Source organism: Leopardus geoffroyi, chromosome B4 (genome assembly GCF_018350155.1).
Source record: "Leopardus geoffroyi isolate Oge1 chromosome B4, O.geoffroyi_Oge1_pat1.0, whole genome shotgun sequence".
Classification (NCBI taxonomy): domain Eukaryota; kingdom Metazoa; phylum Chordata; class Mammalia; order Carnivora; family Felidae; genus Leopardus; species Leopardus geoffroyi.
This window is the reverse complement of record NC_059341.1, coordinates 110,702,704-110,774,792: the sequence shown is the minus strand read 5'-3', so window position 1 is coordinate 110,774,792 and position 72,089 is coordinate 110,702,704. Positions and strand designations below refer to the sequence as shown.

Sequence of the window (72,089 nt, the reverse complement as noted above, 5' to 3'; positions counted from 1 at the left end):
TTCTTCACCTGATGACAGAGGATCCATGACGATGAACACAACAATTGCAAGAACTTGTACAGTGTTACCTGTGCCAAATTCTATTGGTCAAAAAAGGTCACAAGAAGTCCAGATTTAAAGGATGGGAAAAGAGATTCTACTTCTCAATGGGAGGAGCTGAAAAAATGGTATAGTCATTTTTTTTTCAATGCACTTAAAGTTGATTGCCTCCCAAACAATAACCTAATGAAAAGATATGCACTGGGTGTTAACACTCAATTTATTTCAATTTCAATAAATTTCAATTTATTTAAAGAGAATAAATTAATTTTGGCGAATTTAACACTTTCTGATTGATTCTATGCATGAGAATATCGATATGAGGACAACTAATTCAGTAATTAATAAAAACATCTTCAGTTAATCTCCATTTCTGTACCTTTACCTTTTATCTTCTGTACCTGTACACCCTGAAGCTAGTGCCTGTCCATAATTACTGCAAGAATGTGCTACCTCATCCACTGCAGCCCAATTATTTGCATATTGTAGACTGCTGCCTTTTCCACTTTGTTTCATTTACTGGAACATTTCCATCTCATTTACATCTTCTAGAACTATGTCGAAATTTCTAGCTGCTGGTGACCTCTCACCCAATCTCTTTGCTGGTTGTGTTATTCATTTCCACTGTGTCCTACGCTTTCTACTCTGTCTCAAGGGGCTGAAAGCCTGGGAACTGCATTTCTAGAGTACTTTGCTTCAAAGTTTTTGACGTCATTTCCATTCTTTTAATAATATGCACTCATAAAAAGTTACAAAGGAAAAGAGAAGCAGAAACCATTCTTCGAACTGCAGTTGCTTTGAACTCTAGCAGGCGTGTGCTTCTGCAGCAGCTGGATTCTATGTTCCACTGCCAGCCACTGGCTTGGGGATTGGGAGCAATTGCAACCCTGTGAACTTGTGTGGGAGTTTCCTGACTTCTTGACTGCAGTTGGCTGCTGGGTGACCTAAAGAACTAGGAGCTGTTTATTCCTGATGTTTGCTTTTGAGCCTTTGGAGTTATTTTGTAAACTGTATCAATTCCCTTTATGCTTGAAATCCCTAGAGTTGTTTCTGATTTCCTAATGGGTACTTGGAGTTATTTCTTTAAGTATTCCTTTACTGTAATTTTAATTCAGTCAGGAGGAAAGGAGGGCAAATGTATGCATTCAGTCTGTTGTTTTGAATTAGAAACCATTTACATTTCTTTATCACCTGTTTTGTTCAGTTGTTTGAGGTTTTTATCCTATATACTTTCTCAAGAAAAAAGTTAGGACATACAAAAGGGTATGACATTGAAAAGGTAATTTCTTGATTTTTAAAAATAACCTTAATCTGATGTCTCATGGACATTCTGATAGCAGCTTTCCTAGGAGAACATTATTCCTTCCTCTGTGATGGACAGTTTCTTGTGTCAGCTTTGCTGGATTTTAGTTCCCAGTTATTCAACCAAACACAATCTAGGTGTTGCTCTGAAGATATTTTGTAGATGTGGAAAAAGTCCATAATCACTTGACTTTAAATAAAGGAGATTATTCTCAGTAATTTTGGTGGGCCTGAAATAATTAGTTGAAGGACTTAATGAAATCTTCCTGAGGAAGAAATTCCAACTGTGAACTTCAGCTTCAGCTTCTACCTGAGAGTTTTCAGTCTGCCCTTCTCGATAGATAGTCCTCCAGATTTTGGTCTCGCCCAGCCTGCCCTCATACCCCATAATCCTGTAAACCAATTCCTTGCATTAAACCATCTATCTATGTATCTAGCCAGCCATCTAGCTATCTAGGTTCTTATTCCCTGATGGTACCCTGTTACAACCTTTAAGCCCCAAATTGGAAAGTCACTATTTCTCCATATCCCAACCAAACAATGGGATTTTGTCAAGTTTTAGTCTTTTTTGCCCATTTGTTCTCTAGATATTTTATAGTTTTATTTTTATTCTTAAATCTTTCATCTATTTAGAGTTTATTCTGGAGTACAGAGTGAGGAAGATTCAAATTTATCTTTTTCAAGATGACAGCTCAATTGCCCAATGACATTCACTAATATCTTAAATCCCTGTGTAGATGTGAGAATACTGGAGTTTCTATTGTAATACTGTTTTAAATTTTGAGGCTTTATAATATATTTTAATATCCAATAGGAGTTTCTATTGTAATACTGTTTTAAATTTTGAGGCTTTATAATATATTTTAATATCCAATAGGGTTTTCCCAATTTTGTTACTCTTTTTTTAGCTTGATATTCTTGGTTTTTGGTTTTTTTAGCTTTTTCTACAGAAACTTTAAGATGTACAGCTTCATTAAAATGTACTGGTGTTTTTACTGGGATCATACTGAATTTATAAAATCAAGGAGAATTGATATCATCATGAAGTTGAGTTTTCTTAATTACAAATATGGAAAATCTTACTATTCATTTAACTCTACCTTTATGGCCTTTTAGTTTTTTCATTTAGGTTTTGTGTATTTCTTTTTAAGTTCATTTCTAGATGTTCTGTCATTTTGCTGCTATTATAATTTCAATCTTTGCTTCTTTTATAGCTTTGCTTCCTAACGTTTATTCTTTTTACATGATAAAGATAATTGCCTTCTGAATTCTCAGGTATTAAACTAAATCTTCTTACTTTTTGTAGAACTTTTATAATGGATTCTTTTCAGTATCCAGGTACATGATAATTTCAGCTGCAAGTAGTTATAATTTAATCTTTTCTACTTTTTATTTTTTAAATCTTTAATTTCCTTTTTTTTCTTTTTTTCTCTTTTGTTATCAACACTGGCTAACACCTTTAGTAGAATGTTACATTAAAATGCTACCAGAGAACCTATTCACTGTATCAATTTCTTTAGTTTAAATATTTCCAGTATGTCCCTGTTCACTTTAATGCTGGCATACTATTGTAAGGAAGTATCTATCAGTTCTTATTTTAATGAAGATTTTTAATTTTTTAAATTTTATTTATTTTGAGACAGAGAGTGAGAGTGTGTATGCGTGTGAGCAGGGGAGGAGCAGAGAGGGAGAGAGAGAATCCCAAGTGGGCTCCATGCTGTCAGCACAGAGCTCAATGCAGGGCTTATTCTTGTGAATCATGATATCATGACCTGAGCCGTTATCAAGAGTTGGAAGCTTAATCGATTGAGCCACCCAGGTGCCCCCAAATGAAGCTTTTTAAAAAGTAAAAATGACTTGGAGTGCCTAGGTGGCTCAGTTGGAAAGCATCCAACTTTGGTTCAGGTCATGATCTCACAGCTCCTGAGTTCAAGCCCTGTGTCAGGCTCTGAGCTGTCAGCACAGAGCCTGAAGCCTCAGATTCTGTGTCTCCCTTCCTCTCTCTCCCCCCCTCTCCTGCTTGCACTCTATCTCTGTCTCTCTCAAAAATAAATAAATATTAAAAAAATTTTTTTTAAAGTGAAAATGAGTGCTAAGTTTTTGTCAAATGGTCTTTCAGTATCTATTGAATTGATCACACAGTTTTCTAGGTATATTAATAAGATAATTTTTTATTAATAATTTTCTACTGTTAAATTATCTTTGAATACAGGAAACAAATCCTGTTTATGAAATAATAAACTTTCATTAGTCTTCCAATTGTTTTGCAACAATATTCATAAGTGAGATACAACTGTCTATTTCTTTTTATTTATTTATTTACCCACGTTTTTCTTCAATGTTTATTTATTTATTTTGAAAGAGAGAGAGAGTGCAAGCAAGGGAGGGGCAGAGAGAGAGGGAGAGAATCAGGCTTTGTACTATCTGTGCAGAGCCCGAGGCGGTGCTTCAACTCAGGAACTGTGAGACGGTGAGTTGAGCCAAAATCAAGAGTCTGACACAACCAACTGAGCCATCCAGCTGCTCCTGTCTATTTCTCTTAGATCAGGTTTGTTATGAGGGTTGCAATTAATTCAGGTAGTAGATTTTGTTGTTGTTGTACCAATTATTCACTACCCATCCCAGTGAAGGATTATAATTCCTCGCCCCATTAGCATCAGTTTGGCCTTGTTACTTGCTTTGACCATCTGGGCAGTTGTGACCTATGCTACTCATCAACAGAAAGCTTAGGAACCATCAGCCTTTTCCTTTTGCTTGTGAGGCCAGCATATCTTTCATAGCTGATGATCCTTTAATCTGAGTTCCCAAATGAAGAAAACATGGGATATATAAGCAGTCAACTGTCTAGACATGGAATATGAATGAGGAGTAAACATTTGTTCTGTAAGCCAACATTTGGGACATTTACTAATGTAGGATAACCTCCTGGTTAAAATTATTCTTTAGTATTTAATCATGTTTGCTTGTATTTTTTTTTTTAATGCTTGCTGGTATTTTAATTGCAGGCATTTCTCCCATTATTTATTCCTGATGGTTGCTCTTTGTATACATGAAGGAAACTGATTTCTGATATAGCTCAGGGGAAAAAATATTAGAAAGTTCTCTTCCTTTTCTTGCCATCTTGAATTACATGATAATTTTCCTTGTGAAGTCATCTGAAACTGATACCTTTTTTGAAGGGTGGAATATCTCTTTGATAGTTTTAAAATTACTTTTTTGTAAAGGAAGATTTTCTTTTTAGGCTTTTTATCTTTCATTGTCAGTGGTGCTAATTTTCCCAGAAAATCATCGATTTATTTCAGATTTTCATCTTTGCTAATAAAACATAGCCACTTTTGATTTAAATAATTTCCTCTGTATTTTTGTCTCAAGCTTTAAAAAATCTTTATTTGTATAGAAAGATAGGTGAATGACTTAAAATTAGCATCTAAATTTGAAATTTTAACTAAAAATCAGTACTTATTTGGGTCAGGATGGAGGTAAATTTTATTTTTTATAGTTACATATTACAGGGAATACACTTTCAAGTGTTAAAAATCTATTATCATATATGTCATTAAGAATATGCTTCAACTTGCTTGGTTTTCATCTTTTCTATCTCTTATAAAACCTCCACCTTGAAAAAGTTGAGAAAACCTCATTAATATATCAACACTGGTGATATGAGAGGAAGATGACAAAATCTCTTCCATTATAATTGTAGAAAAATAGAGATAAGCAGTCAAATCAAAGATCAATTTGGAGCAGGTTTAGCAGTAGAGAAATATTGATTCACCATCCACGTTTTAATCTGTAACTTGGAGGATGACAGAAACTTTACTTAAAATTTGCTGCTCTCAAAAAGCTAGGTGAGATAAATAGTTATGATGGGTCATAAAATGAACATTCAAAATGACCTCAATCAAAATGAGTGAAGGAGGTCAAAAGTTACAAACATCTGGTTATGAGATAAATCAGTCCTGGGGTATAAGCTACAGCATGTTGACAGTAGTTAATCCTGTATTGTATTTTTGAAAGTTACTAAGGAGCTGGATCTTAAGTTCTCATCCCAAGAAAAAAATCTGTAACTATGTGTGGTGATGGATGGATGTTAGCTAATCTTGCTGTGGTAATTCTTTTGTAATAAATACACACACCAAATCAATATGTTGTACATCTAAAATTGATACAATTGTATGACGATTAAATCTTGATTAAAAAAAAAAGGAAAAAATGGCCTCAATTGTTTGGAATACAAGGCTGAAACAAGTAAGATGCAATTTAATGGGATGGAGGGAAACATCAGTATTTTGGTATAGATACGAATTGTCACTCTATGGAATAAGGCTTAGCACCAGTACAGTGATGCAAGTTTAATTCACCATTACCAACATTCGAGCCAGCATTGTTTTGTTGGTTTATGCTATTTAAGAGTTACCCCGTTCTTAGTTTGAACTAATAGAAATGTAAGAAACATATCATAAGAGATACATATCTGACTATTCTCTGTGCTAGAAAGACTCCTTTGGAATTACCGTATTCAGTTTTTAGTCATATTTTAAGAGAGAGACTGAAACCTGCAATTTGTCAAATAGCTATCTGGACTGTGAAGCTGTTATAGAAACGATATCATGAGAAGTATTGGAAGTGTCTGAAAATTTGAATGTGAAGATTAAGACTGAAGGGAATTTCTCTTCTAGGAAGTTTTACATGAATCTCCGTGTTTGTCCAAAGATCCGTCTGCTAAGCCTGTCCCACATACTGCACATTCATTCATTCATTCCATCAAGAATTATATGGAATGTCTGCACATACCAGGAGCTGTTCTACACTTTAGGGCACTTTGTGTGAGGGAAACAGACACTTATGGAACTGACTCTGTGGGAGTCACAGACATTAAACAGGAACACGTTAGTGATAAGTGCCATGAGAAAGTAAAACGGCATGATAATGAAAAGTAACTAAAGAGGGAGTGATTTTTATATCTTAGTTATGAAAGGCCTCTCTGAGGAGGTGACATTTGACACAAGATGAATTACAGGAAGAAATCAGCCAAGATATAGGATTGGCATCTCCCTTGCACAGGGATTTGGGAGGGCAGAGGTCTTCTCTTGTAGGAATGAGCTTGGCTTGTGGCAGGAGCAAGGGATAGAATGGTAGGCGATGAAATTGGAAACATAAGCAGGGCAATTTCTTTTATTTTTATTGTAGAGTGACAGAGAGAGTGTGAGCAGGGGAGAGGGGCAGAAGGAGAGAGAGAATCTTAAGCAGGCTCCAGACTCAGAGCAGAGCCCGGTGTGGGGCTCGATCTCACAACCATGGGATCACGACCTGAGCCGAAATAAAGAGTCCAATGCTTGATGGACCAAGCCACCCAGGTGCCCCAGGGCTATTTCTTGTAGAAAGTTTAGACTATGGTTATGAGTTTAAATTTTATTCTTAGTGTCTGAGAAGCTCATGGAAGGTTTAAACAGGGAAATTCCATGATCAGATCTGTAAGCTACAAGGCTGCTGTAACTCAGGGGGAAGTGTGAGAGAAAGAAACACTCAGGGGTGCCTGGGTGGCTCAGTCGGTTCAACATCTGACTCTTCAACCCAGGTCATGATCTCATGTTTTGGGAGCTCTGTGCTGACAGTGCAGAGCCTGCTTGTGATTCTTTCTCTCCCTCTTTCTCTGCCCCTCCCCTGCTCATGCACGCACATGCTTGCTCTCTCGCAAAATAAGTAAACTTAAAAAAAATTTAAAACAAAGAAAAGAAACACTTAGGAAGCACTTTATTTTTAGCATTTTCCATATTAAGTAGATGTTGTTTGCTTACTCATATTCATTTTCCTCTAAACTGTAGCTTCCTCAAGAGCAAGAATCATATCTTGTTTATTTTTGTGTGGCCAGCACCCAGAAAAATATCTGGAACCCAAGACATACGCAATAAATGTTTCCTTGAAGATTTTAATGTTATTATCTCTTAAATAAAAAAAAATAATATTTGGAAGCTGGTGAGATCTATTTCTTTTTTTTTTTTTTTTTTTTAATTTTTTTTTTCAACGTTTATTTATTTTTGGGACAGAGAGAGACAGAGCATGAACGGGGGAGGGGCAGAGAGAGAGGGAGACACAGAATCGGAAACAGGCTCCAGGCTCTGAGCCATCAGCCCAGAGCCCGACGCGGGGCTCGAACTCACGGACCGCGAGATTGTGACCTGGCTGAAGTCGGATGCTTAACCGACTGCGCCACCCAGGCGCCCCTGGTAAGATCTATTTCTGTCACAGAAATGGTAGCAAAGAAAGCCAGTTTGGAACAACAGTACAGTGAAACCGACATAGAAACAAACAATGAGGTATATTTCTGTTCCCTTTTATTCTATCAGCTCATTCCAGCTTATTCCTGATTGTCTTCTGAATTTGAGTGTCACGAGTCAATATCTGAATCCTTAAACTATTTTTCATCTTTTTTTATTAACTGGTGCTGACTTATTTCTGTTACTTTCAAAAGAGAAAGAGCCCTAGGATTAATTTTTGATTTCTACTTACTTGCTGAATGATTTTGGGCAAGTTATTTAACTTCTATAAGTTTTAGTTTTATATTCCTTAAACCAGGTTTGATAAAAGTACAATATCTGATGTGAATACAAATTCAGATAATGCAATTAATTGGGTTCTTCTCTGTCTAGATTCCACTAGTCATACTACATGTGGAAGGTAGCCATGATGGTATTTGGATTGGAATGAAATGCCAGGTGAGTTAATGACAAGCTAGCCCATTTGGATTTCTTCATCCAAGAAGGAGAGTGAGTCTCCAAGTCCCTAGCACTTTCTTAGCCCAATTGCCCCATATCTGTTTTACCAAATGGGCCCTGAAAGATTCCTGGAACTGAAGCCTATGACCTAGAAGTCCAAACTATCATTGTCAGACACATGGAAATATTTAAGCCAGAGTTGATAGCTGTTACTAGATGACACCAAGCTATAATTGGGACCAGCATGGCTGGTCCATCTCAATCCTTTCCCCCCTCTCCCTGATCCGCCTCATCGGAAATCTTGGGCAGGCTCAACCTAATCATTTAATTACACTTATACTAATATTACTTCATATGTTATGCAATTGAAAATTTTATACATCAATTATGACATTATGGTGGGGTTCTGCCATAATAAAGTCTACCGATAAGGTATCAAGAGAATTAAATGAGATTATATATGTGAAGTTCTTGGTGTTGAGCATTAAACACTCAATGACTGTGAAACTGGTATCAATCATTAGTATTATAGCCCTCAAAATTATGGTTATTACAGTTGGAGGATGAGCAGTAAAGGAGTTGAAACTCAACATGGCTAATTCTAATATTTCTTATATAGTTGGAGAATAGAGTTAATACAAATGGCTGAAGTGATAATCTGTGAATTTCACTTGTATAAGTTACTTTTTTTTACTCTTCTATCCAAATCAATTGTGAGTTGGATGCATATTTAATATTTTCAAAAGAAGAATTGGCAGTGAGTTTGTTCTGTTGGCATTTTTGCTTAGACATATGCTCTATCTATGCCCAGAGATGGTATTATTTTTACCTTCCTGTCAGCACACTGATCTCTTTTATAACAGCAAACATTTCAAAATATGAACTTTTGGGATTTAGTTTATTCATTTTAAAGCAGTCATCTTTTAAACTTGTATTCATTTCCCTTGATATATGAAGTCTGTAGATTCTATGCTACTTAGGATTTGTAAAGCAATTATTAAAAGTCTTTGATATTTATAAAGGATCTGAAGCTTTCAGAGTGATTAATTATTGATTACCCAAATGAATCAACCTATCAGGCCATAATAAATATTTAATATTTTCTTGGAATGAAGTAATGCATTTCATGAAGTTTTTTCATTATATTGTTATTCTGGTTTTAAAATTTCTCACGTGTTGTTTTGCAATTAGATGTAATCTGCTTTTTGAGAACAGATATTTTTGGTTCTTATAGCATATTTGTTATTTTAAATAAACCAAAAATATAACATAGTTAATAACCACACATTTCTCATTTAAATCTGAATGGTTTTAAATTTATCTGTTAGGAATTTTTTGGTGTCTGATATTTATAAGCAAGAAAAATATCCTTCTTTCTCCCTTCCTTCCTTCCTTCCTTCCTTCCTTCCTTCCTTCCTTCCTTCCTTCCTTCTTTTTCTTTACACAAAAACAGGTTTGGATGTTTTCACTGTTCTAACAATGTCAATCAGTACAAGTCAGTTCTCAAAAACTGATTGGTTCAGATTAATATTTGTAAGAAATTTGTTAAGCACTAAGTACAAAGTGCTGTTACCTGTGTTTATGGAATCAATGTCTCCATTAAAAAACTGCTGTTCAGGGGCGCCTGGGTGGCGCAGTTGGTTAAGTGTCCGACTTCAGCCAGGTCACAATCTCGCGGTCCGGGAGTTCGAGCCCCGCGTCAGGCTCTGGGCTGATGGCTCAGAGCCTGGAGCCTGTTTCCGATTCTGTGTCTCCCTCTCTCTCTGCCCCTCCCCCGTTCATGCTCTGTCTCTCTCTGTCCCAAAAATAAATAAACGTTGAAAAAAAAAATTAAAAAAAAAAAAACAAAAAAAAAAACTGCTGTTCAGTGATGGAAACATGGACCTATTCAACAATGAAAACCTTTACAATGCAGCAACTGCATTCAAATAGTAAAACACTTATGATATATTCTTTGTGTGAACAGGTCCAAGAGTCTTTGAAGAATGTAGTCACATTAGCAGCACTACCCATACACAATTAGAAACTGTGTAAATATTCTGTGCGCTATGACAGATTAGGATGTAACAACAAAAAGGACATAGTTCCTACATCTCAGAGCTTGTAGTGTGAGAGATAAGTGCAAAGCCAATCACATAAAAGTGCTGTGATAATGAAAACATCCAGAACTAAGGCAGTACATAGTGAATATATAACACCCTATGTGTTTATGTCTATGTATGTGGAGAGGGGATAAGTAGGAATTTGCAAAGTGAATAAGTTGGGAGGAAAACATTTGTAATAAAAATAGAGTCCATAAAAATGCTTAGGGTTTTGAAAAAGGTAGTTGGAAGAGTGGGATGAAGGGGAAAGAGAATTATGTTAAAGAAACTGAATAAATAGAGCTTTAAATAAACATTGATGAATAAACAAATGAAATAGTTAAGGGTGTTAGACCAAGTGAAAGAATAAGAACTATGAAAAAATGCAAATTTTTTTTTAAAAGAATGGGAGGAAAACACAGAATAATGCAAAATTGGAAATTAAAACACTTATGAATTAAATGTTTAAAAGGTAAATGTGAAAATGAAAGATAGTGACTGGAAAATGTATTTCTATGGGCACTCTTGAGTATTACCTTAAAAATACATTTCATTGCAATATAAAGTTTAGGAAAAATTGGATAGATTTATTTATCACAGGACTTCTCAGAGCCGTTGATATGTGAATACACACTGTGATTCTTGCAGAAAGAAATATACTATGGCAGCTTTTCCTATATTTCTTGACTACACATTTTTTTCTTACTAGAATTTCCAGGGATTAATATTCTGAGAAACACAATGAAAAATACTATATTAACAGAGATGTATCAAAAAATGGAGCAGAGATGGGGAATAAGAAACCAACTTTACTTGTTTTCCCTGAATTTGACATTAATTCTCCCTGGGCAAACCCCTTTTAGTTTCAGTCACACCTTTTCCCACCTACTTTCCAGTCTGTCATAATTTATTTTTCATATTTTCAAGCATAAAATCCCATTATGTACTATATGTATTCATGTGTGTATATACATGTACATGTGTAAGTACATACATTCATACATATATGTAGTGTGTATATACGATGTATATATATGTGTGTGTATACATATATATATATCTCGCATCTTTGGTTCTCCTTAAAAATCAGTTTTCTGAGTTCAAAGGTAAATAGTATCAACAATTTTGACAGCAGTTAAGAGTAGTATATGACAGAAAATGTAATGAAGACCTTCTTTGGTTTAAAGTAAAAATAAAAAAAATATATAATATACAAAAAATATAATATACAAAATATAATGTGGAAAATGCAGTAGGAATATTCCCTCAGTCTTCAAACATATTACCACACAGAAACTCTTAAGGGATCAATAACCAGAGTGTTTATGCATGCCATATGGAAATATTTCCTCTGCAGTGTGCCTGCATTGCTATTTAAGTGGAGAATAAATGTTATGTTAGCAATATTTTTATATAGCCTAGAATTGTTTTTATTTTTTTCTCCATTGCATCTGGATGGCAAATAAAAGATAAAATTCAGCTAGAGAAAAAGTTATTTATATAATGTTACACAATGATATGATTTTAAATGAAACTTTTACAACTTTACTCTTGAAAGAATAAGCAGCTTTTGCTTTTTCAAAAATAAGAAGTTCAGCACATAGGTAAATATGTGCTCCAACAACAAGAAAAAATATTTTATGGACTGTTATTCTATAACTTTAAGCCAATGCTGGACATAACAATGCATTTTATACACTAAAATGATAATTCAAATAGGAAAATTCAGTAACTTTGGAATTTCTAAAGCTATTGTGCTTGGATGTCTATCCAGAGGATTTTCATAATGCACCAATTTCTTTTTATGACTTTTATCTACCAAATAAGAGTAAAGATGAAAATCATCTTAACACTGTTAACTTTTCACATTATAAAGCACTACATATTATAAAGCATTCTTCTCAATAATAGAATAATTGAAAAACAGGAAATTATAGAAAGAATATTAAAATTGTACACATCCACTCACCCAGTGTTAACCATTCTTAGCATTTGCCATATTTGCCTACACATGGCTTGGATATGCACTGCTCTATTTATCATGCATTATAGACACACAGTTTTACTTTGCAGCACAGCATCACTCTGTATGTATTCCAAGCCACATAACATTGTTGTTTTTTCCCATCAGTGGCACTGTAAGGAGATTCTCATGTTTACTCAGACATAAATCCCATAGTCTACTACATGGTATCCACAGCTTGTTTCCTTTCCTGACTCTAGCAGCCCTTTCATGCTGTCTGTGACTATCACTTCTCTTAGGTAATGTTGTTGCATACTGTGCTGTAATCACACAACAAATCCTGCTCCCTCCTCCATGGGACCCTATCAGAACTGATTTCTTTGAAACTTTTGAGAAGCATCCTTCTATACTCTAGGTGGTAGGGAAGAAAAGACCTTTATCTAAATCCCTAAAATTATGTTTTCCTTGGTGTATTATTAAACTTTTGAGGTCTGGATTTTAATGTTATGCAGATTTTTTTAATAGAAAAAAGGTTTTAATTATGGTTGCAACTTCTTCCCTCCATGAAATGAGAGAGTAGGGCAGGAGTTACATCTAATTGACAATTCTGTGTAGTGAGAATGGCCTCTCCTCTCACACCCTAAAAACTTTGTGACTTTCCCAAATTTATGACTTTCTGGTGCAGAAGTATACCTTTGTCAGTTCTGTACCTCCAGGGTCTAATATCATGTTTGGCATATAATACACCTTGAAAATGTGTTTTATTTGTGTGTATATGTGTGTGTTGGGGTTGGTTAGCATTTGTGTATACATATTTGTATGTGTGTGTGCATTATTTTATTATTGATGATTGGTGGTTATTTTTTTCCTGAATAAATGTTGGTTATATTGGTTAAAAATGTAGAGAGAAATATATATCTTGTTTTAGTAAAAAGAAGCATTGACTCTTGCTAGATGTAGCACTAAATCTTCCTCCAGGTAATTTCCATATATATTAAGACACCAAGGCACTCATATTATGGAGAGAAACGGGGTTCCTATTGTTTATCCGAAGATAGAGCTATAGTACAGTGCAGGTGCAAAGCTATGCCATGATAAGAAACGTTACATAATAAGAATGTACAGCTCCTGCTCAGAGTGAATTACCATTAGGAAAACCCCTAAAGATATTTTCAGTGATGTTGTCCCGTTCATCTTCTTTGAGAGTTTAGGAAAGGGGACATTTATCGAAACCTTAGAATTTGGCCAATTTATTTCTTGGAAGATAGAAAAACTACTCTTAGGAGAACTCTGTTTTACTGAAATTTCTACTTCTCCTTAATTTACTTGACTTCTTTTCTATTGAATAAATTACACTTCACAGAGATCTTGGAAATTCTTTTAATGACTTTGGGATATACAGCTGGGCTCCAACTCATTAAATAGTTCTGTCAACTTCTACCAAATAACTATGTCTAGTCCTTGCCCAATGAGTGTTGGAAAGTTCTAGAACTACCATCCTTTTTGGGGAGTACAAGTGATATATGCTTGTTTCATCCTCAGAGCAACACCAACCAGGGATTTCCCATATTATGCCAAACCCAGCCACCAATTGTTTAAAAGCAAAAAAAAAAAAAAAAAAAAAAAAAAAAATCAAGCAAGTTTCCCTAAACAGCAGACACTGGTCAACTTATTATCTACCACATTTTGAAATTTCCTAAAAGCTATCATGTAAGCATAGATACATATTTTAACGATACATATTTTAATGTTAGCCATGATAAATTACATAAAAGATATAATTCACATTCACAAAATATACAGCTTTCCATTAATAAATATGTATTAGATTTCTTCTATATATTTATAAGATGTCAAGTATTAATATTTCTAAGTTAAATATCACCAAAAAGAGTGTCCTAGTTAATCTTTTATGATTGTAAAAATTAAAGGCAGAAAAGATAAAAAAAAATGTAATAATACTAAAATTTGTCTCAAAACACACTTTAACTTTTACTCAAGTGAGTCTTGATTACTGATTTCATACTTAATAAGGATGAACAACTTTCACTTAAGCTGTTCAGTTATGTAGTGGCTACCCCTGAATCATTGGACATCCTTCTGATTTCTCATCAAGTCATCCTTTTCAATGGGAAATTGATTTTTGCCCCCTGTTATCATCCTTGAATTATCTTGTAGGTGAACCTGAAACTCAGCTTTTTGAAGTCAATCCTGTCAAGGTTAGTGTTGTTTTGTAAGCATTAATGAATATATGAGCACATACTGTCGTCTAACTCTAATAAATAGAGCATCAATGGAGAATCCTTAACTCTAGGAAACAACTGGATACAGGAAGGTCAAAAAAAGGAAGAAGTGGTCTTGCTTTGATTCTAGGCTAATGAATGAATTGGCATTAGAAAATCCTCTACTTGTATGCACCATGCCAGGATCCCTGAGATGGCAACAGTCTATACCCCCAAATGGAATGCAACACACATTTCTGTCTGCTCATATTTTCGGGGCCCCCAATCTGATGGTTGCCAAGCCAACTTCTCAGCAAACAAAAAGACAAACAAGGCAATAGCTGTCCCTGAGAGATAAAGGACCGACAACTAATAAGCACCCTAAAGCTAATTCACGAGTCACAGTTCAAAGATCTAATTCTTACAGATGTTTTTAACCTGACAATCTAAATTTGGAAAGAAAGTGACAATGTGAAATTTTACCTTTCTCTCTCAACCAGGCACCTCTATTCGAAATCTAGGAGGGTTGACTTTGATTAACTTTTGCCTGGGTCTGCCAGTTTTCCCAGGATCCTGTCTGCAGGCTCTGGAGTGAGTGCAATGTCCCAGCAGGTATTATCCTGGTTATGAGAAACTGTAAAGTAAGAAAAATAATTTTCCCTGTCCCCTTTATGGTGAGTGCTTGGCTGAGCTCCCTTTTTGTCTAGGACACCTCGTAAATGGATAAACCTATCTAGGCTAAACGTTCTCCACTGTGGCCACTGTAATTCAAGATTATCTTTGGTAAGATTAACCTGCTCGTTCAGGCTTTAAATGAAATTTTATTCACCTGAGGCATCGCACTGGCGCCTAAGTCCGACTAGGACCTTCCCCCGGAACTAGCCTGGTTTCTGGTTTCTGATTTCCGGGCCGGAACCGGTCCGGTCCTGGACTCGGTCCGGTTTTTAAGTCAGACCCGAGCTGGCTCTTACACCGGGTCCGATTTTTAAGGGGACTCAATTTTTCTTGTGCCAGTTTTTGGGTCCAGTCTGGAAAAAGAAATGGTACAAAAAAAAGTTCTCAAGCTCCTAAGGCAAAACCGTGAAGGATCCATAAGGACTTAGCTACCCCGTCTTGAAGCAGCGAGAAAGCAGCGAGCTCCAGGGGCCCAACAGGTACGTACGGTTGGTTGTTGGATGTTCCCGGGAGCTGACAGGGCCTTGTTAGGTTCCTTCTCAAGGTTACTCACAGAACTGTTGAATGATAAACTGAGGCATATTAAAATTTTTAAGTTTATTTGTGCAAAAATTGGGCAGCTTCCAATATAGCAGGTAGGAAGGAGCTCTGAGGAACTTTGCAAAATGAAAGACTTTTATAGGCAGAAGGGAGCAGGAACAAGGAGGTTACGTTAGGCACAAACAAACAAAAACAGCAAAAAAAAACCCAGATTGGTTATTGCAGTTACTTTCCTTTGGGGAATGGCAGGCATCTAGGAGGCAGATTATTTAAATAACACTATTTAGGTGAATCCTGATTGGTTTTAAGTTTGCTTTTCTGGGAAAGCCAGAACTGTAATTAAGTTAGGTCTCAGTTTGATGGAGTGGGACTTAGCATAAGCTGCCCCGTTTGGAGCCTGTTGTCTGGTTTTTAACACCTATATGGCTTATATACAATGTCATGCTTAAAAGAGAGTTCTTATTACAACGTGTTAGAATGTTAGTGCCTTTTTTGTACGTTTCTGACCGTAATTAGTATATTTTTTTCTTTTAAAGTTTATTGTTTTGTGAGAATATGAAAAAGATCCACCTATATTTTTCTGTAAGACTAGTAGAATTTTCTCTGCATCCTTTATTGATGTATCTGTCTTTTCGCTATCTGGAATACATATTTTTCAGAGATCCTATTTAACTGGTTCATCTCTGAATATTCTGTTGGATTCATCTATTTGTATATTATAGTGTTTCTCAAATTGTGTGTGTGTGTGTGTTTTTTTATTAGAGAAGATGTCGCCTTAGCCAACATGATTAGAAATAGTATTTTCTCCATAATAATTTAAGAAGTGCCTGGGTGACTCGGTTGAGCATCGGTCACACTCTTGATTTCAGCTTAGGTCATGATTCCAGGGTCACGGGATCTAGCTGGATGACAGGCTCTGTGCTGAGCATGGAGCTGCTTAATATTCTCCTTCTCTCTCCATACTGCCCCATTCCCCTATTCACACTCTCTCTAAAAACAAAACAAAAAACCAAAAAACAACAACCAAAAAACTGGTTACATCAATCATAAAAAATGATTATCATTAAAAAATCCTAATTATTTTAATTTAAAAGATATGAATGCACATTTATTTGCAGTCTGTTGAATGAGATCTTAGGCTTTTTCTTTGACTATGGTTTTATTAATTTTGTGTCATTGGTTTTGCATTAATGATGCTTATATCTTTCTTTGAAATAGGGCATAACCTTTTCTCATCCACAGAGTTGAAAAGATTTTTTTCTAGCAATTTACATTTATTATGTTTTTCTAAAACATTTAGTTTTCATGGCAATAATTTTCTTTTTGAACACACATTTCATGGGTTTGCATAATATGTAATTAAACTAGGTAATTATTTAGCATCAATAGGCATAAACAGTTCTGAGTTTTTAGTTTTAAATACAAGTCATTGGCTGTGCCTTTAGTATTCAGACAGCATCAGATGGTATGTTTGGTGGTGAAAGAATTCCTTAAATGGGTAGATTATTTAAGAAAGGATATATGTACTTGTGTTACAATCATCTGGGACTCTTGTTATAATAAAATGGCATATTTCCATGCTGTAGTCCTGACCTAGAAAATCAGAATTTTTAATGTTTGACCCACAGGAAAATTTCAGACTTAACATGAATTCTAGGTGATTCTTCTGTATTATTCTTTATTTATACCAAGCTAATTTATGTAATCTTTTTATATTTTAATATTCTGCAGGGCTCCTCCCTCAATTTTCTTTTCTTGATGTTCTTGGCTAGTTCTGTATATTTGTTTTAACAGATCAAAGTTAAAATTTTACTTTCAAATTATTTTGTTTCTAGTCATAACTGCTTTAATAGATTAATTTGGAGACAGTTAACATCTTTACAATGTAGAATTTTAGTTTCCACAAGCAAGTTATGAGTTTCTATTTATTTAAGGCTTTTAAGTATGAGTCATTAGGGTTTTAAAGTTTTCTTTGTATAAACCCTACACAATTCTTGTTAAGTTTCTTCCTAAATGTTTTATCTTCTTTTGTTATCCCTATTGGAAACAAGATCTATTTATCCATTAAATATTCTAATTCACTTTGGTTTATATATTGAAACCTTTCACTTTTATATTTTGATTTTGTTATCCATCTCCTGATTTATATTTTGTCCCATTGTTTGTAATATATGTTTCAGTGTGTTGTGTTGTGTTTTCCAAATATTTAGTCATATCTACTACAAAGAATAATTGTTTTGCTTTTTCCTTCTCACTATGTTTCTTTCTTTAAAAAAATTTTTTTTAATGTCTATTTATTTTTGAGAGCGAGAGAGAGAGACAGAGACAGAGACAGAACATGAACAGGGGAGGAACAGAGAGAGTGGGAGTCACAGAATCCGAAGCACGCTCCAGGCTCTGAGCTGTCAGCACAGAGCCCGACGCGGGGCTCGAACTCACGAACCATGAGGTCATGACCTGAACCTAAGTGGGAAGCTTAACTGAGCCACCCAGGCACCCCTCACTATGTTTATTTCTTGTTTCTCATTTTAACTGACTTCCAGAATGGTACTCTGCTGTTCTGCAATATGGAACTAGGTCGCCACAGGGACCTTGTTTACTCCTCCTGTCTCTGGCACATGGCTATGACTCTTATCAGTCCCAATTAATCATGCTGGGATCTTACAGAGCTGCACCATTTTCTTCTTGAATATTCTTCCCTGAAGTATGGAAGGTTATATCCTCCCTCAATTGCTTCACAGAGCTTCATGTTTAGCAGACATTTTTCTTAGTTTGTGTTTTGAGTTTGGAGTGGTTTATCTTATTTAATTGAAGATGCTGTATTTTTTATTTTTGTTGAGTTTTGTTTAGAGTATAATTACTTTTATCTACTTAATTGTCACAGGAAATATTCTCCATAAATTTTTTAAAGATATATGAAAAATATATTGTTTGGATTTTAATTTCTTTTTTCTTTTAACATAAATTTACACAGTCAAATATGTAGAATTTTTCTTGGTTTATCAATGTCACAGAAGGTTGCAGAATGTAGTTAATTGCTGAAGCTGGACATGGAAACAGGAATTTGTCATGCTATTCTCACTGCTTTTTGTGTTTATAAATTTTCAAAATAAAAAAAATGTAGTTCTCTCCTTTGAGATCTGTCAGATCTTTACCAAAATTTTCTCCTCTTATGATTTTATTTTCAGTTAATTCTTTCATTAATTTGAATTAATCTTTTTGTGTATTGTTATGTGAGTATATATTTTCGCCCTCAGAGAAGTTTACCAATAATCTCAGCATTATATATTGAATAAACTTCACACACTCTCTGTCATTTTCCCCCAACAGATTTATGATGCTACTTTCATTGTTGTCTAACATCATCATGAAGGTTTGTTCCTGGAAATTTAATTTCATTCCATTTACCTATTTTTCTTTCAATTCTTACATAATCTATTTATAGCTTTTGCAGTTTTCATTATTTTTCATAGCAAATTTCCCTCCTTTACTTTTTATAAGTTTTCTTTAATCTTTTAATCCATTGACACTTCTTGATAAACTTTGGAACCATTTTGTCAGTTCTAAAAACAACCACTTTGGGATATGATTAAATAGCATTAAACCTACTTAATAATTTGAGAAAACTCTTAAAAGTCTTCTCAGCTGGATGCAAGGTGTGGTTTTCCAGTTACTCCAGTCTTGGTTTTAGATGCTTAGTGAAGTTTTATAGCTTTTTTTTTTCATATATGTCCATCATATTTCTTCTTAAATTTACTTTTTAGGTATTTTATACTTTCTATTAGCATTGCAAATTATAGATAAGATAGATATAGGTATAGATATAGATATATTTATAATTACAATTTCTACTTTGTTGGTTTTTCTTGGGTTATACAGCACCAATGACTTTTTTTTAAATGTTTATTCATTTATTGAGACAGAGTGGGGGTGCGGCATTAGCAGGGGAAGGGCAGAGACAGAGGGGGAGAGAGAAAGAATCCCAAGCAGGCTCTGTGCTGCGAGTGTAGAGCCTGATACAGGGCTTGAACTCATGAACCCTGAGATCATGAGCTGAGCCAAAATCAAGAGTCAGATGCTTAACTGACTGAGCCACCCAGGTGCCCCACACCCAATGATTTTTGTAAGTTTCTTTAGTGTGTAGCTCTCTATTGATTCTTTTATCAATTTTCCTTTTGTTGCTAGAAGATTATTTTTTATTTCTTGCATTTACTGGAAGGATAGCCATTTTCAAGGAATAATTGACTTTTAATTTCTTCTTGATATTATTCATTGGGGAAGGGTCCCAGAATAGAATTATATTACAATGATGATACTGGGTAAACTTTTGCTACCTGTTTTAATGGATGTTTCTCTAGTGTTCAGCTGTTAATTATGAGGCTGTAGGTTGATTTCATGTTAACAAAATAATTTTAAACTTTTGCTTGCTAAGATGTTTGTTTATTGTTTTGAAATTTAAATATTTCAACTTTGTCTCATGTCAAAATGTATCTTATTTATAATTTCTTACTTTCTCATCAGCTTTATATTTTATCATTCTTAATTTTATATCTTTATATTTACCCTTTATCTTGATTAGACTTATTAGAAATCTGACTATTAATGCTCTTTTAACAGAAAAAAAATCGTTGTTAGATTCACTATTCTTCTTTTTTTTTTTTAAGTTTATTTATTTATTTTGAGAGAGAGAGAGAGAGAACGTACACAAGTGGGGGAGGGACAGAGAGAGAGGGAAAGAGAATCATAAGCAAGCTCTGCACTGGCAGCACAGAGCCCAATGCAGGGCTCCATCTCACAAACTGTGAGATTGTGACCTGAGCCAAAACCAAGAGTCAGATGCTTAACCGACTGAGACACCCAGGTGCCCCTCTGTTACTCATGTTTAATTTAGTAATATTTGCATTTATCTTTCTTATTTCCTTTTGTATTCCTTACACTTTTTTATGATCCTCTTTCCAACTTTTTGAGTTGAGCATTTTGATATTTGCTTTCATTTTCATTTACTTATAGTATGATTTTGGCCACAAACTGAACACTTTGATAGTTAGCTTATCGGTTACCAAGAATTAGCCAAGAATTAAAGATAACCTGTCAAGTATTAATTAATTTAAGAAATCTTTATTTGGACTCTAATGTTAGATTTTTCTCTTGAATATTATCATTAACATACATCTAGTATTGAGTTCTCTGTCCAGCTACTAGAGGACACTCTATCCTTCCATACCTATAGTTAGAAAGACTAATTATTGCTGTGATAACACTGTATATTGATCAACTGCAAACTGGTATGATTTTTCAGCACAGAAATTTTTTTCCCCATTCAGGGATTAGAAAGTCAGCCATGCAGCTTTGCTTCAGGCTCTAGGTCAAGATCTGCCCTGCTTATAACTGTACACTATCACTTTTACTCAAATTCAACTGGTCAAAGCAGGTTATATGGCAAGCCCAAATGGGGTGGATAATTATTCTCTCTCCACAGGAAAATGATGGCAAGAGCAGGGAATGAAGAAAGAATTGTGAGACAGTAATATAGTTGACCTCAAGCATTATGATGGAACAAATGCTTTACTTTCCTGATCTATTTTAAACAGGAGAGGTAAAGACCAAGAAGGCTAAGCTTAGAGTTTAGCAAAGAATCCGATGAGGCACCTGCTTATTATAGAATTAAGGACTACAGTAATTCTTACTATAATGTGGTTTAGTAGGGAAAGAGAGTTAATAAGGAAGTCATTCCAGAACCCTAGCTAAAGTACCCAGACTAAATGTTAGTTTATAAACTCAGGTGTGGAAGAAATATCACATTTCTTTATTTCCTTATATTAAACTGTATTAGACTCAGTCCCTATGCTACTTTGGGATTTACATCGCAATCCTAGTCTAAGTTTTCCTCATCTCCTCACTGAAGATTATAAGCAACTTGGGAAATTTATGTGGTTCCCAGAAAGTATTGCAAGGGTCTTTACCAAGCCATCAGAATTACTCCAGATAGTCTTATTATTCCACAAGCAAAGAGTCAGAAGGAAAATACAACAAAAGGTTAACAATAGTTACATGTAGCATGGGGGTGCACAGATGGAAGATGAGATTGGAGGGAGGGAGGGGACATATTTTTCTTTTCTATGTATTTCTTTTCTATGTTTATGTGTAGTTTTTTTTATCATTTTTCTATTCTCAATATTTTTCAAGTAAAAAAGATAAATATTGCACTACTTTCATAACATTGTTATGAAGATTAACTAAATAATACATGTAAAGGGTTTAGCACAGTGTCTGCCTCATAATAAACTCCTTAACCCACTATGTGGGATTTTCCTACTGTTAACATGGTTATATCAGAGACTGTATTTCCTAGAGTATCCTTCCTTGTGTTCTACCAGATTAGAATTGTCTAAAAGTGAAGTTGCATGATATTTGAGAGGCAGAAGTGAAGCAACAACTATGCTCTGAAGATCATTGTGGGTTAGAGATAGGAGGGATTGATGTACTTGGGTGGACAGGATGCATTTTGTCCTTGCTCATGCCTACTCCATGTCTAGAATCTCTTCAACTCTCCACCACCCTCCTAATGCAGAGCAGTGAGACTCACTACAGCATGCTTGATTATGAACTCACAGAGGTAGTGGCCATAGAAAGGGGATCAGTTAGGAAAGAATGGGACACTGAAAATTGAGTTAAGGATTTATAACAGATTCCATTGAAATGAGTTGCCTTGAACCCAAAAAGCCTCTTAAGCTTTCTTCTCTAGTAAAAGTAGCCATTCCTCCCTAGTCTGAAGTGTTTATTTTTCCTTTCCTTGGAAAACTAAAATGGCCTGTTATAGTTGCCTTGTAGGAGATTGTTGATCCTTTTAAATATCTACCTCTACCACCTCTCATTGCTTCTAGACCTATGATTGCACTCAAGTTCTGGCAGACTCCTAGGGGTCAGACACAAAATGTGAACAATGAGGAGGTGCCATAAATACCAAAAGACTTGCTAGATTCTGCCAATTTACATCGACAAAACTTGAGGAATATGTGTGAAAATGGAAGGAATGTTCTATTTAACTTGGCATAAGTTGATATGAGTGCACTAAGCAGAGATTCTGGATTCAGTGTGTTAGCTTGAGTATCTGGGAGGGACTTTACGAGTTTGTTTTGTTTATTGACTGATGTCTGGACCCAAAATTGGACTATACTGCAGTGTACCTAAAATACCAGAATTTCCTTGGAATAACGTAGAAGAAGGTATCAGAAGGCCCAGAGAGATCAGAGTGCTACAGTGGATTTATAGAAGGTATGCTCACCAACTTCTTAAATGTGTCTCTTGGGAAGGTCAGGTGGACCTCCATTCTCCAAGATTTTGAGAAATATATAGATGAAGGAAGCACTGACATCCTGGATATCCCTTGGCACTTTGAATGTAACTATTGATCTGGCTCATGCTACTTTCTCTACACCTGTTAGGAAAGAACGGTACAAGTTTACTTTCAGTTGTCAAGGACATTAAATACTTTCACTGTCCTACCTCAGGACTATTTCAATTATTTAGCCCTCTGTCATAATCTAGTGCACAGGGACCTTGATTGTTTCTCTATTCAACCGTATATTACTTTGGCCCACTGAATTGATGATATTTTGTTTGGACCTGGTAGGCAGGAAGTAGCAACTATTCTATATACCTTGGTAAGACAAATATGTGACAGTAAAGTGGGAAATAAATCTCATAGGAATCCAGGGACCTTCAGCCTTATTGAAGTTTTTAGAGGTCCAGTGGTTTAGGGCATGTCAAAATATCCCATTAAAGATAAAGGACAGATGTTGCATCTAGCCCTTGGTACCACTTAGAAAGAGGTACAATGCATACAATGTTTATCAATTTTTAAATTTGCCATTATATCAATAGAATTTCTTCATATTCCTGAAGAGTATGATAGAAATGCTACATTATATAGATGTACTACAATTACTTAATGACTTATGCTATGAATTACTTATGCTGTTTTTGCCTATTATAAAAATAATTGAATGCAAATATAAGTATTAAATTCAAATCAGTTGTCATCTTTCAGAATCAGTTTTCACTAGGCCAGGTAACCCCTGCATAAATTCTCAGATTCATTTCCCTTCTTGCCTTTTGCTTTTCTAAGTTTGGTAGGACATTCTAATTCTAAATCTTAGGGAGATTTTTCATCTGTTATTGCTAAAAGTAAAAATGCTAATAATATTTTATTTCAAAAGTATATTCTAAAAAATATACAGAATTTTTATTGATGTTGTCAATAATTTGATATGGAACATTGTGGAATGTGACTTAATTATCATTCCAGATCAAAGTCAAATAAAGCATGAAACACTTTTTATACTTTATCATCTTTGTGTGTCTTTTATGTATTCAGGATAGTGGGATAATAAACATTCCTAAATTAGTGATAGAATAAATGCTTTGGTTTATTATAGCTACATTATCAAGTAATACTAGAGCTTAATTACCCATTTCCTAAAATCATTGTATTTTCTGCTGATAGCTGCTTGGCATAGAGCAAAAAATTCTTCCTGTCTTTGAAAAGAAATCAAAGGATTCACATCAGGCATCTAAAACTTGAGAACCTGCAGTGAGAGAATCATATAAACTTAATAAGAAAATATCCTCTGACAAGTAGGATTTCACCCACACAATTGAATGATCATGACAAGCTGTGATCAATAATATCAAATGTCCCTGGGACTGTTTCTTATCCATTGTTATATTTCTGAAAAATGATTTATAGTTCTGAATACAGTGACTTCAAAGCAGATTTGAGGGTCTTGATGAAGAAACAGGAGATGGACTTACTTATATCTCTAGGGCATTAGTACCTAAATATAATCCATGTATAATTTTGCATTAGTGTGGACATCAATGTGTATTTAATTAGAAGATACTAGATAGATGATAAATATAGATTTTCTGTAATTGTTATTCACTTAATGCATGCTACAAATTCATAGTGGAAAAGAATAGAAGAAAAAAACCTTAGAATCTGAAATATGCTAGTTTTGTAAACTATGTACCTTCAGTGTTAATGTTAAAAAAAATCATTGGCATAAGGTAAACTAACATCACCACCTGTAAAAAATATTAAACTACAGTAATATTAATGGTAACTATTAGCTCTATAAGTGGAGAAGAGTAGGGAAAATACACTCAAAATATGTAGTATCATAATAAAATACATTAAGGTACATCAAGATTTCAGTCACCAAGATATTGGTTTCACATGGAGTCATAATTAACTCATATTTGTCTCTTCTGTACAGAAGTTCATAAACAAGAGGAGTTTTCATTCACAACTCCTCTTCTGCCAAATTCCAAATGAAATGAAACCAAAGCAAGCACACTACAAAATTTGATTCAAAGGAAACCTCAGACACTGAAGCCATTAAGCACACATTTCCTAAATAAAAAATGAGTTGTCTGCATGCTGTCTTGACACGGTCTGCAAAGTCTCCCTGAATAAAACAGCAGCTCAGCAGATTGTCAGAGAGCTCCTGAGATAAACAAAAACCAAATCAAACTCCCCTCTTCCTGTCTTTCCACCATTTCAGCTTCATCTTGACAGAAGAAAAATGCTTTTCCACTTTCAAAGAGAGATCCTCAAATATCGCCACACAGCATATGGGCATTGCCTTTGATTTGGAATAGGTTTTCAAAACCTGGGAAGTAATGCACTGACTGTATGCAAAAGATGCCTGACTAATGAATCATTTAGGAGTTTAAGAATTAATTACTTTTATTAGATTTATCAACCCCTGGCAATTAAAATTCAAATTTCAGAAAAGACTTTAGGGTAATTGTAGTTGTTAAGAATAAAGAGTCTGGAATTGAACAGTTGGGTTTAAATACTATGCATACTTGGCTTGTCTGGGTCTCATTTTCTTTATCTTCAGTGGGAATAATGATAATCTTTACCTCACATAATCGTCTTGAGTTAAATTAGTTAATATATTTTGTAGAACAACATTTCATGCCATGTAGTGAATTTTATGTGTGCTACCTTGAACATGGTGATTATTAGAATATTACTATTATAGTTTTGCTTTTTTAAAAATTCCTGGGTATTTTCAGTAACCTGTATCTCCTGCCACTGTATAGCTATCTGAGGATCATTAGCTATGTTCTATCATTAACATAGTTTATAAACCTCTTTCTAGATTTCTAGGCCTATGATAAACAATGTGTATATTCACAGAGATGAGATGGGATGGAAAGTGAGCAGCAGTTGGTGCCCCTAGCTTTTAGAAAGTCCTAGAAATAAAAACTCTGTGCTTCTGTTTTTTTTAATATGAAATTTATTGTCAAATTGGTTTCCATACAACACCCAGTGCTCATATCAACAGGTGACCTCCTCAATGCCCATCATCCACCCTCCCCTCCCTCCTACCCTGCAAAGTGCTTCTGTTTTGTAAGACTATTTACTTACAGGAAAAACTGTGAAGTTAGAAGATTGTTTCAGATTTTCTTCTGTGGTGGCTGCTCCTTGCTATCCCCCTGAAACCAAGGTTTGAAAGATACTACTGTCTTCTTAGAGCCTGTTATGGTAGGTTCAGCGTCTTGACATCAGGGTCCTGCGTCTTGACACATGCTCTGCATCTTTCTCTTGTTCTTCAATTCATTTGCTACTGTATCATCCCCAGTGGAACAAGTGCCCAAGTGCCATGTCTCTCAGAATGTTGCCTTCTCTTAGAGAATGTTGGATTATAATGTGTTCATGCAAAAAATGAATCCCAACTGGAACATTACCTAATTATTTTACCATTCCCAAATATTGCCTCAAACTCTCTCCTTCTGTTCCTTTAACACATAAATCACACATATTCACTAATTTTTTAAAATACTCATTTTGCATGAATTAGAAGACCCATCATGGTCCATCTGTAATTTTTTTAATGTTTATTTATTTTTGAGAGAGAGAGAGAGAGAGAGAGAGAGAGAGAGAGAGAGAGAACACGAGAGGGGGAGGGACAGAGAAAGAGGGAGACACAGAATCCATGAAGCAGACTCCACCCTCTGTGCTGATGCGGGGCTTGGACTCATGTACCATATCACTACCTGAGCTGAAGTCAGACCCTTAACTGGCTGAACCACCCAGGCGCCCCTTGTCATGGTTCATATGTAGAAGATGATGCTTTATCATATGCCCTTTGCATAAATATCTGAGGTCAGCTTAGATGTTACATGGATTATTTTATTACTTGTTGAATCTATAAGTTTATTGTCTGTTGCAGGAATGGGAGAGGCATGGCCCATTCTTACATATTTTAAGATGAAGTTGTCTTAACTGGATCAGCATTTCCCAGTTCATGATTGGTGGTCCTTGAGAAGACCAATGACAAAAAGAGGATATTGTTGCCAAATTGAGAAACACAGCCTACTCCCCAGTACTTTGAGAGATTCATAATGCACATTATCATATTAAAGGTCATGAGAATTTCCATGGAAAAGAAGAATATATAATTTTACTTTAATCTACACTTCCATTGTACTTTGTAGAGTATCCACTAACATATTATGGAACAAGTGTTCCTTGGAATATCCTTTGGAAAAGACTGTTTCAGATGAGAAGTAGTGGAGTATATTCAGATGACTTAAATGATTGTATTTAAAGCAGAACTTGCTATAAGTGAAAAACAGACATGAAACTAGAGTTATGCTTACTTTACAAATTGTTTAAAAATATTTGAGCTAACCATTTATCAGACTTTCCTTCTTCTAATTTGCACTCTTGACTCTATAAGTAGGCAGATTTTGATTTTAATAAGTGATAAGTGAGAGTGAATTAAGATCCACACACCAAGAGAATGGCAAATGGCTCATGGCATAGCCTCTATGTCACTAACTGCATGAAGTGAGAAAATTAGGTTGTCTTATTCCGTGGATTGTACAGTAGCTCATGCTGTGCTGGGAATTAGGCTAAATTAAATCTAGATCACAAAAAGCTTTATATGCTATTAGCAAAACTGTAGTTATCAATCCTTTCTCTAAGGAGAAGTCGGAATAATGGAAACTGAACTGGACTAATGTATCTCCAATTCTTAGTGCTATTGTGAACACAGAAGCAGACAGTCTACAATGACTATTATTTTTATTGTTTAGCAACTCTGCCAATTGTGCATTATGGTGGGAAAAAATGGGCTTCTATTAAATGCTTTAGCTCCCTGTTAGAGGCTGGAAGAATGTTAATTTACCTTCTTTTTTTATGCAGGGTCACAATTACTCTGAATCTGAATCAAGTAGAAATAAGTTATCCCCACATACCAGTACCTACTGGAAAACTCCTCATGCTTCCCGTCATTCCCCTCCCAGAATATTTAAGGGCACCACATGCTTAAATGGAATAACCTAATCATACCAACTGAACATGTTTTTACATTTCCCCAAGTAATCATTTCCTAGTGTTGCCAAGTCTCCTAATGTCAGAAGTGCCAGGTAGAATTGTGCCCCTAATGTCTTCTCTAATTTGCTCACCTTGGAACGCTCATCTTTCTCACTGTTAGTCTAAATGACTAATTTGTAGCAAATTAGTCTTGTGTTAAGATTCATCCCAGACCCCCACGAGTTGAAGCCATATTTTCTTTTCTTGCTCCTGAACATATTCTAAGGGCATAAGAGAGAGACTAGAAAATAGAAATGTATTGGTTGAGGGGCTTTCAACTAAACCTCACTCATTTTCTTTTTTCTGTTTGCTATCTTTGTTAAAAAGTGAGCATTTGAATATTGAAACTTTGAGAAATTTATGGTGAGGTTAAAAAGAGGGATGTAGTGCAACTGATGGATGTAGGGAATGTGTAGGAACAGGGAGGCCAATGAGGAGGAAATTTCCTCAGTTATAAATGTGCTTTGAGGAGCTTTTCCAGCATATGACAAATATCTGATTGAAGTTGATAGTTAAAACAAACAAAAATAGCAGTGAGTTAGGATAAACTGCGAAGAGAATCCTTGTCTACATATTGTGGGGAAAAAAAAACAGATAGTAAAATAAAATAGACACAAGTGGATACAAGAATAAAGTAAGTACAAATGACAAATGAGAATGGAATAGATGTAGCAATGAGGAGTACCAATAGGGAAGGTTGAAAATATACTCAAATTTTTTGGACATTAAAAATGTTTAAAAGGTATTTGTGAGTTGGTAGTTTTTAGAGTTTTGAGGAACACCATTTCATTTGAAGTTTAAAAGTAATTGAGATGAAGGATATATCCATGTGTAAGACCTATAAGGTAAGGGATTATTATCCAAGATCTAGAAATTCATATAAACTTGCTGTATTACCTTGAAATAACCAGTTAACACCTGAACATATTTCTTCTAAGATAAAGCAGGTTAATGATAAAATATCATCCCCTTCTCTTTATTTTTTAATGTTTTTATTCATGTTTGAGAGACAGAGAGAGAGCACAAGTGGGGGAGGGTCAGAGAGAGAGGGAGAGCAGAATCTGAAGCAGGCTCCAGGCTCTGAGCTGTCAGCACAGAGCCTGATGCAGGTCTTGAACTCACAGACCATGAGATCATGACCTGAGCTGAAGTTGGATGCTCAATTGACTGAGCCAACCAGATGCCCCATCATCCCTTTCCCTTTAAAAAGCACTTTGACTTTAAAAGCCCTCATTTAATGTCAAGTCATTTTTTAAAGCTTCCAAGCAACACAGAGGGATGAGAAGTGTTTAGAGGTATGTATACTTTCCCAAGTAGTAAGATGGGTAAACTGAGTGACAGAACTTTAAGAACAAATAAAATTAGTCCAACCAAATTAAGATCAAAATGGAAAGATACATTCAGGAGAAATTGCCAAAGAAACACTTGGAATTAAAGGGCTGAAGAAAGGGGCCAAGAAATCAGTAATAGATAACTTTGAGCCAATGCATGCCAGATGGGAACCATACGGCATGTTATATTTACAGATATTTTCTTGAGAAAGAACTAGATCTGTAATATTCTGAATCAATTATTTTCCTTAATGCTATTACATCTGTCATATCAAGTAGTTATAGGAACGAGAATGATGACTGACTTCCAATTCCTATAGGTAATGGTAATTGCCTAAATTAAAATTTCTAAAACAAACCAGAACCAAAAACAAAACACAAATTTCTCCAAAACAATGTATGCCAAAGAGAATAGCAAATAAAGTTACCCACAGTTGATATCTAAGACATGATTAAAACTCCAAGACTATTAGAAATTTCAAATTATCTATAGGTAGTAAAATAAACATACAAATTCAATGGATTTATTCTCAGAGCACACAATCATGTAGGAGTCAGTCAAAGATTGAGCAGAAAGTAGGAAAAGTAGATAGGGACCTAAAAGTGATAAAACACTGTTAAACTCACACACAGCAAGAGAGTCAACACCCTGAGTAGAGAAATACAGAGAATGTGTCAGGGACCTTGTTGATCATAGTTCTGGCTAGTGGAGCATAAAAAGGAAAAGAAACAGAAGTATACAGAACCAATGGAGGAAGTTTTGGAAACGCATCTGCTCTGGGGTAGAGTGGGGAGACTTGGAGTAGGGAAGCATTCCTTGGGGTCTTGTTGGTGAAAGAAAAGAAGGAAGCAAGCAGTGGGAGTTGAAGATCCTACAGAAATAAAAAGACCTACAAAATAAGAAAAAATACTAGTCATTCTGTCTCTCAGTACCTGCCAAAATAAATGGCACTGTTAATTAAAGAAACTTCAGTATAATAACAGAGGGTGATGATCTTGAACTAAAAATTCTAGTAAACAACCCAAACTTTCAACATTGGCCCAGATAAACCTATTACTTTTGTATATGAAAATATGAGATGAACAGAACTGAACAAAACAGAAAAATGCATACAAAATCCACACAAAGCTACTATAAAAAGAAAATTGAAAATAAAAATGGTTCTGGCTGCCATAATAAAATAAATACCATAGGCTGGTGACCGAAACAACAGAAATTTGTTTATCACAGTTCTGGAAACTGGAAATTTGAGGTCAGTATGCCAGCATGGTCAAGGACGGGTGGGGCTCTTTTCCTGGCTTGCAGGTGGCCACCTTCTTGTGTGTGCTCACATGGCCTTCCCTTGGTGCATGTTTATGGAAAATAAGGGGGAAATGTCTATTTTTCCTCTTATAAGGCCACCAGCCCTATTGGATTAGGATCCTACTTTTATGAACTCATTTAACTTTAATTACCTCCTGAAAGCCCTGTCTCTAAATACAGCCACTTTGGAGATTAGACATCAACACATGAGTTTTGGGGAGATGCTATTCAGTCCCTAGTAAGTGGAAATTGTTTTAGATGCTGCATGATCTTTCCCTGAAACCAACAATGAAGCAGAAGGAGTCAGTAACATAGCAGTCAATGTTAACTATATAGCCTAAGGAAGTGTGTACAGGTATGGACAAGCAGTTCACATTAGAAATACAAAATTTTGAAATAGAAGTGGACAAAAAACAGGAAGATATGAAATGAGAGTCAATTAGAAAGAAATAGAAGAAAAAGGTAAAATCATCTCAGAATAAAAACAAAAGAGAAATCATCTCAGAATAATTTATTAAAAGCCTAAGGAAAAATTGACTGAAAATTTTATAAGGTTTAATGAGGGATTAAATGAAAATTGAACACTAAATACATTTAATTGTAGCTTTATGACTAAAAGATGGGGACAAGGATGGAAGAAACATGAAATTACAAAGTAGAGATAAGGTAATCAAAAATGGGAAAAGGGTGAAATAAAAAATTGAATAAGCTTATTGCTTGTCACATAAGTATTAGGGGTATAATTACATTTGAGAAATCAAATAGTTGAAGCCTCAGTAAGGAAACAAAGTTATAATAAAAACATTTAAAAAATTTATTTTAGAAATTTGGTAAGAGAATAAATCTTAAAGGTTCTTATCACAAGAACAACATTTGTAATTATGGATGGGGATGGATAGTAACTAGTCTTATGGTGATCAGTTCACTGTATACAAAAATATGGGATTATGTTATATAAGTGAAATTACTATGTTATATGCCAGTGATACCTCGATTTAAAAAAGCATTCACATAAAGACAGCCACTAAGGATAAAAATACAAACCTTTCTATACATCATAGGAGATACAAAAGAAGAGCAAAATAGACTACTGCCTAGAGACAAAAAAAATATGAACATTACATAATACACAGTAAATATAATAACATATTAATAAGAAGTTATGTAAATGGTCTTAAATCACTTATTAAAAGAAAGAGTTTTCAGAATAGCTTATTATGAAAATCCAACTAAATATAAGAGATGCCTGCAACAAGTGACTGAGAAAAATTGCAATGAAAAAAATTGATAAAATTTTATCAGACAAATGCAAACAATGAGAAAGTAGAGGTTTTAATCCTTACATTGGAAAAGTAGGTATCAGGTCAAAAGCCATAAAATAGTGACAGAGAAGGGAACTTAATAGGGTTGAAGGCCAAAATTCACAAAGAAGATACAACAGTAGTGAATATGTATCAAGTAATACAGCATTTGCCTTTGAAAACATATATAGAATTATTTATAGAAGAAAACAGCATGCAAAATAACAAATATAGAATGTTTTGTTTTTTATAAAACAAGGGGAGATATGTGCATGCGTGTCTGTGTATATGTATATACTTATTTTTTTTAAGTCTCTGAAAGGAAAGAATAAAAGGGAAACTATAATGAATATGTGGGAACTCATTAGAAGGCATAATATAAAGGAAATTTATCTTGTATATGTTTATATATAATATATTTAATGTATTTGCATATTTTATGTGTAATATGTATTTATATATTTTGTATATTTTAACTTCAAAATCTGTAATGATTTACATTTTTAAAAATTGAAGTAAAATAAATAAGGGGGAAAGAAAAATTATATAATTAATTAGGGGCAGATACAAATAAAGCCAAGTGTGTATCAAGCGATAAAATAGCCATATAGGAAAGGGAGTTATTCAAGGAACTTTCGAATGGGGTTCTCTGAATATCCTTTATGAGTTATAGATGTGGGTAAAGAAAGAATTAAAAAAGCAAAAACAAAAACCTGTATTTCATTTGGTAGGTTTGCTCCTAGTGACATTGGTTCAATAGTTCTGAAATTATTTTGTGTGTCATGAAGGGTAAAACAGATGGGTAAATATATTGATGTTGTTGGGAAACAGGGTAAAATTGTGAGAAATATAGGTAAAATCCACAGATAAGGAGAAACCTTGTAAATTATAAATATATGTATCTTTCTTATCACCGTCCATGGAACTGAACCAGAATCAAAGACAAGTCATTGGCAATGAAAACATCTAGAAAACCAAACCCAGGTATTGGTTTCTAAACAATATTTCACATTAAAATAAACTAAGGTTCTATGGAGAAATGGGTGAATCTAGGTTTCCTACCAGGAAAATGGTAATGTGAACCCAGAATATTTTGATGTACCAAAAAGCTAGAAATCAATACTATTTTGCTGAGAAAACAACATGGGAACAAAATTCTGTTTACATTAAAGTAGGAGCAGACTAGATGGACCTCACATGGCTAAACTTGGGACAATTTTAATATCAAATATGATGGCATTAATGCATTATTAAAAATTAATTTTTAAAAAATCCATGTACTTTTGGTAATCAAAAAGGAACAAAATATTTTAAGATCTTTTACAAATAAATTGTGCTAACTCTGTATTAATCAGAGTTGAAAAATAAGATATGTCTCACTTTTTTTAAGATTAAAATTTTGGAGGGGTACATGGGTGGCTCAGTCAGTTAAACCCAAGATCTGGCTCTTGATTGCAGCTCAGGTCATGATCTCACAGTTTGTGGGATTGAACCCCACGTTGGGCTCTGCACTAACAGCACAGAGCCTGGTTGGGATTCTCTCTCTACCCCTGTCTCTTCCCTTCCCCTGTCCACACTCACTCTCTCTGAAAATGAATAAATAAATTTTAAAAGAAAAAGATTAAAGTTTTGGAAAACTCAAATTTGGTCAATTATTAACTATCAAAACTAACAATGAATGCTTAGAATGTGTTTTCAGCCCTGCCCTAACCACTTTTACATGTTTTATCTTATTTGATTCTCTTAATGCCCCTGAGCAGTTAGTTTTATTTTATAGATGGCAGCATTTATTTGGAGAGTTAAAAAAAAATGTATATATATATATATATATATATATATATATATATATATATATATATATATTAACCCAGGGTCATGAGAAAGAGCCAAGATTTTAACACAGGTCAATGTATCTCTGAAGTTTACATTACTGTTCTTTGACCTGTCATTTGTCCCACTTAATAGTTTTAAATTTTTTTTTTTCAACGTTTATTTTATTTTTGGGACAGAGAGAGACAGAGGATGAGCGGGGGAGGGGCAGAGAGAGAGGGAGACACAGAATCTGAAACAGGCTCCAGGCTCTGAGCCATCAGCCCAGAGCCTGACGCGGGGCTCGAACTCACGGACCGCGAGATCGTGACCTGGCTGAAGTCGGACGCTTAACCGACTGCGCCACCCAGGCGCAGCCTTAATAGTTTTAAAGGACTAAGTCACCAACCCATTTGGTTATCCCAGTATTCTGTGATCTAGTCAAATTGTGGACTATTTATTACCTTTGTTTACAAGTGAAGACATTGAGGTTTACAAATGTTAAATATCTTGATCTAATTCATAGCATAGCCAGAACTTGGATTTAAGCATTTTTAATCCTACTCAATTTTTTTTTTTCATAGTAGAATGCTGCCAAGAAGCTACTATCTGGGGAAGTTTTGAAAAACTTAAAAAATTAAATCTTTCTTGATGTACAAAGGTTGCTTTTACATGGGTTTTCAGGAAGAAATACCAAAACATTTTTAGAGACTATAAATGGTCCCCAAAAGATTATCACATACATTTGAATTCCCAGAACCTGTGAGTATGTTAGGTTGCATGGCAAAGGGCAATTGAAGTTGAAGATGGAATTAAGATTGTTAATCAGCTGCTATTAAAATAGATTTTTCTAGTAAATCCAATGAAATCACAAGGATCCTTAAAAATGGAAAAGGGGGAAGGCGCCTGGGTGGCTCAGTCGGTTATGTGGCCGACTTAGGCTCAGGTCATGATCTCGCAGTCCGTGAGTTCGAGCCCCGCATCAGGCTCTGTGCTGACAGCTCAGAGCCTGGAGCCTGTTTCAGATTCTGTGTCTCCCTCTCTCTGACTCTCCCCCGTTCATGCTCTGTCTCTCTCTGTCTCAAAAATAAATAAACGTTAAAAAAATTTTTTTAAAAATGGAAAAGGGAGAGACATCTGGGTGGCTCAGTTGGTTAAGCATCTGACTCTTGATTTAAGCTCAAGGTTCGTGAGTTCAAGCCCCAAGTCGGGCTCCATGCTGACAGTGCAGACCTTGCTTGGGATTCTCCCTGTCTCTCCCACTCTCTCTGCCCCTCTCCTGTGTGTGTGCTCTCTCTCTCTCAAAATAAATAAAACAGGTAAAAAAAAAAATGGAAGAGGGAGACATAAGAGTCAGAGACTGATATAAGATGGTGAAAGCAGGATCTAGGTGAGAAGGATTTGCTGGCTTTAAAGATGTGCAAAAGGGGCCACGAGTCAGGGAATATGGGTCTTTAGATGCTAGAAAAGACAAGGAAAGAGATTGTTCTCCAGAGCTTTAAGAAGGATTCTCCCAACACCTTGATTTTAGTTAGGGAGATCCTGCATTAGTGTTCAAAACCTCTAGAATTGTAAGGTAATAAATTGATGTTGGTTTTAGCCACTAAGTTTGTAGTAATTTGTTACAGCAGCAATAGAAAACTGATACAGAGACAAAAGATTTGAACAGGAAGAAAGTAAGCTGATAAATAATAGTGGGTTATTTTTGAGTCAGTCCTCATGAGATGGAAATGGATGGATATACTGATACCATCAATTTTGAGAAGGCTAGAAAGTTATAATGTGTTTGAGGTTAGAAGTTACGATATCTGACTAGGGAATTATAAAACATATCTAGGCTAGGGAGGATCATAACTCTTCCTCGGTTTCAATAACTTTCTCATTTGCTCTCTCATCTTTGGAAAAGAATCAAAGTCTTTGTAAAGAGGTGTTATTGTGTTGAGAAAAGAACATGGGAACAAAATTCTGTTTAAATTAAAATGAACTGAGAGAAATGTTTAAAAAGTGCATAGAAGAGCAAGGGGCTTTGTCTGATCTCACCATTTCTTCTCAGCCTTTCTGACCTGCTATGCCTACCAGGTCAAAGAAGACTATTTAGCATTTTCTTTTGTGAATCAGTTTGAAAGAGAGTAAGAACAAATGCATGCTGGGTCCAAAATTTCAGTAAATCTTTTTAGGGAAATTTCAGAGGTCTATGCACAGAGAAATGGAGAAATTTTAAGATCATTCCTTTGCAGACTGTCAGATAAGATTACATTAGGCTGACCTGCATGGTTTCAGCGTAACTGAAGAGAATTGCTTGAAAATGAGTAGGTGATTGATTCAAGTCTCTCATTTCACTTTCATGTTACATCCTTCAACATATATATTTTCCTTCTGTACTGTAAAATCTTTCTGTTAAGGGGCTATAGGTCTGCAGAAAATTGACATTTTGGATACAATCATTTTTAATACTGACATAGTGGTCATAATGTATTTCATTTTCCACTTGGAAATATATATCAAGGGTTAGTTTCTCTAAAGTTGGAAAAATTACAGTATTTTAGTCATGCTTACATCTAGACATTATTCTCTTTTGGAAAGCTCTTAGACTACGAAACTCTAATTATGGCAATGACTGAATCTATAATGATGCAGTATTGCCATAATGTGGATCCAACAAAGACATTAAGGCAAATGAAACATTTAGCCCATCATTATCATGGAAAAAGAACAACTGCTCCAAACCAGGCAGGATGGGCCAGAAAACGGTTTGATTTGCCAAATAGACGAGATCATAGTGGATAGTTATGAATTTTCACTTATTGCATTTATATAAATCAGGCCGTGTTGTGGATGATCTTGATGTTCTATTGAGAAGTTTCATCATAAGCATATAGTAGTAACAAACCATCTAGTATGTGTGCTTTTATTTGGAGGAGACTGGGTGACACAGCAAAGCCATAAGAGATTTACTTTATAGCATTTGCACATTATAGCCCACACACCACGGTCAACAATTTTTTCTAACTAATTTATATGAAACTGCAACTCAGGTAATACACTTTGTGGTTTCACCGGAACAAAATGAATCAACCAGAACAAAAATGAATTTTAACTTCATGAGAAGGATATGTATGAGTAAAAAAATGCTCCTTAGCAGGCTGGGAAATGGATTATTTTGTGCTGTAGCAGTCTTGATTTACAAACTCTCTGAAGTTATACAAACATGTTTTCTCTAGTTTTGTCGTGTGTGTGTGTGTGTGTGTGTGTGTGTGTGTGTGACAGAGAGAGAGCGAGAGCGAGAGTGAGCACACACTATAGCAGCAAAGGACTTCTGGGTGTAATTCATCAGAAACCCAAAAACATGAGCTATGCTTGGGGCCTCCTAGAAAACTAAATGCTAGTTTCTTGGTATAACTGAAAATGTTGGGGCTTTTATTTGCTTCCTAACTTGTGATCTGAATAGGGCTACAATGAAGCTTCAGTGACTCTTCATCTCAGGTGAGTTTAGTTAACTTATGTTCAATGTCATATTCTTAAATCATTACATATATAGCTTCATCACATATATGGCTAAGTTCTCTGGGGGACTCCTTCTGCTCGCCCAAGGTTGATTTCCTCATCATTGTTCTACATCACATTTCTCTCACATTTTGACTTTGCTTCAATAATTATCCTCTTGCTTCTAGTTAGCATATAGATAGGCTCAAACTAATCCCATCTTTAAAAAGCAAAATAAAGTCAAAACTTTCATTGAACCCTATCATCTTTTATGGACACTTTTTTCCTTCCTTTCAGAGTTCTATGTTATACCTAGGCCTCACACTCAAATCTCTGCACAGACTAGGCTTTTGATGGAAATGAGAAAAGTGGAGCCTTGGGGAGACCAAAGAAGGTTGCAGGGTGTGTGTTCATCAGCTTCTGCTGGGGCTCATTCCTTCCCTGCAAAAATGCAGATCCAGATACCAGAGGGTATCTAGTTTCTCATTTTTCCAAGAGGACATGGAAATCTGATCTAAAATGTCTTTTTTTTTTTTTTTTTGAGGAGGAGAGCACATTAATAGGGGAGGGACATGGAGAGAGAATCCAAGCAGGCCCCTCTCTGTCAGCCCAGAGCCCAATGTGAGGCTTGAACTCACAAACTTCGAGATAATGATCTGAGCCGAAATCTAGAGTCGGACGCTTTACCAACTGAGCCACCCAGGGCCCCTAATCTAAAATGTCTTCAGTGCTACATGTTACTGACTAATAAAACCCAGCCCAAATCAAAACAAAACATGTTGCAGGTCTGTTAAAATTTCCCCTGGGTTGAATTCAGCTCATCACTTGCTAGTTTGGGCTAATTTGCATTCTTTGGAATATTCTTATTGTCCTCACTTTCTCTCTTCTCACTAATTCTTCAAACTGTTTTAATATAGCATTACATAAATTAAACTGTAAATAAAACTCAACATAAATCAAACTGCTTCTACTAAACTCATTTGTGATCTCCTAAATACCAAACTCAATGATCGCCTCTCTGAAGCATTTGATATTCAGGGTCACTCCTTCTTCCAGGTGCTTCTTACCGATGTACTTGTCACTTCTCAGTGACTTCCTCATTGAAAGTGCTTTCATATTTTCCTTTGCAGACTCCTTTTCTTCTACATTTTCTTAAATACAAATGTCATTAAAATTTCCATAGTCTTCCATTTTATTATTAATATTATTGTACATTAATTAATGTATATGCAATCTCTTCTGAGTGGTGTCATCCGATTTCTTCACTTCAACTTCTACCTGTGTAATAGTGACTTTTAAATGTGTATTTCCAGCTCATATCTCTTTTCTTGGTTTCTAAATTCATACCTAAATGTTTATTAGGCATCTATAGTTAGCCTTTCCTAAAACTTCTCTTGCTTAATTAAAGACATTTTTTCTCTTCTAAATTTTGGGTGAACAGCCATCTGGTTTTTCCCAGGACTAAGGAATTTCCCAGAATGGAGGACTTTCAGTGTGAGAATACTGGTATAGTCCCAGACCAAACAAATGAACAAGCAATGATTGGTCACCCCACCTTTTTCCCACCTTGTTTCTTTTCTCTCTTTTTAATATTGGTTTATATAACTACCAAAAAGTCAGTTCCTAAAACAGGAAAACAGAATCATTCTAGATCTGAATTCCCAAAATGTGGTCCTTAGAACCTCTGTGCTGCTAATTAAAAGTGAAGATTTGAAACACAACTCCTGTCTTATACCAATTGAAACAGAATATCTGAGGATGGGTCATTTGGACTTGCATTTTAACAAGTTTCCCAAGAAATGATTGAAGTCATTTAGGTTTTAAAATCCCTGTTATTGACCCTTTCCTCTCTTGTTCTGCTTCACACAATCAATAGGCAAAACCATTTCCCTTATTGTCTCTTTTTTTTTCCTCATTCTTACAAGTGCCTCCTAGATGGGGCTGTCATCATTTTAATATCATGTTAGAGTAATTGTCTCCTAGATGATTGCCCTGATTCTAGTTAACTCTTTTTGAAAGCATCCTCTACAATATTATTACAATGAATATTATAAAATGCAAATCTGGGGACGCCTGGGTGGCTCAGTCGGTTAAGTGTCCAACTTCTGCTCAGGTCATGATCTTATGGTTCATGAATTTGAGCCTCGCATCAGTCTCTGTTCTGATAGTTCCGACAGAGCCCGGAGCCTGCTTCAGACTGTTTGTCTGCCTCTCTCTCTAACCCTCCTCAGTTCATGCTCTGTACCTCTCTCTCTCAAAAATAGACATTAAAAAAAATTAAAATGCAAATCTGAAACCTACTCATAATATCTCAGTTGTTTCCTATCTCCTATAGTTACAATTAATAATAATGATAATAATAATCAATAATAAAATAATATATAATATTATTATAATTATCATTATTATTATTATTATTTGCATGGTATATGAACATGTTTGGGAGCTAGTTTCTCATCTACATCCTTCACAGTGCCCTTAAACATTCCTGTGTATTGTTGGGTACCACTATCAATTTATGAGCTTTGGGTGGAATTGAATGGAATTGGCTCTACCTGAGACCAGGCATGGCCAATCAAATAATAAGTTTCTGAAAGCAACATGACTGGAAAGGCATGTCACGTCGTCCAAATAAGTCTGGTCTTACTAAAGCCAATTGCTGAATACTGCATGCATGAATGAAAGCAAAAGAGGCGTTCTTTTCTCGTGGTCTTGAGCCTGGAATGTGGACTTCGACACAATGAACTTTTTACCTAAGAATGAAACCAACATAGAGGAGATAAAAGTCAAAAGATGGCTCCTGATGACTTCCTTTAAGTTCTTGGGTCAATCCTGATTTGTGCGGTGATTCACTTAATATCTCTTAGCTCCAAATCCATACTTCTAAATTTAGGGGACTGGGACTTGGCCAACTAACTTCACAGACTCTCTTGACAGCCAACTTCCCATTGGGTTCTCCTAGTGGGAGGTGCTAGAGTCAAAGGGAAAGAAACAGAGGGACTTCCCTTCTGGTCACAACTCCTGACAGTGTGGCTCCAAAAAACTGAAGACAATTATAGCTCTAGCCTCTACTTTATTTATTTTTATAATAGATTTTTTGTATCATGGTAAAATATGCTTAACACAAAATGTCATAAAATGTACCATTTTAACTATTTTCAATTGTATCATTTCAAAAGGCTTTAAAAAAAGCAATATAGGCATATCTTATTTTTATTGTTTGTTTTTTTGGTATCTTTGTTTTGTACTTCACACATACAGTTTTTTTTTTTTTTTAATAAATTGAATGTGGCATTAAGTGAGTGTATTAGTGCCTTTTTCCTAATAGCATTTGTTCACTTCATGTTTCTGTGTCACATTTTGGTAATTCTTTAAAAAATTTTTTTTTTAATATTTATTTAATTTTGAGAGGGAGAGAGAGAGAAGCAGAGAGAGGGAGACACAGAATCTGAAGCAGGCTCCAGGTTCTGAGCTGTTAGCACAGAGTCTGACGCAGGGCTCAATCTCATGAACCGTGAGATCATGACCTGAGCTAAAGTTGGACGCTTAACCAACTGAGCCACCCAGGCGCCCCACATTTTGGTAATTCTTGAAGTATTTAAAACATTTCATTATTATTACATTTTTTATAGGATCTGTGATCAGTGATCTTTTATTTTATTATTTTAATTGTTGTAGGGTGCCACAAACCATACCCATATAAGATAGTGAACTTATTCTGTAAGTGTGATGTGTTCTGATTTCTCCACCATTTGGCCATTCCTCCATCTCTCTCCCTCTCCTTGGGTCTCCCTAGTCCCTAAAACACAACAATACTGAAATTAGGCAATTAATAACCCTACATGGCCTCTCCGTCTTCAAGTGAAAGAAGTGTCACATATCTCTCACTTTAAATCAAAAGCTAGAAGATTAAGCTTAGTGAGGAAAGCATGTTGAAAGTTGAGGCAGGCCAAAAACTAGGCCTCTTGCACCAAATAGTGAATTAGCTAAGTTGTGAATACAAAGTAAAGATTCTTGAAAGAAATCAAAGGTGCTATTCCAGTGACCACACAAATGATTAGAAAACACAGCTTTTTTTTTTTTTTTTTTTCATTGCTCATTGCAGATATGGAAAGAAAAAGTTTTAGTGGTGTGGACAGAAGATCAAACCAGACAACCCAAAGCCTGAGGACACAAAATATTTAGGTTAGCTTATTAACATCCCCTTGTGCTTCTACCATCAGAGTAACCAATTTCCTGGAAGTAAATGCTTTCTATTTAAAATGGCCTCCGTTTTTATGTCTGGACCTTGGCTGGTCTAGGAGCTAACTCTCTTTTTCTTTGCTTAAGCCAATTTGGGTTATGTTTCTTGTCTCTTGTGATCAAAAAAGTGTTAAATAATATGCTTTTCTCTCTGCCTAGAATGTTCTTTCATTGCCCATGTGGAAAATTGTCAACAATTCTTTGAGGTTCAGTTAAAGCATTATGTTTTCTGCAACTCTCTATGCCCATCCCTTGGCATCACACCAATGACATTGTACCCTTTCAGCCAGAGCTGTGTACTTCTTTCTCTTTCTTCTTAGAAAGTCCTCTGAATATTGAGTTTTCTTATTGTATGAGAGTGCATCAGACATTAAATGAATTTTAGAATAATTTATAGATATCTCTTTATATTTGAAATCTCTTAATGCTTTATTTGCTTCTTTATTTTTTTTAAATGTTTATTTATTTTGAGGGAGAGAGAGAGAGAGTGCAAGAATGAGCAGGGGAGGGGTAAAGAGAGAGGGAGAGAGAATCCAAGCAGGCTCCGTGCTGTCAGTGCAGAGCCCATTGCGGGGCTCAGACTTACAAACCGTAAGATCACGACCTAAGCCGCAATCAAGAGACAGATGCTTAACTAACTGAGCCACCCAGGTACCCCTATTTATTTATTTTTTTAAAGTTTGCTTACTTATTTTGAGAGAGAGAGCATGAACAGGAAAGAAACAGAGAAGGAGAGAGAGAGATGAAGAGAGAATCCCAAGCAGGCTCTGCACTGTCAGCATGAAGCCCGATACGGGGCTTGAACTCATGAACCATGAGATCATGACTTGAGCTGAAATCAAGAGTCAGATGCCTAGCTGACTGAGCCACCCAGGCATCCCTTTAATGCTTTAAGTTGTTGTGATTAAAAGGGCCTGTGGCACTAAAGCATTTGTATATTTTACTTAGTATAGATATGGTTCACATGAACATATATTTTACCAATCATATTACACTCATTGCTTAGTTGAAAAAAAAATGTTTCTAGTATGTTTTTTTCAATGAAAAAAGTGCAGTGTCTGAAACTGAATTGATACTGAAAATTTTTTTTTTCACACTTACAAAGTTTTTGTGTGTTATCAAAGGATAGAATTTTGCCCTTTGGTATATTGCAGCTTATTTTATTGTCTGGAGGATTTCTGCTAAATTCAATCATGAGAGCATATGTTTCATGATTTGACTCCCTTGGATTTAAACCATATTCTAGATTTTTATGCATCATTTTAATTTCTACTATATATCAAAAGAACCCAAAACTATTTCTAGATTTTCCATTTATAATTCGCTCTGAAAAAAATCCATTGAAAGTAGATACTATATCCATATGAGCTCTCAACTACTCTGATATCTCTAGGTTTGCTTTTAAAGTTAACAAAAATAATAGAATGCATCTTATCCTACATTTTGAATGTAGGATAGTGCCATTTTATTAAAAGCTTTAGTGCTGTTCTATTAAAAGCCTGATAATAATGGTCTTTTACAGCTCAAGGAAACCTTCTGAAGGATCTATTGATAAAGGTATGTCAAATGAGATGTTTGCTTTTTTTTTTTTTATTGCAGAATTGTGTAATGATAGCCAGTGAGATTATATATCAGTATAAGATCTCTTGAATTTTTTAAACATAAACCAAATTTGGAATAAATATCCCCAAATCTTGTTGGTGTTTCAGTGGCACTGAGGTTCTCTTGAAATGTCTTAGGGTTGCCCTCTGCAGAGATTCGCAAGGACTGTATCACTATGTTTTATCTCTGTAGAGGAAATCCACTGAAGTTGTTGCTGATGTACCTGTATGTCTGTCATGTACCTGTACATTAATTAATCCATTAATTCATTATTTCACTTTCTGAGTGCCAATCATATGCCACAAACATAGGCACTGATGGTATAGACAATGAAGAGAGAATTGTTTTGTAGGATGGAAGTGCAAGGAGAGTGGTATACACAGAGTAGTTGGGGAGATTTGTATCAAAGCAACCCAGCTTTGTTTCTGGGGAAAAAGGGAGGACCGGGTACATAAGAAAGCATTAGTACCAGGTGACTATATCTCAGACTATTTAAACATTTTTCCCAGCCAGATACTTGCCCGGCCAGGAATGAATGAGGAGGGAAAATTTCACACTACGGAAAATAAATTGATGTATAGAAAAGAATTTGGAAAACCAGAGCAGTGCATCCTGTTAATCCTAATATGATCTGATTACTCTGAAGACCCGTGGTTCTTCATTACAGAAAATCATCATGAATACTGCTGCCCCTTGCTAGGTGTGCTTCTGCTGGGGACTGTGTCACCTGGTAATCGTCAACCACAGTCACTGGCGTCTCCTCTGTCCCATCAACATAAGCTTGTTACTGTAAATAATTTGACATCACCAGATTTCACAGTTCTGCTGAAACTACCACCATTGCCATGTATTAAAAAGCATAAAATGCCCTTTTTGGAGCTTTTAGTCCATATTTGATAGGAATTGAATTTACTAACATCATTATATTATATTATCTGGAGCCAGCTTCATTTGGAAACCTCATGTCATTTCAGTGCAGTCTCATTTTGTTATTAGTGTGGGAATAATACAGTAGCATGCCATAGTGTATGATTTCTACACTTTTACATTTCATAGTGCAATAAAACTAAAAAAAGTGGAGATATGCAGGCTTAATAATGTATAATTTTAGCTGAAAAGACATGAGAAACATCTACCATCTACACTAGCTACTGCTTTAAATTATATATATATATATATATATAATATATATTAAATAATATATATATAATGTTTAAATAACCACTGAATTTGAAAAATATGAATATAGTTCACTTTGAAAAACTCCATGATTATACAATCTTCTTAATTTTTCTACAGTTTAGAGAAGGTTTTTATACCACTGAGTACTGTGGGCCAGTAGGCCTGGGTTTGAGAACAAGTGATGTAAGAGTTAGGGAATGGCCTTGAAGTTGGACATGAGTTTATATCTAAGTTATGCCATTTTTCTAGTTGTGTGAAGTTGGTTAATGTATTTAACTTCCCTGAACCTGTCTCTTTACCTGTATGTAAGGCATAATTGTCTGCTTTGCTCTCAGCACAAGGTTGTTGGAAGTATTTAAAAAGCTAATGCGTGTGAAAAAAAATTAAACAATAAATGTTATAAAATATAATTCTAAAAAATTCTGTTGAGGACCCTGAAGGAATTACAAATATTCCCCTCCTCCCAATGTGAAGAAAGAAGAAAGAAAGGGAGTTAAAAATTACTTACTGCCTTTTAGATTCCAGAAACAGATATAACTGCCTTTCATTTCTTTTATTCCTCACAACAAAGCTAAACATTACATATTTTAATAAACATTTCACAACTGGAAAAAAAATCATGAAGCTCAAAGAGTTACCCAATTTGCCCCAATCACATAGTTGATGAAAGGTGAAATTAGGAATTCAGTCCAAAACATGTTCAATTTTCACTATTTCATGCTCCTCTGCAAGAGAAAAAGCAGCATACTCTGTGTTGTCAAAAAGCATAATCATTCTTTTTAGCTCTTAAAAGTATGAAATGTTAATTTTGGGGTTAGCTTATAGCAGAGGCCACAGTCAAGGACAAATTCTGTCAGTGTAGTTTATCCTTTAGGCATTAAATTCTTGGATTACATTCAGGAACCTTCTCCTTTATTATAATTAACTGCCAAATTAACTTTCATGATGAATAATTTAACACAATTATTCAGATGTACTTCAGGAAGATTCTTACAAAGAAAATTAGGCAATACCATGACATTTAAAATAAAGTTTCCGCAATTTCTTTTTGGGGGCTAAAACAAAGTAATAATACAGTCTTAGAAACTAATCATATAATTTTTGAACTCAGGAATCATTTCTAAAATGACACTCTGTATTATCAAGTATAAGAATGGCATATGAAGGGTGCCTGGATGGCTCAGTCGGTTAAGCATCCAACTTCGGCTCTGGTCATGATTTCGCAGTTCATGAGTTCAAGCCCCACATCAGGCTCTCTGCTGACAGCCGTGAGCCTGATTCAGATTCTGTGTCTCCCTCTCTACCCCTCACCTACTCACACTCTGTCTCTGTCTCTCTCTCAAAAATAAATAAACATAAAAAAATTTTAAAAAAAGAATGGCATATGAAACTAATTATTGAATTAAGGGGCGCCTGGGTGGCGCAGTCGGTTGAGCGTCCGGCTTCAGCCAGGTCACGATCTCGCGGTCCGTGAGTTCGAGCCCCGCGTCGGGCTCTGGGCTGATGGCTCAGAGCCTGGAGCCTGTTTCCGATTCTGTGTCTCCCTCTCTCTCTGCCCCTCCCCCGTTCATGCTCTGTCTCTCTCTGTCCCAAAAATGAATAAACGTTGAAAAAAAAAAATTAAAAAAAAAAATTATTGAATTAAGTGCATCCATGTGCTATTTTGTATTTCTAATCATAAAGACAATATATTTAGGGTCAGGTTCATACAGTCTTAGAATATTTTCAAATGATTTTCTCACTTTCCCAATATATAGATTTACATTATGAGAGAATATACCTTGTTCTTATACATTTAAGATATAAAATGACTTACTTACAAATCAGTTGTGTTAGTGTCCTATGAGTCTTTAAAGTTAGAGATACATTTGGTGGAGCTCAGACTTTCAAGACTGTTTATATTCAGACTGTTTATATTCATGCTATGTTAAAGCAGGACAGAATAAAACGTGGATGGAAGTTGAGAGTGGAAAACAGGTATCTGGATTCATCATACACACACAAAAAATTATGTGTGTGGTTCTTTGTGTACCTCCTGTATGTATCATAATTAGAGAGAATTCTTATTGCTTTTACATCCATTTTTTTAGTACCTAGTATTATAAGTGGTACAGAGTGAACACTAGGTAATTGTCCATATCTCAAAAGTATCTTGGTATTTGGCACCATAGAAAAATACTTTTCTGTGTCTAACTGAAGTTTCCATTTTGTAAGACTTCAGCTTTTACAAAAGTCAGGTTTAAGGAATTGAAAAAAAAAAAGGTATTATCAGTGAAGTGGTGACTTACCAATGTTTAAGTTTCTTTGCTCTGGGCAATCCTTGTACGTGGCTTTAAAGAAGAGAACAATCAGATGTGTATTAGATATGAAACTAGTCCTATTAGATATCTCCTGTGGCCTCTGGAGCATCACTGGCACTATTAGGCTGAGGCACACTCTCCGTATAAATTGTTGGGATGTAAAAATAGCAAATGTCAATGTGCTCCTTTTCTTTCCTTTCTTAACCTTCATGTGTTGATTCTGAAAAATCATTACTAAGCTATATTTGCTACCTTAGTTTCTTGGAAACCTAGACAGAGGATCTAGAGATAAGTAGCAAGCAATTTCATTCTTTACTTCCCACTGCGTTTTGCTATTGCAGCTGAAATGGTATGTGACCTCTGTATTGCCTAGTCACAGCAGGGTAACTTTAAAGGACTAGGAATTTGGCTGGAGTTAACACTTCAACCCTTGAACATTCAGGTTATTATTTATATAAGACCAAGTATACACAACTGTTATTGGCTGAGCATAGACTGATTTTCCCCCTTTGCCTTTTTTTTTCTTCAGTTCAGATAAAATTTACTCTTTGTGCAAGAATACTATCTTAAAGTAGCCTTGCCTCAATTTATCCATTTTCTTCTGGAAAAAATTTCTTTTTGGCTGTACCAACAAGTCAGAACACTTTGTTATTTCTATTAGATGTCCTTGGCTTATATTTTATGGGATCCTTGAGGATGAGAAGTATGTATTCCTTGTTACTAATCTCCACAGAATTTTTATTATACTTTGTACTTTTTAGCTACTTGAAAAATATTGGAAAGTAAGTTATTTGGTTTATATATAGGTCTCTGTATTTACATGAGTCCTGAATATCACCCTTTTTTTTCAAACAATAATATTTACATATTACTATGATGAATAAAAACAATAGCTACTACTAGTTCTTGATCATTTTCTTTATGTCAAGCACTGTATTGTGCACATGCATCACATGGAAATCTTGTTAAATTGCAGATTATGATTTAGGACACCGGGAACAAATCTTAGATTTTTTTTTGTTTTTTTTTTGGGTATTTTTTCACAAGTACCTATGTGATCCTGATATTGCTTGTCAAGGACCACACAACAGCCATATAAATAGTAGGTACTCATTTTCTCATTTTTCAGATGAGTAAATTAAAACTTAGATAGATGAAGTAACTTGCCCAGTGTTGTACAATTAGAATTTAGCAGAGCTGTTCTCAAAACAATTTGTGTTTATTGTGAAAACTAATCCTTAAGCCAGTGCTTCTAAATCTTAGCTGTAGGAAAGAACCTGTTTTTCTCCTCCCAAAGTATTACCATTCAAAGATTTTGTGAAGTACAGTATAAATGAATTACTAGAGAAATGAGATGCAAGCTTGTATGTTTTATTTTTAGATTCAACAGATGTAAAATTAAACAAAGTTACTATAAAAATTTCTAAACAATTACTCCCAATTTCCATGTTTTTCCATAGCAGATCAGTAATAATTCTAAGACCAGCAGTGGTCCGTGAGGGCACTTTGAATAGCATTGCTCTAAACTTCTATGACATTCAGGAGAGCAGCATTTTTTTTAAAGCAATCTCTACAACCAACATGGGGCTTGAACTCACAGCCCCAAGATCAAGAGTCACATGTTCTGCTGACTGACCCAGCTGGGTGCCCCAGGAAAGCAGAATTTTTAAATGTACTTGTCAACTCAATGGAAATTACAATGGTAGTTTTTTAAATAAAAAAGTATTAGTTTCTTTACATTTAATAAATACATTTTGTTTAAAAAAAAAAAAAGGAAAAGGAAGAAAGAAAATACCAAGAAGAAAAACTGAAACTAAAACATAATTCTTACAGATGGGTCTTAGAATATGAGAAGACTTTTGCTCAACTAAGCAAAAATGAATTGTTTTTTTTTTTTTTTAATTTTAGAGATAGAGTATGTGAGTGGGGGAGAGGGACAGAGGGAAGGAGAGGGCAAGAGCAAGAGCTAGAAAGAGAGAGAATCTTAAACAGGCTCCACACTCAGTGTGGATCTTGGGATCATGACCTGAGCCAAAATCAAGAGTCAGATGCTCAGCTCACTGAGCCACCCAGGTGCCTCTGTATGGATCTTTTTAACTTGTCCCCAATTATTTACAGAAAGTTATATTTTTTTCCAGAAGTATTGCTATTTATTTCTTAATTCAATTGCATTTTTATACCTTCTAGTTTCTCTGTGAATGTTTAGTGGCATTAGGCATCTCATCCTTGGCTCTAAGTGTAGAGTCAGGCAGAGGTTATGGCAATATTTTTATATCATTTCATAAGAAAACTCTTTGTGTTATTTAATCTATTTTAAACATTCTCCCTTCTTCAGCAATCTGAGAAGAAAACACAAGATAAAGCAGCACTACTTGTGAACACATTATCCTTTTCATCGATCAGTATGGAGAATGTCTGGTGTTTTTCCTTTTATCTCATTAATCTGGAGTGTTTGCATATTTTTTTCAGAAGAGAATCTGCCAGAATCATTTAAAATCAATCTCCTTTTTAGGGTAGATGATTAGCTTTAGTTCCTTCATGGTGTTTGAGCTTCTGTTGAAATCCTAAGATTTTCTGTTGTGACTATTGATCTAGCATCTAAGATCCAATATTTTGTGTTTGACATAATGTTAATATTTTTGTCTACCTGCTAACTATAGTCAAATTCCAGTGCTAAGCAACTTAAAGCTTTGTTCCTTTGTTCATATTGTTTAACTTTTTCCTTACTGGGTAAAAATGATAGTATCATTGCTCTAAATCTATAAAAAGTAGCATAGGAATTAAAAATCCCCCAGCATTTGCAGTAGTATTGTCTAGGAAATAAATATGTAATAAGTTGACTAGTACCTGAGATTGTACCAGGATAACCTAAGGAAATCTATACATCAAATATGAAGACAGAGTTACTTAATTTTCTTCAAGTCTTTCCTTTCAGGAGTCAACCTCACACAGCAAACCCAGATAGACCTGGTTTGTACATTGGTTCTGCTGCTGGAAGCTCCCTGGATTTAAACAGATTTATTTATTTATTTATTTATTTATTTATTTATTTATTTATGTGCTCTCAACTATAAAATAGGACTAATAATATATCGACCTCATAGTTGCTTGATATGACCCAAGATAGTATATGGAAGGAACCAAGAATGTTGTAAGATGTTCAATAATATTCCTTTCTTTCCTTTAAATTTTATTTTTGAGGTGAATATGTGTGGAGGGGCCACATAGACAGTTTTGTATTCAGGAACAATATCTGTGAAGTAATAATTTTCTGCAAGACTAATTCTTTATTGTTTTTGTGGTGGGATATTTTATACCTATGTCTATATCAATATTTCTGTATCTATTCCTGCATCTATATCTATATACAACTCCATGTTTCACTGTGTATCTTTATTCATCATGTATACCTATATATCTGATATATTTGTATCTGTCTATCATCATCTATCAATCCACCTACATTTTGATTATTTTTCTATCTGTACTGAGGAGGTAATGTTTACTCATACTCCAGACCAAATGTGTGAAGAAAACGTAATTTTTTGCTTCTATAACAGATGTAATCTTCCTCTGTCCATTTAACCCCACGGGGTGTTACATTGGAAAGAGAACTTTAAACATGTCAATTAACAGTGCCACTGTTTTTTTTTCTAGTTAAAATAGTGTTCTGTGGATGACTCGATCTCCTTTAGGCAAATGTATGGCTGTTCATATTTTCTCCCCCAATAATCTGCTTCTATGCAAGTTGACATCTGAGTACAGAGGGGGCCTGTACCATTTGGAGTGGTGGGGGAAAAAAGGGTGTTGTTTCCTGAATCCCCCATGTCTGTTGTGAGTAGCTGGTATTCTCTGGCCTTTTTTGAGTGGTGGGTGGCAGTTATGGCCAAAACTTGTGTTTCTGTCTATGTTTCCCTCACTTACTATAAGCTGTGATCCCTCTTAGAATCTTCTTGTTCCTTTACTGGGGTACATGGGAACCTCTCAATCATTTACATGCCTTATAGACCACAAGGAGCCAGGGTACTGAATAGACTCCTTTTTCAGATAACTTTTTATGCCAGAGTTCTACTAGTCATATACCATGATGGACCTAAAATTGAGTTGGTTGCTAGTCTTCTTCTTAAGGCCTTTAGTTTCTCTAGATATGCTAGCAGTGGTCCCACTGTTTTTTGGCCATTCCCAAAAATAATTGGGTAGGAATACCACCCTGTGCAGCTTAGTCATGAGCAGTAGAAAAAATTAGAACCCTGAAATTTACCCTTTTATCCTACTTTCATCTCTCTTATCCTCCTATAGTCCTATTGAGGGAAAGGAAGAAAGGGACCAATTCTGTATTTCCTCTCCCTTTCTAACCCAACTCCCTTAATGTCATATCCCCTACTTCCTTTCATGGACTCAGGGAGGAAGGGGTATCATTATTGGGATTTGATATGTATTACAAATTATTCCAAGAATATTGGGATGGATGTCCATAAGGCCATAAATCTCCTTTGAAAGGGAAAAGTTATAACTGAGACTAAATTTATATAACCCACTTTATATGACTTCAGAACATTTAATGACCTAGGAATTGGTTATAAGTAAACACATCACCATAATGGAGTTTATCTATAAATATTACTTTAATCTTCTAGCAAGCATTATGACCTATAGCTCTTCTCAGTTAATGTGTCCTTTTCATCCATGAGTTTGTCAGTATTGTAATGTAACCTCCAACTGCCTACAACTATTATATCACTTTCAGCCTAAAAAATTAAACCAGTGCTATTGATGTATTTTTCTCCAAGATTTCTTAAATGGAGACTTTCCATGATTGAAGCAGATTAATACCTTATCACAGTGATGAGACTAAGTTCAGACTGCCATTTCATTTATGTAACATGTTGGGGTAGATGTACTGTATGTATCATCCTGGATATTTAGTATGCATGCATATTTTTTCCAAAGGCATGAAAAACATTGTCATAGTTATTTATTTCATTTATTCAATAAAATATCTGTTGAATATTACTAAAAACAAAGCAATGAAATGTGGCTGCATAGATAAATAAAAAAATTTCCCGGGATATCTGGGTGGCTCATTCGGTTAGGCATCAATCTCTTGATTTTGGCTCAGGTCATGATCTCATAGTTTGTGAGATGGAGCCCCGCATTGGGCTCTGAGGTGAAAGCGTGGATCCTGCTTGGGATTCTCTCTCTGCCCTTCTGTCTTTGCCCCTCCCTTGTTTGTACTCTCTCTCTCTCTCAAAAATAAATAAACATAAAAAAAAAAAAAGAAAAACATTTCCCTACCCTTCTCTTGGACATACAGCCAATCAAGATAAGTATGTAAACAAATTATTTAATAGGATGTCTTTTTTTTAATATACCTTTAATATACTTACCAGTTTCTTTAAAGTCCCTGTCCAATAACCCCAACAAGTGATTTATATCTGCCTTAATTGGACATTTCTTTTCTTGATAATGGGTTAACATTTTCTTACATCTTGTGATTTTTAATGTATGCTTGACACTGTGGGGTAAAAGTATAATAGATACTGAAGTGAATAAAATTTACTGATGGAAAAAGGAATGCCTCTCCTTTGGTTTCTAGTTTGGGGAGTGGATGAATCAATACACTATGTAGGTAAGCTGTATTTAGGTTTTGTTGCACTTTAGTTACATTTAGTTAACCATTTGGTTCAAATATTTTGGGAGCAGATTTAGGATTTTCCCTTCAGCAGAGCTTGGAGTCTGGTCACTGAATCAAGTGATTATTGCCACCTAGGAAACTTTCTGCAGCATGGAAGTTCCCTCTCTGTCTTGTTGACAAGTTCCAAACTTTGGAGGACATCTAAAAGTTCAGAGTGCCTGGCAGGCATTTCTCTCAGATCTTCTGCTCAGGTTTTAGCCTTCAGATGGCTGCTAAAGTGTACTCAATGAAGGCTGAGTGCTTTGTGAGGGATTTCTGTGAACTCTTCTGTCTTGCTCTCAGTTTTTAGTGAGCTGTAATAAACATAAGAGTTAACAGAGTTATCATGGCAGAGTGCTGATGGGCTGGTAAGACCTTAGTGTGTGACACATGAGCTGGCTATTGAAAGATAAACAGGATTCAGACTGAGAGAAGTAGTAATAGAAGGACCCTAATCCATATGCTTTAACATTTAGGTTGATATTGATAGATCTACTTTACCTTATAACATCACCAGGAAAACTGATCCTTAGCTTGTGTGCTTTTCTTTTATTTGCTTTATATTTTATAGGCAAAATTGTATCATCAGGTATATACTGTCTCTTTTGTATATTATTTCCTGACAAAATTTAATTTTTGACTGACACACAAAAATACACATTTTAACCAATACTTTCTTTATTTAAAAAAATTTTTTTATTTAAAAATTTTTTAATGTTTTTTATTTTTGACAGAGAGAGACAGACAGACAGAGCAATTTTTAATTGCTGACAAAATTTAATTTTTGACTGACACACAAAAATACACATTTTAACCAATACTTTCTTTATTTAAAAAATTTTTTTTATTTAAAAATTTTTTAATGTTTTTTATTTTTGACAGAGAGAGACAGACAGACAGAGCATGAGTGGGGGAGGGGCAGAGAGAGAGAGAGAGAATCCAAAGCAGGCTCCAGACTCTGAGCTGTTCACACAGAGCCCTACGCAGGGCTCGGACTCACAGTTGGCGAGATCATGACCTGAGCCAAAGTCGGACGCTCAACCGACTAAGCCACCCAGGCGCCCCCCCCCAATACTGTCTTTCTAATTGCATTTTATTTAGACTCATTGAGATTATCATTGTGTTTTGATAGGAATAGTTGCCCAGAAATAATTGTAGGTAATATTTAAGAGATACTTAACTATATTTAAAGGCTGGTGTAAATGCTTTATAGGAATTATCTCTTTTAGAACAACCCTTTGGATGCGGAACTAATATTATGGTCATCTTATGGATAAGAACATTAAGAATTACAGCACTTATATGACTTGTTCAAGGTGATACGGTTAGCACTTGGTGGAGCTGGAGCCCAGTTTATTTGACCCTGCAGTCAGAGATGTTAATCGCTGAGTTCTTCTCCATTTTGCCAGTAGAAAGAGATAAAATCAGCAAGTCCTGATACTCCTGTGGAGTATCTCTGCTGTGATCTAATAATGAAGATGGCACTGGTTATAGAAAATTAAAGATTTGAACTGAAGTACTACAATCTTGCTATCAATCTTGCTTATTCTATGTTATCTCTAGGTAGGTATTTATATAATGTTTGTAAAAAATGATATTTAACTTGCCTCATTTTCTGTTGTTCTTCATTTACCTGTGTAGCACTAAGTAATCTATTTTAATCACCTAATACTGTACTTTAAGTATGAAAGAACATTCAGAGTCCCATACCTCAAGATTACTTTTTGAAAATACTCAACATATTTAATTAAAAGACTTGGTTAAGAAATATGGAAATGTGGGGTGCCTGTGTGGTTCATTTGGTTAAGTGTCTGACTCTTGATCTCAGCTCAGGTCTTGATCTCAGGGTTGTGAGTTCAAGCCCCACATTGGGGTCCACACTCAGTGTGGAGCCTACTTAAAAAAAATTGAAAATGTTTCCACAAAATAAGATTTATAAAAATATTTTTCTTTAATTTACAAACATTAATTTTACTTATTAAACATCCATGGTAAGCTGAAAAGTAAAATAACAATCAACACATAGTTTATATTTTCCTAAGTCATAAGTTGGAATGGCAAATATTAGAGAAATTATAGAAGAATAGAACCCGTTTTTGTGTATGTTTGGTATAACATTTAGCATTCTATTATTGATTTTTTATAGGCTTCCATGTGTGTTTACTTGCATACTTTCTTCATATGCAATATTTTGAACCCTACACATGTATTTAAGTCAGAGTTATTTTTTATTTTATTTTATTTAAAAAAATTTTTTTAACATTTATTTATTTTTGAGACAGAGAGAGACAGAGCATGAACGGGGGAGGGGCAGAGAGAGAGGGAGACACAGAATCCGAAGCAGGCTCCAGGCTCTGAGCCATCAGCCAAGAGCCCGATGCGGGGCTCGAACTCATGGACCGTGAGATCGTGACCTGAGCTGAAGTCGGACGCTCAACCAATTGAGCCACCCAGGCGCCCCCAGAGTTATTTTTTAAAATGTTAATCAGATCATGTCACTTTCCCATTTTCAGCATTTTAATAGTTTCTCATCATCAGTATGAGATTTGAAGTCTTTACTATCACTTGCAAGGTCTTACATCAGCTGGCTTCTCTGACCTTATTTCTGACCCCTTTCATCCTGACTCATTCTTCTCCAGCCACCTAGTTTACTTGTTGCTCCTTCAACATGGTAAGAAAGATTCAACATGAGGAAATTACAGATTTTCTTCCATTTTTATGGAATGTTTATGTCCCAGATAATCACATAGTTTGCATCCTGACTTCCTTCCTGTCTTCCTTCTTGCCTAAATACCATCTCCTCTGTGGAACCTTTCATGATTATCTAAAGTAGCACCCCTCTTTACCCTGTCTTTACATACTGTTCCTACAGTGCTGGGACCCATGCTTTTACCAGAAGTCTTAGCTCTCTGGAAATTCCATTGGCTAGGATACTCCTTCCATCCTGAAATCAAACTTCCCTGTATATCAGAGGAGCCTGGTCATTCACTGGGAAGAGTTCTCAGATTCATTTTTAGCAATTGCTCAGAGTTCAGTGCTTACTGTCTAACTTCTTTTTCAGTTGGGATGGGAGCTGAGGGAGTAATACAATGTATTGGAAATGGAGAAGAGTTTTACTTCAACCTGAGAAAGGCTACAAGTTAACAAGCCTGAGGTGAATATAGTAGAGTTCAAGAAAACCCACCAAAACTAAGAGATAACAACAGCAAACCATGTATCAAGACCAGAGTCAATGATATAAACATAAAAATTAAGGGGGAGCCTGAGTGGCTCAGTTGGTTAAGTGTCTGACTTCGGCTCAGTCCATGATCTTGTGGTCCATGACTTGGAGCCCTGTGTCGGGCTCTGTGTTGACAGCTCAGAGCCTGGAGCCTGCTTCAGATTCTGTGTCACCCTCTCTCCTTGCCCCTTCCCTGCTCACACTCTTTCTCTCTCTCCCAGAAATTAAACATATATATATATATAATAATTTTTTTAAAAAATAAAAATTAGGTAGATAAGGGGGAGAGCAGAATAATTGAAAGTTAATTGAGTGGAATCTGGAGAAAATGCCTAGAGATTCATGCTAGTTTGCTGACATAGGTATGTATTAGTTATGATGTGATGGACCCCAAGACAAAAAGTGCCAGGAGTATGTATTATCAGGTACAGGGTTAGGTGTTTAAAATATTTTCGTCACAATGATGTTGAAGAGTTTACAGATGCAGGAAGTATGATAGAAAATCATAAGCAGTTCTATCTTATTGCAATGCTGTGGACATGATGTTATGCTCCATGGGTGAGGTATGATTTGAGTTGGGCCTTGAGTGTTGCGTAATAGTTGTAGGCAAGAGTAGGCAGTAAGATGGGAAAAGATGTACACAGGCCATGAAAGAATATCATGAAAAGTTCAAAGGTAGGGATTTGGGGGATATGTTAGAGGAATAAAAAAGGGCTTTTTATCCTATATTATTAATGTCAGATTAAATTCAATATGTGTAAAATTAAACAGATCTTAGCTATACTTTGGACTATATCCTAGGGCATATGTAAAGGTTGATATCAGCTACAAAACCTGAATACCAACCTCTGTCAATTACTGAATTACCAAGAGGAACAAAAATTGCAAAGTTTTTCTGATGATAATCACTAATTCAGTAAGCACTTGGGTGCAGTTTATTTGGACAAACATTTATTGAGCTCTAATGTGATAGGTAGTGTATTAAATGATGGGGTTATGAAGATAAGTAAGACGTAGTCCCTCAAGGGGCACAATAGTGGGAGAGACAGATTGGTAGATAATTAAAATACAGCTTTGTACATGTACAGTGTGTACTCACCAATATTGAGATTTCCCTTACAGCTGTAATTATTATTCAAACCAATAAGGAATTGATTGTTAAAGAGAAGTACTTCTGATTTCTAGATTTTTTGTTTTTGTATTTGAGCAAGAACATGTACATTTTTTGTTTATATTATACATATATTTAGACTTTAAAAATGATTTACAGATATCAAGGGATATTTTATGAATTGGACAGTAAACACATTTTTTAGGTCAGAAAGAAACAAAGGCGATCATAATAGAAGATGCTGTTAGTTATAAATAAGGATTTCATTGGCTGGACCCCTATCTTTTATCCTAGGTCATCATATCCAGTGAAAACTCAGAACTTCACAGGCTTTCTCTCACACATCTCTTGGAAGCATAGTGATTTATTGTTTGTTGTTGTTCCTGGTTGATGCCAGGGTGTTTACCTGCCATCTTATGTGTGTTTGAGTTAGCATTAGATGGACAACTGGATGCAAATATAAATATCCTACAGGTCACTGTTTGTAAGTTGCATTAAAATCAGAAAAAATAACAGTAGTTTGCCTTTTTGGAAGACCTTTATATATGAGCATAACCAATATTTTTAGAAACCTCTCAATTGAACGAATTAATACTTCTATATACAAGTAGGAATTTGATCCTAGAAACAACAATAATGAAAATCAAAAACTATGATTCAATAATGATTTCTACTTGGTGCCTGATAGATTGAACATAGCAGTGGTAAGGATGGGATGCCTAGTCCTTTAGCTACCTGACAAAGGCAAGTCAATGAGGAATAGGATACAGGTGTAGTCATGACTTAGATTCCATAGGAGAAACCACAAAACAGATTTTTACAATTTCTGTCACTGAGGGTTTTATCTTCATATCTGTGTAAACCATCAGAGATTATGCAGCTCATACTTTTTTCATAGAGTAAATCATTACTTGCCACATTTACTGCTGTACTTTCCTGAAGTCCAGCTTGATGGACTATAAAAATGAGAATGATTTACTCTCAATATATTTCTATTGAAGCAATAATCATTGCAAGCTATGAACATACACAGGCTGTTTTTCTTCTGGGTGAGCATATCTCAAACCAGCTCAAGAAAGAGAAAGTTCAGGAATGTAGCTAAGATGGGTGAAGCCACTCAACAGATGTTGAGTGAGTGTAATGTGTTCATGCCATACTAGGTACTATACACGCTGGTAAGGAAGAATTAGGTGGCAATTTAAAAAAGTGTCAGGGGGGAGACTAATAGTGTTGAAAGATTGAAGAGGACAAGATGGAGGACAAACCATGTATCTTAAGATGTTTGGTTTCAATTATCTGGAAGACCATACTCAAAGCAGGAAGATACATGTTTTAGGGTAGAGAGACCGCTAGGCTTCAAGTCAGGACCTAGAGGCTAATTTTGTTCTGGCATTAATTTGCATTTTCAATTTAGGCAATGGGCTTTAAAGAATTGAATTTCAGTTTTGTCCTCTGTACAGTGGTCTACTTTATGTATGAGTTGTTTCAGGTCTGACTCTGTGATCCATGAATTCTTTCTCTAGTTCCACTGAGGAAAGAACAAGAGAAACAGGATTTAGATAATAAAACGTAGGAAGTTAGAAATAAAGACACAATAGCTGGTGATGAGAGAGACTCAATATCAGGAATGCTTTCAAGAGAAGTCAAGATGCCACTGTTCCAGCAGATAAGTGATAATGTTTGGCTTTCTAGGCTGCTCAAATCACTGGCTGAAAGCAGTAGGGACAGATGATTTCCATGGGCTTCTTCAGCCTTCTGAATCACTTCCTAGATTGCCAGCTTTGAAGTGTCAAAGAGAAACAAAGGTGGATTTTGTTCAAGATGGCAAGACAGATTTTATTCAGATTATTGCAGTGGGGGAGAGGCACTTCAGTATAAACAGCTCAAATCCACTGAAACAAAAGGTAGGAAGCTTGTTTAAATGCTGGGGGATGCTAAAGGAAATGTCCTGGGCGGAGCTGCGTGGGGGATGTTAGGGTAGGGCCGGTTGGTCAGTGTGCTAAGGCCTTGTGTCTGCTAAGTGGCATGTATTGAAGTTAGACTCCTACCTCCCACAGGGGCCCTAGTCTTCTTGATTACATTTCAAAGGAATGACTCCTAGGTCCTTGAGAGAGACCTTTCTGGGTTATAAAAGATATATTTTAAAGAGATAGAGGTAGGATTTACAACTGTATACTTTCTAAAGTAAATGCTCTGAGAAAAAGGAGGTCAGGGGACTGAAGTCATGTTTTGGCTGGAAGAAACAGTAAATTCTTTTGGCAACACTGAACTTTCTCAGGCAGATGTTTTAAGGGGCTTGGGGTAGTCATCCTAGGGACATGACCTTGAACTGAGAGAAACTATGCTGGAGTTTGGTCAAATGCCTTAGTGTGTGTGAGGGAAGTAGATGCAGTCATCTGTGCTGAGAATCTGTGCAGCCAGTCTACAATTCTCAGAAGGCAAACTGTAACATTATACTTACTGTTGGCTTTCAGGGTAAAGATGTTTTCCCTCCATGTTGTTCTGAAGCTCCCTCATTGGAACTACAACTGTCTTCTTGTACCTTAGTTTTTACTCTTGCAGCTCACTTGGTTACTAAAATGATGGAAAATTAGGGAACAGTCTTACTTGAACTGCTCAAACACACCTTGTGTAATGCATGTGCCCACTAGATGGCACTCTAATCATAGAACTATCATTTAAAAAAATCCATAATATCGACTTTATATATGAAAAATTCCACTTACTTTCTGTCTTAAAATTGTTTTCTCTTTACCACTCAAATGAAAAGCATAGCTCTCAGAACACTTGAATTTTTTATATGTAGTTTTAGAAAATTGTCAAGTTCAGTTATTTTGTTGGGCATTCAATAATTTATAAGGCCTTTTTATACACCATATAACAAGAAGCAAAATTCAATAAATACATGGGTGGTATGAAATATTAGTTTATGTTTAGTTGGTTCAGTTTGGTTGTTGTAAAGTGAATTATACACTTTTTAAACTCTACAATGTAATGTAAAAATTTTAAAGTGTTTCAAAAACATAAGGGAGGTGTGAAGGGAAATGCGATTGCTGTGAAATAAGCCAGAAAAATGGCCTTTTTGCGTTCCCATTTTGACATCTCTATGTATTTGTTGCTTATAACTATGGTTATACTTAATGGAAATAAATGGGTTTTTAAAAACTTTCCATAAAAATCTCTTCTAAAAATCTCAGCTCCAAAGATAGGTAACTGTCCTCTCTCCTCTGCTTGGTCTTTCAGGAACCTGGCTTTCACTGATGAACAATGGATTATTTACATATGTATTTATACGTCAATAGCAGGAAGCTTTTAAAATTAGAATGAAAGTGACCTTTCCATTTCTGGAATGACCAAATAGACCAGAAATCAAAACTAAATTTATCTGTGGTTTAGCTTAGTTGAGCTAGGAGGGGAAAAAATAAGATAAGTAGATAAAGTATGCATTGCAAAAGTGATTCCTTTTTCAGGAATAAAACGAAAGATTTATAGTCAAATAGCAAAGAGGCCCATATTTAGGGTTGGTTTTCAATAACAACAAGAGTCCAAATTAAGAATAAAATAAAATAGGAAATAAATGTCAAGCAATGTGCATTTTCTTTTATAAAATCAATACCTGAAAAATGACTTTCTATACACTGATAAATTTCATAAGATTTTTTTAAAATAGTATGAATGCAACCTGAGAAACATTATCTGATTTTAAAATGTAGATTTAAAAGGTAGATAACTTAGGAAAAAAATATATTCTTTGTAAAAGGATTAATTTCACTTTTCTTTTTGGTGAATTATATGAAGTCATTTGAAATATTAAAATTAAATATGTATATAACTTCTAAGAATATATTAATTGGCACTTGTATGTTTCTTACCCTCGTGGAGTAATTTATTTACTTCTCCCTCTTTTTTTTGTTAATATTTTAAATTTCTTATTAAAGTTTATAATTTCCCTGGGTAAGTCCAATGTGTGTCTTGTAGCAGATATCTGATAAATGTGTGAATAAATTGGTGAATATTGTATGAAAAGACATGAGTTTACACAGCTATGAAAACAAATTATGAAAATTTATAATGTAGTTGAAAGAATAAAAAAATTATCTTCCAAGTGGCCAAAATGGCCTTAATATTCCTTCTTTACTTGACTGAACTTTAGACAGATTTCTTTCTAATTGTAGGCACCTGATTTTTTTCTTAGAGCATTCTCTTTAAAAAACTTGCTAGTGTAGGGGCACCTGTGTGGCTCAGTCAGTTGAGTGTCTAGCTCTTGATTTTGGCTCAGGTCATGATCCCAGGGTTCTGGCATCAAGCCCTGTGTGGGGTTCCACGGTCAGCATGGAGCCTGCTTAAGATTCTCTCCCTCCTTCTGCCCCTCTACCCCGCTCACACACACTCTCTAAAATAAAAAGACAAAAACAAAAAAATAACTTGCTATTGTCAATTCTTTGTCCGTCTCTTAGATATAAGTCTTCTCTCTACCTTCAGCTGATTTTACAGCCCAAGAGTATCTTTCTTTCTCTTGGACCTGGGAGCCATCCCTTTGAAATATAATCATCAAGAAAGGTAGTACCCCTATTACTCATTCTCTGTGTGAGGCTAGGAGCCTAATTTATTTAAGTGCCAGTCAGTAAACACTGATGGACTGATCCCACTGGCCACGTCTCCCTCCACCAGCCAAATTCCTTCAGTCCAGTACTTTTCCATTAGCTTACCCCAGTGATGAAAAATTGTCTCTTCTCTTTTTGTTTCATGGAATTGAATTCACTCCCTCTACCCTATAACTGTAAACTTGAATTAAGTCTTCCTTGCTTTTTAATTTGTCTTGTGCAATTTTCTTTGAAACTAGTTTCATTTTTAAGAAACAAATGGATATTGGAACAAAAAATGTGCTATACTAGGTTACACTGGTGGTTATTTGGGCCAGTGTTATTTTCCTAATAGGAGTATTAGAGATGTTTGTATTATTTTTATGAATATCGACTTCAAATGTTTAGGATATACTGCAACCATCTATATAATTATTAATATTTTATTTTCTCTTAGAAAGAAATAAAAATTGTTATAAATCACTCCAGTAAAAGTGTTAACAGAGGTCTGGTATCAGGGTTGGGAGGGGAGTATGCTTTTGTGTGGCAGGGTCATAGATGTCATTCAGGGAGGGTAAACCAGAATTAGAGGAGCATCTTTTCAGAGTTCCATGTAACTATCTTAGGATATACACACTCACAGTCAATATGCTTGAAATTAATATGGGGCCCTGTTGATCCTATAATTGATCATTGAGGACCCAGACTTAGGGATTCCACATACTTGATCATGGTTTTTATGGCATTACTTGATTATCTTCTAAAAATATTTCTTTGAAACTTAAAGGGATGAGTTTAATGATACAGATTTTGATTACATACTCCTCAGATTATCCCTCAATGCAGCTCTACAATTCTAAAGGGAAGATCAGATAACTATGTTCATAGAATAACTGACTATGACAATTTAATACTGGAAAGGAAGGAAGCTTCTTCTCCATTGCCCTGAACTCACTAGTCAAGATCGTAATACAGTTGTGTTTTGTGTTAAGCTATCTCAACCTAATTTTGAAGTCCTGGATAGAAGTTGACCTCTTCTCCTTGATTAGTTAATTAAGTCTACACCCAACCACTTCTTTTATTAAGCTTTCATACTGGGTCTACTGTATACCCACCCTAATTGTCCCAGGGCCAGGTTACTGATAACTGGGGACAGCCCCTATGTTCTTGTCCTGGGAAACTGAAATTATGCAGTTTAGCCAGTCCACTACAAGCCTTAGAAACCTACATAACTAGAAGCCACACATAAGCTGCCTCCTACTAGTCCAGCTTGCTTATACCCTGTTCTGGGATGTGACCTCCTGTGTAGCCCTGACTGGCAGGCTTTTCTACTTTGGAGCTGTAAGTAATAGTTCTGCACTTCATCTATTCAAGTATCAGTGTGTTGTGTTCTGTCATGGAAGAATCTTTATATCTTATAAAACAAAAGTTTTATAACCTTTATAACAAAAGTCAGTAAATTCCATGCTCTCTTCTGTTGCTTCCGGACCATTGATATCACACCAGAGCTGATCTATCCCTCTTTCTTTATGACCCATGCCATCTAATCATGTCACTTTCCTTTTATTATGATTATTGTCTGTCAGCATCTGTGTTTTACTTTTACCTTATTTCAATTAATTAAACACATCTTATTTCCATAAGATATTTCATATTTCCATGTTATTCCAATGTTGGACACTGTTTCAGTAAGAAGCTTTAATATTAAGTCCATTATCCCTTGTTCTTAGAGTTCCTCAAATTCTACAACCACATTCAATTTCAAAAAATCAGCCACTCATGTTCATCACTCTCCTTTTGTTTTGAACAGTTTGTGGGCTATCTACACATGCAGTTCAAGATCTGCAGAAATTCCTCTCTACCTTCAATCTTACATATTCAATTAATTTCAGTCAACACTGCTCTCTACAGCATGTACATTTTTAAAAACCAAGGAGGGTGCAAAGAGACACAAGAAGCTATCCTTGTTTTTTCAATACTTTATAATCTGAAAGAAGAGATAAGGACACAAATAACATGACCAGGCAGAACTTACAACATAGTTGAGGTAAAAACCAAGAGCTCAAGAGATTAAGTGTAGCCATTAGAGAAAGTATAGCATCATGCACTCACTCTTGCTTAGCTTACTTACCTTGCCTTTTTTACTTAATGCACCAACTAGCAGTTTATATTTCTCTATTTTCCTGGTCCATTACCTTTTCACTTGCCTTGCTAACTAACTGGAACCCATATATTTCGATAATGCTCTAACACATTTAATGCTATATTAATGGGTGGGCTGGGGATAAGTTGCCTGAGATATCAATTTATAAAGATCTTTAATGTATCATTGGAATGCCGAAGTACTATTGGAAATATAAGGAGATGGAGAAAAAGTTGTAGATAATAGAAATTCTCTCAGGGAGCATATTATACTTGGCTGAAGAAATATTTGGTAAGCCCTTTGAATTTGTTTTTGTTTGAATAAATAAATGGTGGCCATTCTGAAAAGGAGCATTGTTCCAGGGAGCTATAGCCTTTCATTTTTCTTAGTGGGAGATGCAAGTTGGGGACTTGAGCTTCACTGATTTCTTGAAACAACAAAAGTAGTTATTCTCTTAATTCTTCCTTTTCTCAATATGGCAATCAGCCTTTTGTTTCTGAACATAGATTGAAAAAAGATTTAAAAAATAATCTGCCTGCAGCTTTCCTTGGGAGCTCAAATACTGCATTCCAGTCCTGATCACGTAAAACTTCCTATCTCTTTGACCTTCAGTCATGCTTGCTCTGCCATTCCTCAGACTGAGCAATAGGTACTAAATTATTGAATCAGAGATAAAATGAATCACTAGATGAAACTCTTTGGAAGCAAGTTAACTTTGGGGAGGACTATAAACATGAAAAAATAATCTGGTTATATGAAAAGTAAGTTTTTTATTAAAGTATACACATGGGATACATCTATCTGTTTATGTATCTATGTATCTATCTCTATCCAAACTGATCTAATTGAATTCAGGTTGTATGTCTGTCCAGGTCTCCCAATGCCAACTTAATGATTTTAAATTTATAGCTTTCCAATTTACTCTGATCCTTATCAAAGTATTTCTATATAAACTCATGTGCTACCAGAACTGATTATATTGAAGTATCCCTAATATACATTTCAGCTCTAAACCTCTCTTGTTTAATGGAAGAAATATTTATTTATAATTTGTCTTGTTCCATGTAGAATTAAGCCCATACATTTCTGTTGATTATTCACATGACCTATAATGGAAATGTAACAATAGATGGGTATATCCATAAATAGGTAGTAAGCTTAAGTCAATATTTTATCATATAGGCAGCCAGCAATTTCAGTGATTACATTTCCTGTATCAACCTGACCAGGAGTGCTGAAAGTGATTATTAAGGGATTTAATTTATTTATTTATTTTACATAAAAATGAAAATTGCCAAATTTGAAGGAAAAAAAATTACCTACAAGTATTATGGAATGCTTTTAGGTATTAGAATCTACAATACCTTTTATGTAGTGGTCTTTAGTGCAACTAAATTAGCATAGAATAGCATACAAAATTCCTTTATTCAAACTTTGATCCAATCCACCTGCATTAAAATTAACTTAATTTGTTGAAATGAAGATTCCTGACCACAGGCATAAAAATCAGAATATCTTGGATACAGTCCATTAACAGAACCAGAGCATTTTAATAAGCTTCTTAGATAATTTTTATGCATGTTAAAGTTCAAGAACTAGTTCCTTAGAGATAATTTATACTCAGAAAATGCAATAAGATTGTGGGCACACAAAGCACAGGCCAAAGATTTAAGACTCTTCAGGAACTCAGAGGAGATTTCTATCAAAATAAACAACTTTTTTGAAATAATAGCATGACATAAGAAAATAATAAACCAGGAAATAAAATAGGAGTAAGAAAACAAGTAGGCACAATGCATATTTTTATGCTGATTTGTACTCAAATAAAAAGTTGTATTTTTCTGTAGTATATTCTAAAACCTCCCTCTTAGAAAGATGAGGCTCACCAAGGTGGACACCTAAATTGAGTTACAGAGATGCTTTTTTGGCTGCTGATCTACTATCTTGAAAGATCTTTGTTGATGCATTGTTATGTAATGATTTTACAAATGTAAAACTTTCTTTAATCTGTAACTTCTAAAAGAAAGGAGATCACATCAATACTGTCAGAAGCTATATATTTCTCAGATATCAGAGTTTATAAAAGTCCCAAGAGGGAGAGGGAATAACATTTATATTTCCCATTTTAGAATACCTTTCACTTGAGGGGTACCTAGGTAGTTCAGTAGGTTAAGTGTCCAACTTTGTCTCAGGTCATGATCTCATTGTTTGTGAGTTCAAGCTCCACATCAGGCTCTGTGCTGTCAGTGCAGAGCCTGCTTCAGATTCTCTGTCTTCCTCTCTCTCTGCCACGCCTCTCAAAAATAAATAAAACATTAAAAAAAGTTAAAATTTATTAAAAAATACCTTTCACTTGAGAAATTAATATACTGTAAAACCTTGGATTGTGAGTAACTTGTTCTGCAAGTGTTCCTCAAGACAAGCAAACATTTCTAATAAATTTTAACTTGATAAATAAGCTATGTCTTATAAAAACAAGTAGTACGTGACACCGAATGTCATATGATCACAACTGAACCAATGGTTCTTCTCTTTGTCTCTCACTGTGGGATTGTGGGTAATCGTCTCCCATGCTCGGATGCTCAGTTTCAGGCTGTGGTGTTTGGCAGAAATCAGTGATTTTTCAGGTGCCCACAACTGACACTAGTGTGTTTATTTTTCATCACTTCCAAGTGCCTATGGACAGTCCTTTGCTTTTCCATACAAGAGTACGATTAGGAATGCTTTGCTTCATTCTAGGTCAGACTGCCTGCAGATACAGACCCTTTCCTCTGCTGCCTTATTTCCAGTTACATTAAATACAGTATATGACAAGAGTTTATTTAATATTGTAGTCAACATCTGTGTGAGCATATACAATGGCCCCATGCAGAAAAACGCTGAAAAGAAAGACAATAAGAAGTAGATGATTACGGTGGCAGAAGGAAATCGTTGAGAAGTATGAATGAGGTATGTGAGTGGCCGAAATTACAAGATTTTATAAGAAATCTATGTCTACATCTCATCTACAGAGGAGGTAGAGAAAAAGGTGGAGGAATCCCTCACTTCAGATGAGATTAGGGAGGTGTGTAAAATGTGGGAAACAGTACAAAACTTTTTAGAAAAGCACCACGTGAATAAGGCTGTAGCAATGTGGGCAATGAACCTGTTTAATGACAATGCAATGTCACATTTCTGCAGAATCCTCAAAAGAAGGCAAAAGTGTCATTGGATAGATTTCTTGTTTAAGTTGCAGGAAATTAAAAAGATTCCATTGAGCCAATAGATAGCAGTGATTCTATTAGTGATAGTGAAAGTCGTCCCCCACAATAACACTCCTTTTTCATCTCCCTTGCACCAGCCAAGAAGGTTTTTAAAAGTAAGGGTAGGCTAATTTGTTTATTTTTCTTTATATTTTGTATTTTCTTTAATATTTTGTGTTATATTACAGTATCATAATAATTTTTATTGAATATTTTCGGGTTGTGCAACAAATCATCTGAGTTTCCATTATTTCTTATGGGGAAGTTTACTTTGATATATAAGTGCTTTTGATTATAAGCATGTTTCCGGAAGGGATTATGCTTGCAAACCAAGGTTTTACTATACTTGACTAAAGTTAATGGTGAACTGATCCTTATATTGTAAATGTTTGCCTCACTGGATAAAGATTTATTGTTGCTGCCCAATACTAAAAAGGAGTACTTAGTAGACAGTCTTAGAAAAACACACTTTGTATATAGAGGTGTTAAAGCTTGATGGTATGGAAGTGTTTTGATGATCATGAGCAAATTGTTTAGTGTCACTTGTCACATTTTGCCCATTTTTGAATGGAGATAATAGTGGTTACTGTATCGGATTACTGTGAGGCTATATTGAGTTAACAAATGGAAAATGGTTAGAATAGTGCTTAGCAATGGCAAATAATCAATGAATGGTAATTTATTTATCTACAAGAATATTTAAATGTTTACAATGTCCAGAGGTGCCTGAGTTGCTCAGTTGGTTAAGCATCTGACTGTTGATTTCAGCTCAGGTCATGATCTCACAGTTTGTGAGATCGAGCCCCACATTGGGCTCTGTACTGACAGTGCAGAACCTGTGTGGGATTCTCTCTCTCCCTATTTCTCTACACCTCCCCTGCTCACTTGTGCACATGCTCTTTCTTTCTCTCTCTTTCCAAATAAATAAACTCTAAAAAAAATGTTTACAACATCCAGAAGTTTCCTGTCCTGACATACTTTTTAGAGATTCTGCTCCTAACAGTCAAAATCTTTTTCTTAAAAAGAAAACAAAAACAAATAGCATTGTAAGTTTAGAAAATATATTCATGATACTACTGAAATAACAAAAAAATCAAGAATTTCTGTGGCTTAGCACAAATATTATTTTTTACTTATGCCAAATGCAAATGCTTCTGGTTGGTGAATGGCCTCTGAGAGTCCACTACCAATTTTCTTGAGAGCCTTTGCCCCGAAATTGCATAAATCATTGCTACTCATATTTTTTTTTGGTGAAATCTAATCATGTGGCTACACTTGTATGAAAGGAAAAGTGGAAAATATAGTCTACGTTTAGGTTCTGCCACCCCGTGAAATGGGAAGCCCCGATTTTTGATGGACAGGTAGGCATCTTTCACACAGCTCCCACTTACACCAGATGTTTGAATCAATGGTTCTTCTACATTTCAAGTGACATGGTGATTCATGGTTATTGCGATTTGGCTATGTCTACACAGAAAAATGACTTTTTTTTTTTCCCCGGGAATCTTTTGTATTTGGTCAAACAGCTGGCTCTTTTGAGAGCAATTTGTGAATAATTAATCCTTTTTTGGAAAGCAGGCTTGATGAATAGTGGAGAAAATAAATGGATGTATATATTTAATTAGGAAGAGGAACCAGAAAGAGCAAAGGAGAGAAGGAAAAACATTTAAAGGCTTATTGACTGGCCTCTCAGTGTGTCTGAGACTGAATTATTTCCTCTCATTTGTGATAAAACTGTCCCCCTCCAAATTTGTCCTTGTAATCAGTGCATTTCATATAGCTCATGTCTGGAGACAGAATAAGTCTGTGGCTTTGATATAGGCATACTAATTTACAATCTCTTCTGGTAGCCTAAAATCCTGAACAACATTCTTCTTTATCTCTGACTACCCTAGAAATAGGTAGAATGATTCAAATTCTGTACCATATAAGTAGATTTATTTTTAGAACTAATTCCACTAAAACAAATTCATTTGGTTTTGATTTGACAGAGGAACCAACTTCTTCTAAACCAAAAATTGCTTTTCCTAGTTTCATTTCTGGTGTATTTCCCCAACCCAGACTCTATATAGCCCACTTTGATCCACATAGTCGTGTCTTAGTAGTCTTTGTCCATCTCTTATATGTGTGCGTGAAGTTATTTCATGAAGTCTTATTCGTGAAGGGCAGGACACCACTATATACCAGGAAGAGTCTGGACATGCTCAAATCTTTCTCATCTGAAGATACTCTCTTCCCTTGTTTTCTAGGTATTACTGAGCTACTGCCCACCTGTGCTGGACTGTATCCATCCCTTGCATTTACTTGGCCAATTGACTCTCAAATGCCTTTTATCTCTAGCAGTGCAATATACAACACAGCCCATGCAGCCTAAGTAGCACATAATCATGCATTCTAGTGATAGCTCAGAAAGACAATAATATCAACAACTATAAGAAGTTACTGTGACATTATCAATTTTCTCGTCAGTAAAATCAGACCAGTAGCATCTATCAAATGTGGCTTTTGACAAAAATAAGGAGAAATGAATGTGAGGTGGCTAGCCCAGTGTGACACTAAGGTCTCATTTAAAAATTATTATTGTTACTATAAATGTTATTGTAATTAATTTTAATCTCTTGAGTGCTTTTTGTCCCATCTGTCGTAGCTCTTCCCCCGAGTTCATTCACAAAGCTTCAGCTCTTAGTCATGTATCACTAGCTCCCAAATCTGCACCATTGTAGCCCTGGCATTCCTCATGAGGCTCAGGCCTGCATTCCCATCTGCCTCGATCTACCTAGTGAACTCCAGTGAGATTTTCTGGAGGTATCCCTACACCCCATACCAAATTTCTTTTCTCCTTTAATTCTTATTATAAAATTTTTTAAAACATTTATTCATTTTTGAAAGGCAGAGAGAGACAGAGCATGAATGAGGGAGAGGCAGAGAGAGAGGGAGACAGAATCTGAAGCAGGTTCCAGGGTCCGAGCCCTCAGCACAGAGCCCAATGCGGGGCTCAAACTCACAGATCGCGAGATCATGACCTGAGCTGAAGTCGGCCGCCCAACCGACTGAGCCACCCAGGCGCCCCTCCTTTAATTCTTATTATAATGCTGTTTGTAGTGTACCATTATTTTCCCAAGTTATAGGTGAGGAGACACTGAAACGGGAATCAAGCCCAGCAAAACCCACACACTCTCCAGGAACTTAAAATTGCTCTTCCTCCTTGATGCCAAGTAATTTTACCTCTTCCTCGTATTTTTTTCCATCATCATACTTTGTGATTTGGGGTTACCAATACCACCTAAGATTTTTTTCTTCAATGATGGAGTTTCAATTTCTGTCCTAGGTCTTTGATTTTTGGTGACACTTGAGAGGAGAAGGGGTAGATATTTTTATATTATACCATCAAGAATCTGGAAGTCCCATGACTGAACGTTCAAAAGTATAGTTACAGGTATTGAGGGCAACTAGGATGGTGAGAAAATTTGAACAGGGAAGCCAGAAGGGAGAATTGAGTCAAGATTTAAGAAGAGGCATTTCTCAAAGTAGATTTTAAAAGGCTGTGTACAATGGGAAGACAGGGGAGAAGTAGAGAAAGTGTAGACTTTGGTGTCACACTGACCTAGGTTAAAACTCCAGCTGCCATAGTCCTTTGTGATATGTAGTAAGTTATTTTATATCAGAGCCTTGGTTCAGTAAAGGTTAGTTTCCATTCTTTCTATCCTCCACTTCAAAATTACATATGCTTAATACCTTGGATATGGCCATTTAACTGTGTTATGGGTACAATCATCTGCACCTGCACATAATTAAGGTTCTTGCTGCAAGTTATTTAGCTGGTGATAGAGGTTGCTTAGTAGATTAGTTGTTCTTAAATGTTCTTCAGACCACCTGCTGGATTTTATGGGTTGAATGGGGGGTGGTGATTTGAATTTTGATACATTTATGCACAGTTTCCACACATAGACTATGATTAGTTACATTCATTTAATAGGCACTTAGCAAATGCCCTTGTGAAAGTGAGAAAATATGGGCGATTGCTCAGTGTATTTCAAACCTTGTAAGAACATTGGCAATGCTAATGAATAATTAATCAACTAATTGTTGCCCCGTTCAGTGTTCTCCATTTGGAAGTGAGATGAGTTACTTTATACATGGTGATAGGCATTTAAAATCCGATTTCAGTTTAGGAGTAGAGATGTGAATTGTTTTTGTTGTACAGTTTAAGGGCAGGGATTGCTTGTGTAGAACCTCTGACCTCTAAAAATCACCTGTTCTCTCTTTTGCTTTATACTCTTTGCCTTTCTTATTATGTGTGTATCTCTATTGGATCTTTATGAATTTTGAATGTATCGATTTTATACTTTTGTCTCAATGTATATACTTAGCATCTTTATGTTAAAATGTTATCATTTAGTAAAATGAAACAAAAATCCAATAATCTTTAGCATTTCTGGTATTTTTATTTTGTCTAAAACCAGCACAGGCTTATTCTTTGGTAAGCTTTTCTATCTGTCACATTTCTCTTTGCAGATTTAAGCTTTGGAGTTTATTTCGTTTTAAATTTCCAGATTGCTTAGGCATGATACCCTTTTTGATGAACTTGTACAGGAGATTTGGGTGGGATAACATCTGCAACACAAATCTGGATCTATCCAAGTGAAACCAATTTAAACGTACTAAATTGGTGGAGCATTCCAGGGGCCCTGATTAAAAGCTCCTCCAGTCCAGGAGTTGAATAATCTCACTGCCACTTCAGGACATTGGATGTTTTATGTTATCTCTAGTGGTGTTCTTTCAGATTAAACATAATCCTATTAAGCAATGCTGCTGGCTTTTGGGGCTATATACTCTTGGCAACGGTATGTTCTGCTGTTATTTGGGACTGTGTTTCTTAATTCTTCATCTTGGATAGCTGTCACATTCTAGCAATAAGCTTACATGCAGTAGACGGTTGGATTCTTCATTAGTAGGACTGATTAAATTGTCATAAAATATCTATGACCCAAATGTCCTCAGGCCACATCACACTTAAACCTAAATGTCTTTAGTTCGATGTCCAGTCTACTGAAAAAGGACATATTCCTCCCTCCCTTCAGTCACTACAAAGTTCCTGAGGAGTCCCAAAGTGGTGTCCTACATGTACTGACTAATCAGTTCTCTGTCGTGTTTGGCTTATGACGAGTATAGACTTTATCTTGCCAACTTGATGTGTAACCACTGATAAAGTTAAGTGAGATGGAAATCTTCCCACATGATCACATCTGTTTTGGTATTTCTTCAATAGAAGTAAAGATCTTGGTCACTGTTGCTCTCAATTCAGCCAGAATTATAATTGTGATACAGTGTCAGACCTGGTCCTGGAAGTTTGCATATACGAACTCACTCTTTATGAAAATTCTATGAGGAAGGTATTATAATTACTCATATTTTGATGTTGGGAAGATTTGAGGCACAGAACAGTTAGATAGTTAACTTAAGGTTACACAAAGTCAAATGGATTTAATTTATACCCAAGCCAGCTACTTGCCAACTTTGTGGCCTAGAGACTGTTTTGTAATCTCTCTCAGCCAAAATTGTCCTCAGCTGTAAAGTGTAATTATCAGGAGTACTTATCTCCTTTAGTTGTTGTGAAGATTAAATGAGATA

At 35.4% G+C, this 72,089-nt stretch overlaps 1 long non-coding RNA gene across 1 annotated transcript; it reads left to right on the top strand.

Moving 5' to 3' along the window:
• The first annotated feature begins 15,247 nt into the window (after positions 1 to 15,247).
• On the top strand, positions 15,248 to 43,872 carry LOC123590602. The gene is made up of 3 exons (XR_006708863.1): positions 15,248 to 15,477; positions 42,924 to 42,958; positions 43,517 to 43,872. It is a non-coding gene; the product is annotated as an uncharacterized LOC123590602 (long non-coding RNA).
• Positions 43,873 to 72,089: the final 28,217 nt, after the last annotated feature.